The sequence below is a fragment of the Cryptomeria japonica genome, chromosome 1 (genome assembly GCF_030272615.1).
Source record: "Cryptomeria japonica chromosome 1, Sugi_1.0, whole genome shotgun sequence".
Lineage (NCBI taxonomy): Eukaryota > Viridiplantae > Streptophyta > Pinopsida > Cupressales > Cupressaceae > Cryptomeria > Cryptomeria japonica.
Window position 1 is genome coordinate 342454485 of NC_081405.1, and position 72089 is coordinate 342526573.

At 36.7% G+C, this 72089-nt stretch overlaps 1 protein-coding gene across 1 annotated transcript; it reads right to left on the reverse strand.

Moving 5' to 3' along the window:
* Nucleotides 1-27766: 27766 nt before the first annotated feature.
* On the reverse strand, nt 27767-51768 carry LOC131857422 (uncharacterized). The gene is made up of 2 exons (XM_059209978.1): nt 51367-51768; nt 27767-27778 (listed from the first exon to the last, which is right to left on the reverse strand). Exons 1-2 carry the CDS (start codon nt 51766-51768, stop codon nt 27767-27769), a joined length of 414 nt encoding a protein of 137 aa, XP_059065961.1.
* Between the last annotated feature and the right edge of the window lie 20321 nt (nt 51769-72089).

Here is a 72089-nt window from a genome sequence, read left to right on the forward strand (position 1 = left end):
AGAAGATGAAATATAATGCCCTATCTCAAATTCCTGCTGGAGTCATTGTCGAAGGTGATGTTTCAGGATATATTGATTGCAAACTAGAAGACCTAGGGTCCCTAGTAATTCACTCCCAGCTAAGTTTGTTCCGTGGAGATGATAAGAAGATTAAACTTGAATACAACATAATAGAGAAGAAGAAATTGCATAATGCAGTGTATTTTCTCGAAGAATTTATAGAAGAACACATCAAGATTATTCTTAGTAGGGTTCATGGTGATAAGATGTACCTTGAGCGAACCCATGATATTACACCGGAGGCAATTCATGCCGTGACCAGATTCTACAATGTTGGGGAAGTCCCCATTCTTTGAAAGATCACCAAAACCAAAGTGATAGAGCTCATCAGTTCTGTGAGTGACCAACGGGCAATGATTGTTAACACCATTAAAGATGATTTGATGAAATATGCATGTATGGTAATTGGGTATAGAATATTCTATGCTAGCAGAATGAATTATGTTCCCACTGCTGCGGTGTATGCCGCTTATAGGATGATTAAGGAGAATGTAGGATGTGATTTATGTACTTGTATGCATAAACAACTCATAGATAACTTGAAGTCGACCAAATTCGACAAAACCCTAAGGTTTAAGTTTGGTCAACTGCTTGCTGGTCTATTTTTCTACTTTCAAGTTTATTTTCCTAGAGTTGGTGATGTTCAATGGTCAACTAACCTACCGGTTTCCAGACAAATAAAGGAGAGTTTGCAAGTAGTGGGAACTGCATATCCGTAAACTCTAAACAGATATTTTGATGAGGTCAGACTGAAGATGAACCAAAGAATGAGAATATCTAGTGATCTAGTTAATAAATATGAAGAGGACATCTATTTTACAATCAAAACAAATCACTGCATAATGGAAGTGGTTGAACCTAGAAAAGATGTAGTTGAGCCTATGGGGTACGAAGTGGTAAATGATATATTGACAAGGTATGCCTCTACCCTACTTGCTTCATCACTAGATCCCAAGAAGAAGAGGACCAATACTTACTTAGAGAGGATCAAACCTATTGAGGTATCAAAGCAGAAGAAGAGTAAAGTAGTGCCATCGACATCGGCATTAGTTACATCTACTACAAGTCCTCAAGTGACCAAGAGGTCACCAACTAAAAAGAATCCAGAGGCTATTCCGGTAAAGGAATTCGAAAGGAAGAGGAAAACCAGGGATAACTCACCAGATTTAGAAGACACTGAACCAGAGGTAGAAATGAAGAAGACAAGGCAATCAAGCAAGAAGACGAAGTCAATTGGTAATGTACCAACAACCTCTGCACCAGTAAATTTAGATATTTCCTCTTACAAACCTATGACACATTGTCAAAGGACCATAAAGAATATTAGAAGAAAAGTTCTTGACGATTTAAAAGAATATTTTGATGATTTCAATGATAGTGAAAAGGTGGATGTTGAACAAGAACTTATTAAATATTTATGTATTAATGATCGGTCACCTTCCGAAATTAAATCAGTTACTTCTAAATCTTTGTATGATTCTTTGGACAACAAATGGCGCATTGCCATAAAAAAGGAACAAGACATTAGGGAGAGAGTTTTTGCTCAATATTTTCCAGATGCCTCTAACTCAGAATTGTTTGAAATTATTACTAAGTACAAAGACATTTTCTTCATGAGAAGAAGAAGACTTCAACTACTCGAAGGCAAAACTTCTAAAGTGGACAAAGATGCCCATTTGCAGGTTAAAGCTGTTGTCAAAATGCTAAAAAGTGTCTGAAGATAATTGACTGTCCGAGCAAGAGCTTGACCTATCCACAACCCAACCAGATGAAGTCTTTGACATTCTAGATGAAATAATGGTAGAACAAAATGAACCCATTGATGTTGATGCACTGGACATTGAGGATATCACTCCAGATGAGGAAAAAGATGAAAAAGAGAGAATGGAGAAAGAAAAGGATGAGAAAGTGGAGAAAGAAAAGCAAGAGAAAGAGAAAGAGGAGAAAGAGAGACAAGAAGAGAAGAAGAAGGAAGAAGAGAAGAAGAAGGAAGAAGAAAAGAAGAAGGAAGAAGAAAAGAAGGAATAAGAGAAGAAGAAGGAAGAAGAGAAAAAGAAAGAAGAGAAGAGGAAGGAAGAAGAAAAGAGGAAGGAGGAAGCAGAGAAGGAAAAGGAAGAGGACAAAAAGAAAGAAGAAGAGCAAAAGAAAGAAGAGGAGAAGAGGAGAGTGGAAGAGAGAGTGGAAGAGGAAAAAGTGAAGGTCACCAAGGTAGCCCAAGAAAAGGAAGAAGAGGAGAAGAAAAGACAAGTGGAGATCAAGGCAAAGGAAGGAGGATAGACTCTGAAGGTAACCAGAGATCAAGCCAATCAGGTTGATTCCACCGGTCACACTGATTTGACTCTTGCCTGTCTAACTCAATCGGTTGATGAGACTGAGCTACTGCGGAGCATTCAACTAGCGTAGGAGAGATTGGAAGAACTAAGGAAAAAGAAAGAGAAGGATGTCTTTCAGTTTGTTGTTGACACCCTTTCCAATCTAATCCCCGGTACTGATTCCTCACTGGCCAAGCTCAAAATTCTTTGCACAGTAGTGGATGACCAGGTACAATGTTTGGAAGATATTGCCTAGGCCATTGCAAAGAAAAACCATGAAAAGGCACTCACAGTTGCCGTAGTAAAGAAAATGGATGAAGACAGGGCACAACTGCTTAAGCAAAAAGGTGATATAAGTTTAGCTATGGGTGAAGGTAACCTACTCTTGAGTAAAATATGTCAACCTCACCTATTTTGTGAAGATTCTCTGAAATAGAAGATTCAACTACAATCGGAGTTACAAAAGTATATCAGCAACTTCAAAATGCCCCATGATCTGTTCACAGTATATGGACAAACTCTTTCATACTCACCAGCATTAGATTGCAAAGCTTGACTCAGAGATCTGCAATCGGACTTGAGATTTGCAGGAGCTCCAGTTGCTCCTATTACCGAAATTGCAGGTTCTTCAAAAGTGCTTCTTGAACTTGGAAGTTATTAATGTGACACAGGAGATGAGCACCATCGATGCAATGGAAGAATTAGCCTTTCAGATGAAGACCGAGAGTGAAATTGCTGCCTCACTTCTTGAGTCATGGTCTTTAGACATGAAGACTTTTATGCAAAACTTTAAATCTCTTTTTGAAAAGTATTACTCTTTATTGTCATGAACACATACTCTATTTTTATATTATGCAAAAAGGGGGAATATTTTGCATTACTTTGTAATTGTTGGCAAAGGGGGAATAGTGTATATTAAAATATTAAAATTTTGGCGAGTATTACAATTTCATGCACATACTTGTAATTTTTGCAAAGGGAGTAGTGTATATGGTTAGGGGGAGTAATTTTGATTATGGCATCTATTTTTGTTTTGTAAGCACTTAGATGTCAAAATTTTCCTAAGTGTTGCCATCGATGCCAAAGGGGGAGATTGCTAGTATTTTGATGATGTTTAGTTGTGATTGTCATTGATGGACACACACTTATTTGATGTATGAATTATTATCAACTGGTATTATATGTCATTAAATGCATAGTCTTTGTTTGTTGAAGACTATCGGTGTTTTACAAAAGATGCTTACTGGTCAAAGCATGACCGAAGACCCCAAGTGGTATGAAGATCTCAAGCAAAACGAAGACCCCGATCAACAGTTAAATCTTTTGATCGGAACACTGTTCTAGTTTTCCAGTCTTCACTTGTTAACTGATAATTGGTATACTTTGTTAACTGATATAATTGTAATGTGTGATGAGTTATCATCCATCGACACTTTAGCGGTGTTTCTGTGTCATGTTACCAAATGTGTCTGGATGCACTGTACCTAGAAAATTGTAGTCTAATCTTATTGGACCGACATGAAATCAAGTTCCTATATGAGGACATCATGTCTAGGGTTTTGTAGAGTAGTGGATATGCGCGAGTTTTTGAGAGAAGATTAATTTTGAGTGAGAAAAGGTATCTTATGATAGAAATTGAGAGTGCAAAAATATAGAAGATTGAAGTTATGCTTGAATGCATTAACAGGGAGCTGTCAAGGATCTAATCAAGCATTTTGTGCTATTGTCTAGATCATTCACTTGTTAATTACTAATATCTTCAACAAGTTTGAAACCCTTAACCGGGTAGGCCCAACCAAGCCTATTGTAAATCCTCTAACAAGATGGTTCACAGTTGTGGATCTGAAATCCTCTAATAGGGTAGTCTTTAACAGGACTTATCTCCTAATAGAGATCTGGGTTCCTAACAGGATCTGTTCTGGTGAAGAATATTGTAAGGCCTTAACCAGTCTGACCTTAACTGGTTAGTATTTTGTAGATAGTTGACTTGTGAGTTATACTCACCATGGTTTTTCCCATTTGGGTTTCCACGTCAAAACATCTTGTGTTATGGTGATTGAGCTTCTGTGGGTGAATGCTTTATTTGCTATTTGGCTTGTTTATGTTTGAATCGGTTTATTGTTTAATCTGCTACACCGATCTGCAGTTAAACTACTTAAGAGTTTGTTTAAGTTTTTGGGTATACTAATTCACCCCCCCCCCCCCCCCTCATAGTATTCATCATGAAGGCCAAAATTTCTCAGAATTTCTCAGAATTTGAGGAGAGATCTCAAAAGAGGCAGTTTGAATGAACAGGGGTTCGCTCAAACCCCCTAGGCAAAATAATGATGCATACTTTCACGTAACCACCAAGTTCAAACGAACCCTACCTATCATAACGGTCGACGTTTGTTCGAACCCAAGCCGACCCAAATTTCTATTTTTTTTAACAATTTAGTATGTCATATAAATATACATATTTTTTTTCATTTTTTTACACACAAAGGATCAAAACAATTCACATTTTTGGATGAAAGAAGACATTTGAAAGTTATTTTGAGGGCAATAATTTGAAGATATTTGAAGGTTATTTTAAAAGCGTGGGGAATAAGAAGAGAAGGCAAAATAAGACTTCAAGGAATTATTCACCCGAAACGGAACAAAGATATCGAGAACAAAGAAGACAAAGATATCATGATGAAAGTATGCATTTTTATTTTTATTTCTATTTAATTTTATATGCATTACGTACCGAAAATTGTGTTTATTTGTTAGTATTAGATAAATATTTTTTATCTAATACTTTTTTTTTTTTCAATAAAAGTGGATTATTCCACTAAACTTTTTTATTAATATTTTTTATCTAATATTTTTATGAATATTATTTTAAATAATATTAATTAAATTAAATTAATTTAATTTATATAATAATTCTATCTTAATTAATTCTAAATGATGTTATTTTTATTAAATCAAGTGGAAATAGTAGGATTAAAAATAATCTTGTTTTAATTTGAAATAATATGTGTATTTGCATTTCAAATTTCATTAACTTGCTTGTTGTGTAATTGACATTTTCTCTCCCCCCTTAAGTCCATTTATAATAGATCATGGTTTTAATTTAAAATATAGATCTTTAGGACCTCTCTCTTTCCCATTTATAATTTAATTTAGATAGTCCATAATTATCGAATTTAATTTAGATTTTGAAACCATGTGTCTTTATAGTTTAGCAAACACTTCAATTGGTGCTCTAAAATTAACAAACTTGTTTTTTGTGTCTTGAGCAATAGGCTCTTTTTGTTTTATCCTTAGAAAGGGGTCTGCCTCTCAAGTAGCCCTTAAGGCTCGGTGAGAGGGAACAACCCAAAGTGGTAACAAGCTAAAGCCAAGCTCTTCCAAACCACTCTAAATAAAAGTGATTGTAATGAAAGTTGCAAACAATGGGTGCTAGAATGGCATAGCGACATTAACTCACCAGATCTATGCCCACCTGAATGGATGCCCTTACTAGACACCTTTTGTATTAGAAGCCAAAAACCTTCCAGTTATTGGCGTAGGAGGTCGGACCTTTGAAGCGACTCACATTCTTACGGTTCTTAGTAGAGATAAAAAGTTTGCCACAGGGAGTTTTCGTGGGGACTGACTCTTGGTTGCCCCAGAGAAGTGAGTGTCATGGAGGGGAGCAAGTGGGGTCAAATGTAGTACCCCTACCCAAATCAAATTTTTAAAATCGGTTTGACCTTGGTTGACTTCTAAGGGGCTTTCTTGAATGGTTGATTTAACATGTTGTAATGTTATAGACAAGTATTATGCTTAATGTGTGTACCTGTAAATGTCAATTTCGCATTGATTCTTATGTAAGATTAGTCATTGTTCTTCTGATTCGTGTTATTAATCTTGAGCTAACACTTTCATTGAATATATATGTATGCATGTGTGGTTCATGGTTGCAGGAGATCATAGGTACGATACCACATAGGTGCGAGGTTCATCTCCACCTGGCTTCGCAGTTTTGAGGGTACCTTATTGGTCCTAAGGAATTGGATTAGGTAGTCATAAGACCCTCATTTTACCCCAGTCATGCTCAAGTGAGCATTGTCAGTCGTCCGTCAGTTTCCCCTTTTGTTGGGTATGCAAATCGTGTATTTGTTTGGATTTCTTGGGTTGTGTGCTTTGCATGTGGTAAAATTGAGTATTTAATCCTAAGTATTCAATTTGATTAAATGTGTTCTTTTACACATTAGTAAATTAAGGGACTAAATTAAATTGGACCCTTTTGTGTGATTAATCAATAATTAGAATTGCTCAATTCATGTTTGTAGCACGTTGATTAAATAGTTATTTTTAAATGATGAAGTTATTTAGTGTATGCATTTTGGAAGGGAAGGTTAAATAGTATTCAAAAAATAGAAATCTTTTACCCTCTTTGGCATTTTGAAATAGAAGTGTTAGTTTTAATTAATTTAAGAAAATCAATTTTAGAAGAAAAGCAAGTTTTTTTGCATATTTGAATTGTTTGGGAAAAATAATTTTTATTTTTATTTGCAGGAAAATATTTTAAATCCAAAAAAAGGTTTTTGGTTAAACAATTTCCCTTTTAACCTAGGTTTTGAAAATATTTTGGAGGAGTTATTTTTTTTGGAATGGAAATTTTGGGCATTTTTGGGAGAAGGATTTTCTTGAGCTTGCAAGTTGGGCTCTTCATCAAATCATTCCCAGTATTGCTGAATAAGGTTGGATTCTTGTTTATTTCTTTGGTTTTAATGTTTAAAAGAGATTATTTTGATTTAGAAGAAATCTAGTTGTGCTTGTTGAAAATCTCATATATTTTGTTGAAGAAGGAAGAGTGGTAGCTAAATCTCAAATTTAAACTCTCCTTGCTTTCATTCCCAACCTCCAGATCAAAGTTTGGTTGCTCAAATTGATTTCAAAATTAAAAAAAAAATTGGGGTTGGCTGTTCATAATAAAATTTTGTTAAAACTCCAAATGAATGTTTTAGATTCAAGTTTTAAATTGGAAAATCAGTTTGTGTTTGGCAAAATTGGTTGAGGATTGTGTGTAAATTGATTTCTTTTGCCAAATATGCTATTTGGTTGGAGAAATTTCCCTAGTTTTTGATTTCTGGGTCTGGCTGTTTAAAAAATTAATATATATGAAAACATTATTTTGATTCTGGGAAATGTCTCAGAGTTTTGTCCCAGAAAATTTCTGAGAATACCCAGAAATTTTGTGTTTTGGATTATGTTTAAAATATATAACAAAAAAAAATGTTAACTTAGCCCCACATGGCAGGGAAAAACCCCCACCACGTGGGATGGTAGATGTGCCACCAAGGGTAGCAAACTGCTACCTTATGGTAGCAGCGCTACCCAAGGTAATGACTTGCTACCACATGGTAGCAGTGCTACCAAAGGTAGTGGCTGCTACCATTTGGTAGCAGCGCTACCAATGGTAGCGTCTGCTGCCATAGCAGTCCCTTGGGGAGAGGGGGGGGGCACGTGGGTCTACCCCATAATATTTGCTATTTTATTTTTAAACAAAAAAAATAATAATAATATTTATATTTTAAAATAAAGTTTTTAAAGTATTATTTAATTCAAAGTTTATTAAAACATATTTGGTTATTAGTTTATTATTAATTAATGAATATTAATAAACATATATTAATTGATATTCAATTACTAATTTATTAATTAATGTATATATAAAGATATATATACTTATTGATATTTTAGTTTGTATATTTGTTTAAATATACACAAGGATATATTATTTTTAATTTGGAAAATGATTACCTATTTTTAGTTCCTTTCTAAATGTATATTTCCATTTTTGGAAAGTATATTTTTGTTTTGCAAAAGATGAGAGTGGTTTATTTATTTCGAGCAAGAATGGAAATGATGTTTTGTTTTTAAAAATAAATATCAAATTTTGGTTAATTAATATATATTTAAATATATCTTTATATGTTTTGCATATAATTATAATTATATTAATGTGATTTTGGTTTGAAAACTCATGATGAAGTATCTATATTATTTTATGATGCAAAATGAATTATAATGAGTTAGTAAACCATGGGCGACATGTACCTAGACAAGGTAGACAAATCACAATCAAATTAGATTTATTAGAAAACTGGATCGATTGTAATGTTTAAACAATATGGAAAAAGATTGTCATTTTCAAATTTATGCCTATGCATGTTTAATTTTTTGTATTCGTATTTGATTAAGAAATGGCAAGTCCTGATTGTGATTGGTTGATATTGTCATATGTTTATTTTGGTATCTTCTTAGGTCTTTGATCTTGAGTTTTGACTGTTTTCATCTGATGGTTTTGTATCTGGTCATGTCCTTTATGCGAGTGTTGGGTGTTGTTATGTGGTTGACTGTAGCTAGTCATGTCTCTAGTCAGAGAACCGTCAGCCAATGCACCTCGTATGAAGACTTTTTTGGCCAAGTGGGTATTCCTACCGTATTGAACTCCGTATGCTTGTCCTGATGCATTCCTTGGTTTAGGAGTTTGTTTGATTATGGTCTAGTGTCATATGGGAAAGTGGCGTTCTAGTGAGGGCCACACCCAAAGTAGTTGCATGGCAACCCATTGAAAGTGTGTCTAAATAAGTGATAACCTAATAGAATATTAAAGTGTTTAGTTAATGAAAATACTAAGTAAGATAATTGTGTGTCACGCATGGGATGAGAGCTAGTACAGACTCGACATGTAGTGAGAATGCTTGAAATGACAAACCAATAACCTTGTCTTCACGAAAGGATATGTTGGGTCCACATGAGACTTGGATGGGCCGCAGGTTCGGGAAAGGTTGCCAGGGTAACCCAGTAGATGGGGTCAGAACCTATGGAGGCCTACCAGGGTAACCATATCAAGTTATGTGATGACACTTGTCCCTTATGTTCACTAGTGTGTAGTTTGTGTTGTCTTTGATAGAAACATTGTTGTGAAGTCATACCTAGTTGTTTATGCCCTTGTGAGAATTTGATATTCATGTTAGACCATGGGTTTCTTATGATGGGTTGCGAGGACTTAGTTTTGCGGGTGCTCCAGTCGATCTTTTGTAATTGCTTCTTATCATGTGGTCATATGTATTATTGGTTTATGTATGCCTTGATGGCATGATGTAAATGATGTGAACCTTATGTATTATTCACCCTATTATTTATCAGAGGGGTCTTGTAGTTGAGCAAACCCGAAGATGTATCCCACTAGGGGTGAACTCCTATATCATTTTGGTGTTATGTGGTGTTTGTGTTCTTCTGTTTCCTCTTTATTTAGCATGTATGGATGGCATTATGGTTAAAATGTATAATGTGATTTTAGATGATATTAATCTTAAATGCATGTATGTAGTTATCTTATTAAATGTAGTAATATGGATCATGAAGAATGTAGGTTGGTATAATGGAAAGTATTCACTAGTTTTTAATACAATTAAAGTATGTAAGGAAATTAGATGCATGACATATGTTTTAATGTAAGATTGGATGTAATCTATGGCTAAATTTTAATGGATGAACTTAATCAAGTTATCTATATTTTTAACCTATCGAATAAATTTATCCTTTGTTTAAGTATTATCATGTCATTAAGTTAATCAACTTAATTGGATTAATTAGCATGAGTTGAGTTAAGCGTTGAATCAAGTAATCACGTTGGGAAACTCTTTAGGTGTTAGTTAAGTCTTCCGTTGTGTAATCTAAACTTAATGATAATTCAATGTATCATTATTTTGTTTTAACTTTAAAAAAAACAAAATTGCACTCTACACTTGTGTTTTAGCTTTTTCCCTTCGAAGTTTCCTGGTGGGGAATTACATTTGGTATCAGAGCCAATGTTGGAAACAGTGGGATCTTTGGTGTTGCTTGTGCCCTTAGTTGGTGTGAGGTGTATAGACCCTATGTTTTATGCTTGTCCTCTTATTGTATGCTTGTGATTGAGGCATAGGATCTTAAAAATCTTAAGGACTCATGCTCTGTTCTTTTTGCGTATTCTTTCGAGCAAACCCTAATTGTGTGTAACATGTGTGTTCACACCTTGCTTTCACCTTTCTAATGTTGGTGCTTTTGAGTGAATATATGTGATTTGTTTTCTTATTAGATATCTTAGTCTATGATTACTCTTATTCAGAGAGAGAGAGAGAGAGTAATATGTACCTCCCTTTTTGATTGTTGTACTCTTTAGACTAATCCATAGGGTTGGTTAGTGCTTGTTTTGAATCTGAAAGCACGAAATGTGCTTGTATTAAGATTATGATCTAGCTTAGCGTTTTTTAATTTGAAGGACTTGTATGGTAGATGTTGAGTGCTTATATGTAGTGAATTGAGTGTTTATCATCCTTCCTTCTCTTTCCCTCTAGAAATTAACATGTTTGTTATATGTGTATTTATCACTTATGTAAGTTTTCTAATTGCAAGAGAAAGGTTGTGACTTCTTGAACCCTTGTGTGAGCCTAATGATTCTTTTGTATATTTAGATAATAAGAGGGCTATGGGTTTAAAAGATCATAATGGTTATTGGGAGAAAATTGTATGTTTTCATAAAGAATTTTCCATGTGTGTTTAGGGGTAACATAATGGAATTTATATCTTAGGTAATGTGCAATAATGTGCGAATAGCGGAAATGTGAAACTGCCTTGTTTGTAATAAGATGTGTAAAAAGGGAACATGTTATAGTGGCTAATAGTGTGTTGATGTGTTCCGTGAAAGGTTTCTTTATGTGTTTCATAATACTGATTCAATTGAGGACCTATTTTAACAATGCTATATTGAACTTGCTTTTGGATATATATAGTTGACTTAGTATGAATAGAAAGTGCAAAAGAAAATCTTGTTTGATGTGCATGCATAAATATGTATTATTTAGTTGATAGCTCCTCGTTTACCTTCTTATCGTACTTTGACTTTCGATGAAAAGTTTCAGATTATGATATGATTCGTATTAATTAAGTGTAGTGAGTGTTCGCAAGAGGTCTTGCATGAAAGAAAAGATTGTCTGTCTTGATTTCTTTTTTTTGGAAAATTAGAACATTCAGTTGCAACCATAATATTTGGAAATGTCATGATCAGGCCAATTGGCATTCTTCTTAAATGGTAGTGAAATGAAAACTGTACAATTAAGATGATAGGCTTATAGTGAGAAATTTTAGAATGTTGTGTGATCTTGTTAATTTTGTGCTTAAGTATGAAATGGGTTGACTATCAAATGAGCTCTTTCCCCTCTCTTTACCTAGATTATAAGATTTTTAGAAATGCTACTAAAGAATGCATTGATATAAATAAAATGTATATAAAGCATATGAAATTGTAATTTGGTATTTTGGCTTCATATTGAAAGATGAAAGTCTTACACTTTGGAAAGAAAATTTGCATGGTTAGTAATAAGAATATGAATGTTGAGTGGTATTAGGGAAAGATATAGGAATGACGTTATTTCTTTATTTTATTTGACTCGGAAAGAATTTTAGTACTTGCGCCTAGAATAAATTCTATTCAGTTATTCATGTGGGAAGCATAATTAAAACCTTCCTTGAGTAAATGATAGTGTATTGGAAAGTACTCCTCATAAATGTGATTAAACCAGTACTGGTGTTTTTGTTGTGTATTGTGAGAAACTAGTGCTTACTATATGTGCCCATGGGATGGTGAAGTAATCAACCATGGAGGATATGTTTACTTATGAGCATGGGAAACCATACTGTTTATATGATGTTTCTTATTTGTTACCCTACTGAGTACCAAACCGTGGGTTGTTGGTACTTCAGTATGTAAAGGGGTAGTATTAGGAGTCACCATTCCTCAAATAGTATGGATCGGCGTACAAGTAATGTTGATGTGAAGTGACTAGCTTCTCTATTTCGAGGAAAAATATAGTTATATTATGAAGCTATATTAAAGGTGTACTCAATACTTTCCCTTTTTGATGAACCAATTTATAAGGTTTATGTGTGCCAACCTATTCTTCTCTTTTATTTGAGCATTTTGATGGCAGTTCTTGATCATAGTGATGGTGTATCTTGGAGGATCTGTTTTCCTTGTCTTCATGAAAGGTATGTTATTTCCACATGAGCTGCCAGTTAGCAGGCACTGGTAGACATGCAGGTGGAACTTAGCCATGTGTACTTCTAGCTTGCGAAGAGTATCCTGAGAGGTATGTCGCTATGTGGGATGTGACCCGTGTGTGCCTTTTTGTGCGAGGTACACTACCATGCGGGATACGTCCATTGTGTGTCTTCTCCGCTTGGAGTATTGCCATATCACATGACAACATGATGCGGGGTGATGTTGAGGTGAACACTGCCATGTCGTGTGGATGTGTGACTAGGCCACACCACATGATGAGCTACTACGATAGCTAAATGATTGTTCTCTTCTTCCTCGTTGGTGACTAGATTCTAGTCGCATGGTGAAGTTATGTGTAATTATGATATTCTTATTTATTTCCTTATGGACCAGCAATTTATTCTATTTTAACTTGGAAGGTTTAGCCATGATCTTGTGATCTTTTGCTTACTAGATGTGGTGTTGCGATTCCAGATTTTTCTTGCCTTATTGTTGGAATTGATGATTTATTATCTTTATTCATCTGTATTTTGGTGGCTAAACTGGTTTATCCTTATTATTTTCGTATGTTGGTCTTGTCTTGAAATATGAACTCCTCTCCAAGGACATATGTGACGGTCTTAGTTGAGTGTATACGAGGAAGTAGATGTAGGGAACCTTGAGGATGGGGGTATGTGAGGTTGTGATACAACTAGGATCCACTACCTACCTATGTGTGGTGACTATCTCTTGGAGGCTAACCACCTTACTCAACAAGGGATGTTCATGAGGGTCTTGTATGGAAGGTAGCACTGCTATAGTGTGCCCTAGCACCATCAAGCCCTTGAGTGAGATGTTGGATATTTATGATCATGATGGTTATTTTATTTTGAGATCAGGCATAGAGATGTTGATCATGCATATTATCTATGACCAAGCATTAGACATGCTCACATGTGGCCTTTTGAGTTGTACATTCCAGTTATGTGGATAGTTATTATGTGTAATCATGGAGTAAAATGTGTTATCTTGTCACTATGTTATGGGACATAGTCATTGGAAAGGTTTTTATATGCTTGGCAAGTGTAAACAATTATATTCTATATGTTGCTCTTACTTCATGAAAGTTAACTTGGTTGTAGAATTTGAAGTTTGAAGCTAGTTCTATGCAATAAAATTTTATGAAGAGGATGGATTGGTAAAATAAACTGATCATGATGGCATGTTTTCTTGTCATATTTGGTAGATGAGTATGGTAATTATTGTTTACCTCTATTAATGCATTAATTTGGTGTGATTAAAGGAAGAAAATTCTTGTTTCACTGCTATGATTATAGATAGTTCCTAGAATGTTATAAGAAATGTATGGATTTAGATGTATCTTACCAATGGATAATGGCATTCGTAAACAATTTAGCAATAATGTTTCATTATTTGTGGAAAGATTCATATGTGTAGTTTGATATTTTTTAAATAATTTTGAGGGCTAATGTGTGCTGCATGTTTTCCTTATAGCCTTACGACTTCCAAGAGTAAGTTAGAACCTAGGGGGAAGGATGTAGTACCCCTAGCCTAATTAGATTTTTAAAACCGGTTTGACCTTGGTTGACTTCAAAGGGGCTTTCTTGAATGGTTGATCTACCATGTTGTAATGTTATAGACAAGTATTATCTTAATGTGTGTACCTGTAAATGTTGATTTCGCATCGATTCTTATGTAAGATTAGTTGTTCTCCTGATTAGTGTTATTAATCTCGGGCTAACACTTTCATTATATATATATATATATATATATATATATATAGCATGAGATTGCAGGCACAATACCGCATAGGTACGAGGTTCATCTCCACCTGGCTTCGTAGGTTTGAGGGTACCTCATTGGTCCTAAAGAATTGGATTAGGTAGTCATAAGACCCACGTTTTACCCTAGTCGTGCTCAAGTGAGCATCGTTAGTCATCCGCCAGTTTCCCCTTTTGTTGGATATGCATGTTGTGTATTTGTTTGGCTTTCTTGGGTTGCATGTGGTAAAATTGAGTATTTAATCCTAAGTATTTCATTTGATTAAATGTGTTCTTTTATGCATTAGTAAATTAAGGGACTAAATTAAATAGGACCCTTTTGTGTGATTAATCAATAATTAGAATTGCTCAATTCATGTTTGTAGCAAGTTGATTAAATAGTTATTTTTAAATGATGAAGTTATTTAGTATATGCATTTTGTAGGAAAGGTTAAATAGTATTCGAAAATAGAAATATTTTACCCTCTTTGGCATTTTGAAATAGAAGTGTTAGTTTTAATTAATTTAAGAAAATCAATTTTAGAAGAAAAGCAAGTTTTTTTGCATATTTGAATTGTTTGAGAAAAATGATTTTTATTTTTATTTGGAGGAAAATATTTTAAATCCAAAAAAATGATTTTTGGTCAAACAATTTCCCTTTTAACCTAGGTTTTGAAAATATTTTGGAGGAGTTATTTTTTTTGGAATGGAAATTTTGGGCATTTGTGGGAGAAGGATTTTGTTGAGCTTGCAGGTTGGGCTCTTCATCAAATCATTCCCAAGATTGTTGAATAAGGTTGGATTCTTGTTTATTTCTTTGGTTTTAATGTTTAAAAGAGACTATTTTGATTTAGAAGAAATCTGGTTGTGCTTGATGAAAATCTCATATATTTTGTTGAATAAGGAAGAGTAGTAGCTAAAGCTCAAATTTAAACTCTCCTTGCTTTCATTCCCAACCTCCAGATCAAAGTTTGGTTGCTCAAATTGATTTCAAAATTTTTAAAAAAATTGGGGTTGGCTGTTCATAATAAAATTTTGTTAAAACTGCAAATGAATGTTTTCAGATTCAAGTTTTAAATTGGAAAATAATTTTGTGTTTGGCAAAATCAGTTGAGGATTGTGTGTAAATTGATTTCTTTTGCCAAATATGGTATTTGGTTGGAGAAATTTCCCCAGCTTTAGCTTTCTGCGTCTGAATGTTTAAAATATATATATATATATATATATATATATATATATATATATATATATATATATATATATATATATATATATATATATATATATATATATATATATATATATGAAAACATTATTTTGATTCTGGGAAATGTCTGAGAGTTTTGTCTCAGAAAATTTCTGAGAATACCCAGAAATTGGGTGTTTTGGATTATGTTTTAAAAAAGAATATAACAAAAAAAAATATTAACTTACCCCCACGTGGTAGGGAAAAACCCCCACCATGTGGGATGGTAGAAGTGCTACCAAGGGTAGCGAACTTCTACCATATGGTAGCACCGCTACCAAAGGTAGCGACTTCTACCATTTGGTAGCAGCGCTACCCAAGGTAGCGATCTGCTACCATTTGGTAGCAACGCTACCAATGGTAGCGTCTGCTACCATAGTAGTCCCTTGGGGAGAGGATGGGCCCACGTGAGTGTCCACGTGGGTCTACCCCATAATATTTGCTATTTTGTTTATAAACAAAAATAATAAGAATAATATTTATAGTTTAAAATAAAGTTTTTAAGTATTATTTAATTCAAAGTTTATTAAATAATATTTGATTATTAGTTTATTATTAATTAATGTATATTAATAAATATTGTAGACACCTAAAATGGTCAACGCTTGCGGAGTCATACTTTAACATTTGCGCATTGCCTCATTTTAGGTTTTTGTGTCGCATTAACATTTCTCCTATGTCACGCACTTGATCTTTATCATTTGCGAGCATCGAGTCATTCTTCTACATTCTTCAATCATCTCGTTCTCAAATTTGGTCTTGTCGACAACACTATCCAGTCATGGTTTTGATCGATTTTATCTTGTCGCATCAATGTGTGTGCTTATTTGTCATCATTTTGGACATCGTCAATCCTAATTAGGGTTTTGTCATCATGCGATCGATTTGTCATCGATCATTGTCATTGTTCGATCTTGTCATTTTTGCGATCGATTTGTCATCGATCGTGGTCATTTTCAATCTTGTCCTCTTGCAATCTATTTTGTCATCGATCCTTGTCCTCTTGTCAATTTTGTCATTTTGTGATCATTTCGCTATCGATCATTGTCTGTCTCAATTATGTCAATTTGGATCAATTTGTCATTGTTCCTCATCAATTGGTGCATTTATCAATCAAATAATTTATCACATTGGTCCTTTGTTAAATCAAAATCGTGATCGACATTAATTATCTTCAATCAGGACCTAATTGTCATCCTCGCATTGCTAATTCACCTTCTAGGGTTTCATGATTTAATCATATAACCTTGCTTATCATTTTCTTCCTTTAGGATTAATAAATTACTTATTTATCCTAAGTCTTCTCATTACAATTAAATGTTCATTTAATTGGCTAATTATTCCTCCTTTTGTGAATTAATTAATAAATGACAAATTATTAATTAATTTACCTAATTTCTTAATTACTAATTTTCATCAATTTCAATTTTCTAATTTCTTAATTCCTAATTTCAATTTCCTCCTATTTCTCTCCTAAATTCATGGAAATGACATGTCAATTTGTCATAAATTTGTCATAATTGACAATCAATCAATTTTGACATAGAATGTGTAATAATTTGTCATAGATTATCAATCAACAAATTTTGCATAGAAAGTGCATAATTTTTCATAATTTGTCATAATTGACATAATTGATTTGCAATTTCCATTTGAATTGCATCATGCTAATCTTGTCATTTCTCCAATTTGTCTATAAATTGGATGATCTTCATCAATCAAAGCTAATTGGTAATCAGACTATCGAATTTCTAGTACTCTTGATCAATAATCTTGTCTACTTGCTTTCAATTATGTGTGTGCACTTGTAGGTGAGATCCACAACCAAACTATTTGAAGAGGAAAGAAGAACAATGGAGCCGCATGGAAGGAGCATTCAAATCATCATCCGGTTTGCATAATAGTTAGTTTTGTATGCTTTGTTTTCATGTCTCTATTGGATGTTGTTTAGGATAGATCATTGCATGATGTGTGTTTTCGTGATTGAGCTAATGATGACTAATGTTTATATGTTTGTGATGATTTCCTATTTCCTAACGTACATTAATTGGTGAACCCGACATGAACACTAACCATCTAATCCCTTTACTGTGTTTTTGAGTGCTTTCAAGTTGATTTGCAGGCCAAAAAACCCAAAAACAGGGTCGTGCAGGGTTTTCTGGGGACTTCTGTGCCTGTGTGAAGCAACTTGCGCCTGTGTTGAGCATTCTGCTCTTGTGTAGAGGACATTCTGCACTTATGTCATGGGTTCTGCACCTGTGTCATAAGTTCTGTGCCTATGTAAAGTCCAGAACAGAGGTAAAAAAAATGCAGTGTTTACTTGAAATTTGTTGTGTTTTTGCATTCTGTTTTCTGTGCTTTGGATTTTGGTACTAATTATCTGTGCAGAATCTTGGCATACGCATGGAAAAGACAATAAATCAAACTACTAACACACTTTGTGCAGATTCGAAAGTCAAAGAATAAGCGTATCAAACTTCTAACTTGGGTTTTTGCAGGTTGCCTTGGAGAAACAACCAAACTTTATGTTTGCAATTAATTTTTAGGCACCTAGTGATTTCTAAATAGGTTGGAATGAACATTTGTTTTCTTTAATTGTTGAGTATGACATTGGAGTAGGAGAGTATGCTCTCATCCTTCTTAGGGTGATCAGAAATCCAGATCTTCGATACCATGCTTGTGTTGTTGATTGTGTGTCACATTTAGAGGGCCTGCCTTCCCGACCACTTTGCTTTTGCAAGCAAGTGATAATCGTGAGAAGGGAACGACCCAAAGTGAGTATGGCTAGAATTTCTTGGCATTCTAACTCACTATAAAAAAATACCCGATGAGCGAAAGCTTTGAAGGAAGTGTTACGTGGGAATTGCAGTTACTTGGGAAGTGATGACCCTTGAACTCTTTCTCATATCAACATCTAAGTAGGGCCTCTTGGTCTAAATCGTGCTTGCGCGACTACATTTGTTTGGTATATTGATGGGCTTAATGTCTCAATCACGGTTGCGTGACATCAAGGAGTAACGCTTAACAGAAATCCTTACTACATACCTTGTTTTTAGAGGCCAAAAACCCTTCTAGTTGCTTGAGAAGGACAAATTCGGATACTTGGAAGAGATACTAAGTTCGCCATGGGGATATTTCCATGGGGACTGATGCTTGGCTGCCCTGAGAAGTGAGTGCCGTGGAGGGGAGCCCATGGGGTCAAGCATCTATGTATTCTCCTTGAATCCCATAATGAGTCTACCTCTCAAGTACCTAATGTCTTTGCCTACCATAAGAAATGTGGAAATGAGCATGATTGTCTTGAGTCTAAGTTGCAATATCTTGTATTCTTTGCTTGTCAAAAGTTGAATTGTACCTCATTTCAAGAGCAAGGCAAATTGATTCAACATAAGACTAAACACAAGAGACATTCATCCAACAAAAATTCAACAAGATTCAAAGATCATCTTCCTAAAACCTGGTTATCCAACATTGTTCAAAAACTTGTCTCAACATTTATGTCACTTACATTTAGGTTCATCCTAGGTTGCATTTTGCAAAGTTCATTGTCAAGTACCAAGGTTAGATTTCACCTAAGTCATACTCCTTTCAATAGGGGTCATCCATTTGCATGTGTCCTCTTGCATTAAAGTCATGCTATTGTCATACATTCATATTTCCATACCCTAGGTCTCTTTATTAAGCTTAAGTCATTATCATATCATAGCAATTGTCCTTTTGCATATAGTGTCAAAGCTAGGTCTTGTCATACTTGAGTAATCCAAATCTTTGATAAACCCTAAGTCATTGTTAAGAAGTCTAGACCTTATCAAATCTTTTGTCCTTTTGTCATCAATATCATTTCGTCAAACCTAGCTTAGTATCCAAGCATATAGGGGAGACATTGTCATCTTGTCCTTTGTCACTTGGTCCTTTTGTCCTTTGAGGTCTAGACATCATTTCAATTTCCTAAAGGTCTCTTTTATATTTGCATTCATAAGTTTGTCAAAATCTTCAAAAACACCAAAAACATAGATTGCATTTTCATTTATTTAGTTTGCATTTAGTTGCATATCATATATTGTCTTTGAAAAATTCCAAAAACATTGCATTTGCATAAGTGACATGCCTGTTGAGACAAGATCAAAATCTAAGAAGATGAGTGAACCAATGTATCAACCCATGGACAACATAGCAAATTCACAGTTTCAAACTAGTCAAACAGTGCAAGTTGAAGGTTCATCAAACACATCTCTACCACCATATGGAACGGTTCAACTTGGACCACCACCATTATATGAACCAGTGTTTGTACCTATGAAACCAGGACATGGGAGTGTCCCACCAACTCCAAGAGGAAATGCACCTTTCAACTGGAATCAGCCCAACTTGCAACATGAAATACAAACATTGTATGAAGAACCAACTCTCTCACAAGGATTTGGTTTAGATCAAGGCATTCACTAAGAAAAAAATCCAAATATCCAACCAGACTCTTCATCTGATTCCGATGATTCGGATGATGTTGACATGTTCCTTCAAAATCCAAAGATAACAAAAAAGATGGATAAGTTCTTGAGTAAGGTCTTTAAGAGGTTTCCACAAAAATATCTTAACATGATGAGTAATGTGACCTCTTCAAGTGAACAAGTCAATGTGCAAAAACAACAAGTTGGTGAGTTGTTAAGTTTCTCTCCGCATCCAAATGAAGAAAATGTGCAACCTGAAACTCAACCTACCTTAATGAGTAAACGTGCTTCAAAGGCATTGACAGTGACTATTCCTCAAAAGTCACCATTTGAGACAATAAATAATCCACTATTCAATGTAACACCTGCAACACAAGATCAAACAAAGACCACGCAAATATTGACAAATATCCCTCAACAAGAAGTAGTTCCTAATATGCATAAAATTGGATCAAAATCTAAGATGCAGGAAAGCTTCACGACTAGAATGCCTGATATCACTAATGTCCAAAGCAATTCCATGATGCAAAAAAGTTCTTATGTCCCATTAAATTCAATATATTTGCCAAACACTATTGCGACAGATCCTTTGATAATGGCGACACAAAGAGCTATGGATAGTGGTTTGCACCAACAACAATTGTTGCAATGATTGAGTAATATACAAAAAGTGCAATCGAATGTACAAACAAGCAATGTACAACAACAACAAGTTCGCATTCGACAACAAATTGCAGCGCCTTCGGCACCATTACAAGTTAACGCAAACTTGCAACCATCACAATGGATTGGACAAGCAACACAACAAGTTAATGCAAGTGCTATACCCCATCCTAAGGAGAAGCAATGAAAACCATCTAAACAAAGTTTTTTACAAATAATGGGATATACACCACGACAACAATTGGCACAAAGTCAACAAATTTCGATCTGTCAGCTTCAACACCAGCATGTGCCACAATATGTGCCAAGGCAAACAAGCTATCCTACTTCACAACCGCAATTGGCGCCTATGCAATATCAACAGCCTACTCAATTGCAATATCAACCTAGGCTACAAGAAGTACAACAACAAGGTCGATATCAAGGCATAGCACAACCGCAACAACAAGAGATGTACCAAGAACTTTATATGTCAGAAACGCCAAAAATGACCATTGCAGAGTATCAACAACTGATCGGAAATGCAATATATCAACAAAGAATACCAACTGGGATTAATGATGGACCTCTAAAATCTGATACAATTGCGCAACAACTTGAGAAGTTGCAACGAAAAGTTGATGCATTAGAAACTAAAGGAACAAAGAAGTTGTACACAGATCAAGATTTATGTCCTAATCCATTTGACAAGAGTGTATACATGCCTCCATTCCCTAAGCATTTTGAGGCACCCAACTTTGAGAAATATAAAGGGAATGGCAATCCAAAAGATCACATTCGAGCATTTTTTGCGGCATGTACTGAAGTAAGCTATGAGGAGACATATTTAATGCGATTATTTGCACGAAGTCTCATGGGACAAGCCATGGATTGGTATTCACATCTGCCAAGAAATATAAAGACTTGGTCAGAATTGGCTCAAAAGTTTTTATCTCATTTCGCGTTCAACATCGACAGTGATGTAACCATGTCAGATTTATGCAACACCAAACAAAAGCAAGGTGAACCATTAGTGACTTTCTTGCAACGCTGGCGAAGCTTGTATAGTCGTTCTTCTCTCAATATACCTGAAGAACAACAAGTGAATATGTTTATCCAGAATTTGGTCCCAGAAATGATGTATGAGCTAAAATTGAAAAGTCCCAGTACTATAGAGAAACTCATTAAGAAAGGAATGAGCATTGAAACAACTCTTGTAGCTAAAGGAATTATCAAGCTCAATAAAGACAATGACAACACAAATTATTCAGGGGACAGAAACAGATTTTGGTATAAGAACAAGAATGTCACTAATGATGGAGTTGTTGATGCAAGAGCGGTGAATGCAAATCAACCCCCATTCACAATCAAGAAATTGAGTGTTCCTAACATGTCAACTATGGAACAAAATCAAGCACCAATGAGCAATGTTACTCAATAGCCGCAATATCAACAACATGCTCAACAACAGCATACTCAACAATATAATCAACAACAAGGCCAACAACAAAATCAACAACGCAAACCCTTCCGATCGTGGGATGGGCCCCCTCGACAGTTTACGCCATTGGGAGAGTCTATCGAATCAGTAATGAAGCAATTAATACAAGCGAAATTTATCAAGCTACCAGATATTAAGGCAGAACCAGCGATAAAGCCGCATTGGTGGAATGATAATGCGTATTGTGAGTATCATCGGTCCAAAGGACATAAAACTGCTTCATGTTTTCAATTAAAACATATGATTCAAGATTTATTAGAGCAAGGAGTAATTGAGGTAGATCCACCCCATCCGACCTCCAACACTAATCATACCATTTTCAAAACTCCTTTGCTTGATCATGACAAGGGTAAAGCGTCTTCTTCCAACTCTGCTCAAACGGCCAATTATGCAAATACCGGTTATCACAATGTTATTAATTGTTTTCATGCGTCAAATGAGTATGTTTCCACCTTGAGAATAAAAGGACAAGATCCTTCTTGCGCAGTCACCACTCGTCGATCCAAAATAGTTTTGAAAGGAGCTCTTGCAGCTCCTCCCAAACCAACTCCTGCAAGTCAGTATAATCTTTTGGATCATCTAGGAAAAACACTTGCACAAATATCCATTCTAGAGTTGTTGAAAATGTCTCCCATGCATCATGCAGTCCTAGATAAAGCTTTGATTGAGTCCACTATCTTGACAGATATTGATGTTGACCAGTTTCAAGCCCGAATTGGACATCTAGCGGTTTCCCAAAATGTCGCATTTTCTGATAATGATATCTCACCTGATAAGCTTCCCCATAATGACCCTTTGCACCTAGAAGTCTTTGTCCATAATTGCAAAATCCGACAAGTCTTGATAGATGGCGGAGCAGGTCTTAATATTTGTACCTTGAGAGTGGTCATTGGCCTTGGATATATAGAAAATGACATTGATGCTTCAAAAAGAATAACAATCAACGCATATGATGATGTTGAACGCCCATCCAAAGGGATAATTACATTTCCTATCAGAGTTGGTCCAGTGACAGAAAACACTTTCCTACAAGTCCTAGACCTTGATCTCCCTTATAATATGATTCTTGGCCGTCCATGGATCCATGCAATGAAGGCAGTTCCATCCACCTATCATCAATGTCTAAAATATCCTTACAATGGAACTGAGATAACAATTCCAGGAGATCCTAATCCATTTCAGTTCTGTGCTACCCTAAAGGATACTCCTCAGCAGCAAGTCCCAGTCAATAGAGAAGCCAAATCAGATAGTTATATGGATCCTAATGCATTGTTAGATGCTGTCAAAGGAAAATTGAAGATACAGGACCAAGGGTGTGGAGAATATTCAATGGATCAAACATTCCTCATCGGGAATTTGCCAATATCTCCAAAATCATATGGAAAACCGCATTTATTGCAAAAGGAACCCAAGGTCATTATTCAATATCAGCCTCCCACTACATTTGCAAGATGGGGAGAACTTGACAAAGAAACTGTAGATGATGATGTCATAGATTGGCTCTATAAGGATCCAACTGAAACCCCACCTGTCAAGTTGCCAGTGGAATTGTATGGCAAAGGATTTACTATGCTGCAGAAGAAAGGATATGATGGCTGCAGTGGCTTAGGCCTGAACAACAATGGAAGGCTAGAACCTGTTATACCCAAGAGGTGACCTCCAACTTTAGGGTTAGGTTTTATACCGTTACGAATTGGATCCACATCTACCAAAATGCCCACGTGTCGAAAAGGGTGTGATTCTGATGATGAAATAACACCTGAGGATACCTGACCCGAGACTTATTCTAATGAATGGGAGTGGAGTTATTTTTCTTCTAGCTCCTATGCCCTTGAAAATATCTTCATTGACCCTGATAATTTGCCTATGGAAGACAAACATGAAATAACCCCTCTTTCTAAAACATGTCCTCATGCTTGGATAGAGTCATTTTGGGATCCAAGCTCCGAATCTGGTACAAGCAGTTCGGATAGTGACACCACAGATGTTCAAATTTTTACCATATTAGCCCTCTCTATCCTTACAATTGATGATGACATGCCCCTCATTTATCCACAGCTTATCCAACATGACCAACAAGAACCGCTCACATTGGACTGTTTTCAAAATGACGAAGCAATTGTAGAATTCTTGGGACTACGGGAAGGCATACCACAAGGCGATCATAAGGCAGGATTTGCTATTGACCTGGATTCCATAGCATATTTTGGGGAGTCAACTCCCTCTTCCAGTCATCAAAATGAAAAAGAAAAAGAAAAAGAAAAAGATCAAAAGAATAGATCTTTGAGTGAAAACCGTAAGGTACTCTCTGATCCTACAAAAGTCAAAATAAAAGACATACCTGCGGGTGAAAACCTCTCTGAGGCACCCAAAGGTGGAAGAGTGGACATACCCCTATCAATTTAGGACAAATCAACATTGCTTGTGGAAATGATCAAGGAAATCAATTTGGGTACACCTGACAACCCTAAGGTCATTCATTTTGCTGCTTCTTTATCACAACAAGAGAAGAGAGATTTTATTAATTTCTTTCTAGAGAAGAAGATCAGCTTTGTGTGGTCTTATGCAGATATGCCTGGCCTTGATCTAGAGTTAGTCCTTCATCACTTGCCATTGAAAGCAGATGCCAAGCCTGTTAAACAAAAACTTAGAAAGATGCATCCTCAGGTGGCTCTTTTGGTCAAAGTGGAGCTGAAAAAATTACTAGATGTGGGCTTCATCAGACCCATTGAATATGCAGACTGGATTTCAAATTTAGTACCAGTTAGCAAAGTAACTGGGGGCATCAGAATCTGCACAGATTTTAGGGACCTCAATAAAGCATGCCCTAAAGATGATTTTCCATTGCCAAACATAAACATCATAGTGGACATGACGACAGGATATGAGATGCTTTCACTAATGGATGGTTTCTTCAGCTATAACCAAATTCGCATTGCTCCTGAAGATCAACATAAGACAACATTCACCTGTGCTTGGGGTACCTACTGTTGGAATGTGATGCCCTTCGGTCTCAAAAATGCAGGTGCAACATATCAAAGAGCAATGATGACAATTTTTCATGATTTCATGCATACCTTGATGGAGGACTATGTTGATGACTTGTTGTGCAAATCTGTCACTAGAGAGTCATCTAGCCATCCTGGGCCCAATCTTTGACCGAATGGAGACCTACAAACTCAGGCTCAATCCAAAGAAGTGTGTCTTTGGTGTCACAGCTGGCAAATTACTAGGATACATTGTTTCTCACTGAGGCATTGAGGTCGACCCTGCCAAAGTCAAAACAATAATGAATATGCCTCCACCTTCAAACCTCTGGCAATTAAGAAGTCTGCAAGGAAAGCTCCAGTCAATTTGCCGCTTCATAGCTCAGTTGGCCGACAAATGTCATCCATTCCAACATCTATTGCATAAAGGTGTCACTTTCAAATGGACTGAGCAATGTCAATTAGCCTTTCAAGCTCTCAAAGAATATTTGCTGTTGCCACCTATCCTAATGCCTCCTATCGACGGCAAGCCATTTTTATTGTATATCTCTGCAACTGAAATGACATTAGGCATTCTCTTGGCCCAACAAGATGAGAACGACAAAGAGCGAGCTATTTACTATATCAGCCGGACACTGGTAGGCTATGAGCTAAATTATTCAACTATTGAAAGGGCATGCTTAGCAGTGGTATTTACAATGTAGAAACTCTGACATTATATGCTAAGCCACCAAACATTGTTGGTTGCAAAAATTGATCCCTTAAAATATTTGCTTAGCCGAGCAGCTTTGATAGGTCGCCTAGCCAAATGGGTCATGATTCTCAATGAATTTGACATTGAGTATATGGAGCGAAAGGCGATAAAAGGACAAATCATAGCAGATCAACTTGCAGATGCTCCTATTTCTGATGATCATCCCATGTTGACCGATTTTCCAGATGAATCAGTCTTTGCTTTCACATCCTCTAATGAATGGAAGTTATACTTTGATGGGTCCCATACTAAGTTCGGGTCTGGAGCAGGCATCTTGTTTGTCACCCCTCAAGGTGATGCTATTCCAAAGTCCTACAGAATAACTTTCCACTGTACTAATAACATTGCAGAGTATGAAGCACTGGTCACAGGACTCCGAGTAGCAGTCCACTGGAACATCAAGCATTTGCAAGTCTATGGAGATTCTCAATTAGTCATCCGATAAGTGAATGATGACTACGAAACAAAAGATGAAAAGCTTATTCCCTATAAGCATATGGTAGATTTCTTCAAGACCAAATTCATGGCTATCCATTTCAGTCAAGTTCCAAGAATGCAAAACAAGTCGGCAGATGCAATGGCTACAATTGCTTCCATGTTAAATATGCCTCATAATATGGACAAATGTGAATTTTTAGTTGAAAAATTGCTGGTTCCCTCTTTTGACATTCCGACAGCAGATGTGATGTGCGTTCTTGTTGGTCCCAACTCCTCATGGTACAATGACGTATATCAATATTTGAAATCCCAAACCTTACCACCCAACCTCTCCGCTAACCAATGCCGAGCCTTTATCCGACAGACAGCCAAATATGTCATCATCGCCGACACCCTTTATCGTCGTTCCTTTGACCATACCCTCCTCAGGGGTTTGGATTCTGACAAAGCACAAACGGATTTACACGAGGTTCATGATGGTATATGTGGGGGCCATTTCAATGGTCTTAGCTTAGCCAAAAAGTTGATTCATGCTGGGTATTATTGGCCTACTCTGGAAAAAGATGTTCATGATTTTGTTAAGAAATGCTATAAATGCCAGATTCATGGAAATTATATTCATGCACCAGTTCAAGAGCTTCATTCTGTTATATCTCCGTGGCCCTTTTCTCAGTGGGGATTGGATCTTATTGGCAAGATTCACCCGACATCTGCAAATGGACACAAGTTCATCATTACAGCCACAGAGTATTTTACAAAATGGATCGAGGCTATCCCCATAACTTATATCATTGGTGTCCAAATTTCAAAATTCTTGCTAAATTATATCATATGCCGGTATGGGGTTCCTCTTTCCATAGTCACTGATAATGGTTGCCCCTTCAAGAATAAAGATGTTAAAGAGCTTTGTGAAAAATTTCATATTCAACACCGTTTCTCCAGCCCATACTATCCACAGGGTAACGGTCAAGCCGAAGCGTCAAATAAAACCATTATCAAGATCCTAAAGAAAGTTGTCAATGACGCTGGTCGAGATTGGCACGTACAGTTAAATCCAGCACTATGGGCCTATCGCACTTCTATCCGCACCCCTACTGGCGCAACACCTTATTCCTTGGTGTATGGTGCGGAAGCCATTTTACCTTTGGAAGTCAAGATTCCTTCCTTGCGGGTTTCCTTGCAACACTTGATTGATGATGAGACACACAAAGTCTCCCGGCTGCATCAGCTTGAGATGTTAGATGAAAAGCGTCAGACAACCCTGACACATTTGCAAGCATATCAAAACCGTCTCTGTCGCTCTTATAATAAGAAGGTCAAAGGGCGACACTTCGAAGTGGGAGACCTAGTTTTAAAGGCAAATCCCAAGAATGCACAGTCTACTAACATTATCAAGGGCAAGTTTGAACCTAATTGGGTTGGGCCTTTCATAGTAACTGCAGCCTATGGCTCGGGGGCATATCAGCTTGCTACTCCAGAAGGTGAACCTCTGTCTGATCCTATCAATAGCATGCATCTTCGCAAGTACTGGGCGTAGTTTTCTCTCAGCACTTCTTCAAATATGATCCTGAAAAAATACAAAAAAATGAAAAAAGCAAAAAAAATACAAAAAAATGAAAAAAAATCAAGAAAATACAAAGAAAAAAGTGAAAAGCAAAAGAAACAAGAGCAAAAAAGTAAAGAATAAATGATTCGCCCTCTAGTGAAAACCTGGCAAACAGGCGCTTTGGGCAAGTACCATGGTGAAAACCTGACAATCAGGCGCCATGAGTGATGAGATCATTGCTCCGTCATCTATCATGACTTCTAGCTATACTTTCTCTCGGCCGATTTATCATGCCTATCTTTGTCTCGACCCAATGTTATGTTCCAGGCCTGTTATTGGTCAACATCATTGTCTTGCATACTCCAGTTTCTTGTACATATGTTTTGGTCCCGATCTATGTGTCTTTCAGATGCGCATTGGGTGCGTTCCCCTTGTCATGATCAATCATTCAAATAATGTCCTGAAAAAAGTCTTAAAAATTTAAAATGTCCTGAAAAAAGTTTTAAAAATCAAATAATGTCCTGAAAAAAGTCTTAAAAATTGAAAAATGTCCTGAAAAAAGTCTTAAAAAATTTAAAATGTCCTGAAAAAAGTTGTAAAAATCAAATAATGTCCTGAAAAAAGTCTTAAAAATTTAAAATGTCCTGAAAAAAGTTGTAAAAATCATATAATGTCTTGAAAAAGTCATAAAAATTGAAAAAAATGTCTGGACAAAAATCCCTAAAAAAGTCAAATAAAGTCCTGAAAAAACGAAAAAAAAAAAATTGTAAAACATTAAAATTCCAAAAACAAGCATTTTGTAACAAATCATCCCTTTGTGCATAAGACAGATCACTGAGCATACATCCAATGACTGCGCAATCCAATGAAATCATGCATTAAGAGATGAACTTTTCAATCAAACCAAGCATTCAAATTGATCAAAATTGTCTTATCAATCGAACATCAACATCGATATCATTTGTCCTTGGCATACTATCATGGGGCTTATACAGGGTGTGGTATACTCGAAACCAGACTGTGTCCTGTCTTAGACGGGGTACCGCATTTCCTAAAACCAGACATCATGATCATCCTATCAGCACTTTCAACTTTTGACAATGAAGATCAAGATGTTTGTCTGATTTGCTTGAATTTGTGCATCTTATCTTTTTATTGATTTATCTTTGGCTTCGATCATGTTCCTATGTTGCTCGATGATGTCACTAAGTGATTTAGAGTGACCAGGATGGCTCATGGTCCCTTTCTTTTTTGATTATGATTGTCATTTGTCTATGATGTGTCTGCCTTTTGCAAAAAGGGTTGCATTTCAGCTCTAGCCTTCAATGCCATGATGCTATGCATCCATTTTGCTACATAAAAATAAAGGTTCTCACCTACAAAGTGCATTACTGAAAGCAAGTTTTTCGTCATCTCTAACTGTCCTCTGTCTCATTTCTTACTAACATTTCTTCCATCAGTTTGGATAGTCAGTCCGGTCTAGTGCTCCGATCTCCACATACATATGCTACATCCTGCATTCATTGGTTAGTACATTTGCATTTAAATCAAATATCATCTCATGCATTACATCAAGCATCACATCAAGAATTTTATCCATTTCATATCATAAATGCATCAAAAATACATAAAAATACATCCATACATGTTCATACACAGTGCATAAGTCATCCATACATGAAAAATAACATAAGTCATAACACATTGTATCCCATTATATCGATGCATATCATATCACCTATCATAATAATATCGGAGTACAAAATCGGACTGTCTATCCTAAGTATGGCCCGCAGGCTGACTACATAATATCAAGCTACATAATGTCCACTGTCTGTCATAAGGAGTATGTGCCTTTGTCACTGGGTGCTCCCTCTGTCCTCCTCATCCCTGCCCTATCTCGCAGATGATGTCCCTCCTGGTCCTGGCTGTGGTGGTCTCATAGGTCCACTTACCCCCATGCTGCTCAATGACCTTCGAGAGCGTGACCTACTCTCTGTCCTCGATCATGCCCAATATGAAGGTGCTCTCTGCTCCGGTGGAACTGCACTCTCATATAGTGTCCTCCAATACAGTCTCTCCTCTCCGGTCTCTACCAGCATCTGTACCATCTCCCATGCACTGGCATCCCTAATCGACCCAATGAACTCAGTGACTCTCTGTCCCTCTCGCTGTGCCTGAGCTATTGCTGTATCTCATTCTGTCCTCAAGATGGCATTCTGTCTCTCCAATGTCGCAATATAATCCTGCTGACTCACTATGGTAGCCCTGCACATATCCATCTCCTTTGTCCTAGCTGTTCCCAGCTCTATAGGAATATCCTGCAATCTCTCCTGATCAGCTGAGTCTGGCTCATCATCGTCCTCCCCTCCATCCTCATTGTCATCATCCTCCCCACCATCATCTCCGTCCTTGTCACCCTCCTCATCCTCATCATCCTCATCATCCTCGTCATCCTCATCATCTCCCTCCTCTCCAGTGAGTGGGAAGTCCTCTTGTCTCCGTGGTACTGGAATGTTTGGATCTGTCAATGGCACTGGCTGTCGTCGTGCAAACCATATCTCATACTCCTCTGTCATCCCAGCATCCACCACATCTGACCTCCACTCCCATTGTCTCTGTTGTAGCTCTGCAAAGTCGGTATATGCTATGTGTGGCTGAATCATACTCCCCCACTGACTCATCTCTTTGTGAGATCAAGCAAAGCATGCAGTCCTCCTGGGTACATCCTACCTCTCTCCAAACTATCGTCTGACTCTCTCTGGCAGGTACATCTCAATCACTCTCTGGTGATTCACTGGTCGCCCAATCAGGTACCTCTCCTATCTGCAATATGGTAGCTCCTCATGATCATCTGACCATCCAAGGCAATCAAGATATGGCCTCCATGTGAACTCTCTCAGTCTGTCTAGCTCATGTCGCCAGTACAATATATATCCAAATGGACCTTGTCTCAGTGCTCCCCCATAGTAATACACATATGGTCAATGTGGTACAACCTGTCTCTCTGTAATCGGTCGACATATGGCTGTGTGCTCAAATACCCATACCTGAAGCAATGTGACTCCATAGCTCAATGTCTGCACTCCCTGATATGCTATCTGATGCAGCTGAAAATATAGCATAGCAAGGACACATGGTCCCCATGCATACACTGTCCCCTCTGTCACCATCCGCTCTAGCACTCTTCCCCATCCAATAGGGAATCCATGTCCTCATTTATCACCTGCTAGAAGACATGCTATCACAACTGCTATCACCACACATCGCTGATCATACTCTCCTGCCATAGTCTCCCAGCGGATCTCCCTCTCAACAATGTCCAGATCATCTGCGTCGCACTCAAATAGCCTGCATAATGCATCTCTCCCAGTCACTGGGTCATACTCTATCATCTCCCCATGTATTGGAATGTGGAGGATGCGCCATACATCCTCTAATGTCACTGTCGCCTTGCCAGTTGCTAGATGGAATGAGGAGGTCTCTGAATGCCATCGCTCTGCCAATGCGGTAAGCAATCCTATGTTTGCCCTAATCTTGGGCATGAATGTGATGTAGTATATCCCTAGTCCTGCTAAGATATCTCTGTCCGTGCTCCTGAGTCTATGTCATAGCATGAAGCAGTCTGGTCGATTCTCCCGCGTGATCAACGGACACTGTCGACTCTGCATCACAATTGGGGCATATTTTTGTCAGTTTTAGGGTTTGCTCCTATGGGCTGCATTTCCTTGTTTCATGTCCAAATCAGGGTGTTTTTCATCTAATCTGACTTATCCTACCCTTATCCCCCCTTTTTGGATCATTTGCATGTCATTTTGACCAAAATTAGGGTTTTCAGTGCACAATTGCGCCTGTGTCAGAGAACCTGCGCCTGTGTCAGGTAACTTGTGCTTGTGTCTTCCTACACAAGCGTAGAAGACCCTACACAAGCACAGGTTTCGCCCTACACAAGCGCAAGAGTCCTTTTTGGCATCCCCTGTGGGCCCCGCAATGTCTTGCAAGCAATCAAAATTCATGAAATTGAAAACATGGGTTTTTGAGATCCATGCCGCTGCTCCTGCATTGTCTGGTCGTCTGAATGTGCGTACACATTCTCCAAGGTGATCCACCATTGGAATGTTCGCCATCTGTCTACACGTGTCTTTTTCCAGAGCAACAAATTCTCCTCTTTGGCTAGTGCAAATGAGCAATTTTCACTCTCTTGGTCCCATTTATAGATCTTTGTCAGTGCATAGATGGACGTGCATCCTCTCCATCTTATGTTGGTCACAGTCTTTTGCACCTTACATTGCTTGTCCTTCATGCATCCGATCTCCGATTGTTCATCCGTTCGATCCTATTATTTTTTTCAATCAATTGGCCTCTTTTCTGCATGTTTCCGGCCAATTCCTCGAGGGGGCATTCATATGTCATTATCAGTTGTCTGGGGCACTTTCATTATCATTCTTTGAAACAACGCTTAAAATCGCATTGTCTCAAAGAGGGGCAAAATGTAGACACCTAAAAATGGTCAATGCTTGCGAAGTCATACTTTAACTTTTGCGCATTGCCTCATTTTAGGTTTTTGCGTCGCATTAACATTTCTCCTATGTCACGCACTTGGTCTTTATCATTTGCGAGCATCGAGTCATTCTTCTACATTCTTCAATCATCTCGTTCTCAAATTTGGTCTTGTCAACAACACTACCTAGTCATGGTTTTGATCGATTTTATCCTATCGCATCAATGTGCGTGCTTATTTGTCATCATTTTGGACATCGTCAATCCTAATTAGGGTTTTTTCCTCTTATCAATCTTATCAATCTTATCATCAATCTTATCATTTTGGACATCATCAATCCTAATTAGGGTTTTGTCCTCTTTTCAATTTTGTCATCATGCGATCGATTTGTCATCGATCATTGTCATTGTTCGATCTTGTCATTTTTGTGATCGATTTGTCATCGATCATGGTCATTTTCAATCTTGTCATCTTGCAATCTATTTTGTCATCGATCCTTCTCCTCTTGTCAATTTTGTCATTTTGCGATCATTTCGCTATCGATCATTGTCTGTCTCAATTATGTCAATTTGGATCAATTTGTCATTGTTCCTCATCAATTGGCGCATTTATCAATCAAATCATTTATCACATTGGTCCTTTGTTAAATCAAAATTGTGATCGACATTAATTATCTTCAATCAGGACCTAATTGTCATCCTCGCATTGCTAATTCACCTTCTAGGGTTTCATGATTTAATCATTTAACCTTGCTTATCATTTTCTTCCTTTAGGATTAATAAATTACTTATTTATCCTAAGTCTTCTCATTACAATTAAATGTTCATTTAATTGGCTAATTATTCCTCCTTTTGTGAATTAATTAATAAATGACAAATTATTAATTAATTTACCTAATTTCTTAATTACTAATTTTCATCAATTTCAATTTTCTAATTTCTTAATTCCTAATTTCAATTTCCTCCTATTTCTCTCCTAAATTCATGGAAATGACATGTCAATTTGTCATAAATTTGTCATAATTGACAATCAATCAATTTTGACATAGAATGTGTCATAATTTGTCATAGATTATCAATCAACAAATTTTGCATAGAAAGTGCATAATTTGTCATAATTTGTCATAATTGACATAATTGATTTGCAATTTCCATTTGAATTGCATCATGCTAATCTTGTCATTTCTCCAATTTGTCTATAAATTGGATGATCTTCATCAATCAAAGCTAATTGGTAATCAGACTATCGAATTTCTAGTACTCTTGATCAATAATCTTGTCTACTTGCTTTCAATTATGTGTGTGCACTTGTAGGTGAGATCCACAACCAAACTATTTGAAGAGGAAAGAAGAACAATGGAGCCGCATGGAAGGAGCATTCAAATCATCATTCAGTTTGCATAATATTTAGTTTTGTATGCTTTGTTTTCATGTCTCTATTGGATGTTGTTTAGGATAGATCATTGCATGATGTGTGTTTTCGTGATTGAGATAATGATGACTAATGTTTATATGTTTGTGATGATTTCCTATTTCCTAACGTACATTAATTGGTGAACCCGACATGAACACTAACCATCTAATCCCTTTACTGTGTTTTTGAGTGCTTTCAAGTTGATTTGCAAGCCAAAAAACCCAAAAATAGGGTCGTGCAGGGTTTTCTGGGGACTTCTGCGCCTGTGTGAAGCAACTTACGCCTATGTTGAGCATTCTGTGCTTGTGTAGAGGACATTCTGTGCTTGTGTCATGGGTTCTGCACCTGTGTCATAAGTTCTGCGCCTGTGTAAAGTCCAGAACAGAGGTAAAAAAATGCAGTGTTTACTTGAAATTTGTTGTGTTTTTGCATTCTATTTTCTGTGCTTTGGATTTTGGTACTAATTATCTGTGCAGAATCTTGGCATACACATGGCAAAGACAATAAATCAAACTACTAACACGCTTTGTGCAGATTCGAAAGTCAAAGAATAAGCGTATCAAACTTCTAACTTGGGTTTTTGCAGGTTGCCTTGGAGAAACAACCAAACTTTATGTTTGCAATTAATTTTTAGGCACCTAGTGATTTCTAAATAGGTTGGAATGAACATTTGTTTTCTTTGATTGTTGAGTATGACATTGGAGTAGGAGAGTATGCTCTCATCCTTCTTAGGGTGATCAGAAATCCAGATCTTCGATACCATGCTTGTGTTGTTGATTGTGTGTCACATTTAGAGGGCCTGCCTTCCTGACCACTTTGCTTTTGCAAGCAAGTGATAATCGTGAAAAGGGATCGACCCAAAGTGAGTACGGCTAGAATTCCTTGGCATTCTAACTCACTATAAAAAAATACCCAATGAGCGAAAGCTTTGAAGGAAGTGTTACGTGGGAATTGCAGTTACTTGGGAAGTGATGACCCTTGAACTCTTTCTCATATCAACATCTAAGTAGGGCCTCTTGGTCTAAATCGTGCTTGCACGACTACATTAAGTAAGATAATTTTGCCTCACGCATGGGATGAGGGCTAGTATAGACTCGACATGCAGTGAGAAGGCTTGAAATGGAAAACCAATAACCTCATCTTCATGAAAGGATGTGTTGGGTCCACATGAGATTTGGATGGGCCAGAGGTTTGGGAAAGGTTGCTAGGGTAACCCTGTAGATGGAGCTAAAACCTACGGAGGCCTGCCAGGGTAACCATACCAAGTTATATGATGACACTTGTCCCTTATGTTCACTAGTGTGCAGTTTATGTTGTCTTTGCTAGAAACACTATTGTGGAGTCATACCTGGTTTTTTATGCCCTTGTGAGAACCTGATATTCATGTTAGACCATGGGTTTTTTATGATGAGTTGAGAGGACTTAGTTTCACGGGTGCTCCAGTTGATCTTTTGTAATTGCTTCTTATCATGTTTAGTTGGATCCTTTTCCTTTCTTTGGGATCATTCATGTATCTATTGGACCAATGTGGTTGTATGTATTAATGGTTTATGTATGCCTTGATGGAAGGATGTAAATGATGTAAACCTTATGTATTCTTCACCCTATTATTTATCAGAGGGGTCTTGCAATTGAGCAGACCCAGAGATGTAGCCCACTAGGGGTGAACTCCGATATCATTTCGGTGTTATGTGGTGTTTGTGTTCTTCTGTTTTCTCTTTATTTAGCATGTATGGATGGCATTATGGTTAAAATATATAATGTGATTTTAGATGATGTTAATCTTAAATGCATGTATGTAGTTATCTTATTAAATGTAGTAATATGGATCATGAAGAATGTAGGTTGGTATAATGGAAAGTATTCATTAGTTTTTAATGCAATTAAAGTATGTAAGGAAATTAGATGCATGACATATGTTTTAATATAAGATTGGATGTAATGTATGGTTAAATTGCAATGGATGAACTTAATCATGTTATCTATATTTTTAACCTACCAAACAAATTTATCATTTGTTTAAGTATTATCATGTCATTAAGTTAATCAACTTAATTCATGGATTAATTAGCATGAGTCGAGTTAAGCATTGAATCAAGTAATCATGTTGGGAAACTCTTTAGTTGTTAGTTAATTCTTTCGTTGTGTAATCTGAACTTAATGATAATTCAATGTATCATTATTCTGTTTTAACTTTTAAAAAAGAAAAATTGCACTCTATTCTTGTGGTTTAGCTTTTTCCCTTCGAGGTTTCCTGGCAGGGCATTACATCAAACACCTAAGTATCTACTCTGAATTGCATACCTTGGGGTAACTCCTCAAGTGAGATTCAACAACTATCGTCCCATCCAGCCCTAGGATTTGTGCTTGCATGATCGAAGCAATCAAACTCTTTCAAATAAACAAACAATGTGTCTACTTTGTTTTCAAGTGTATGCAAATATATTTCACATTATACTTGAGTCCCCTTAAAACCTATATTATGTGATATTAGGACCTATTATATGTGATAATACCTATCTTAAATATGACGTAATAAAACTATTATGATATAATAGGTCTTATTATGACTTAATATATGAAAACGTATGCAAAAATATTTCACATTATATACTTGAGTCTGGGCCTTAAGACCTATATTATGAGATATTAGGGCCTATTATATATGTTATATTAATGACCTAATATCACATAGTTTAGGTCCTAATATTTGCATAATATAGGTCTTAAGGGGAGTCAAGTATAATGTGAAATGTTTTTGCATACATGGTCATATTAAGTCATAATTAATAAGACCCATTATGTCATAATAGGTTCTAACTTATGTCATATTTAAGACCTATTTAATCACACGATAGGTCCTAATATCAAACAATACTTGTCCTAATATTACATAATATACCCATCTTAAGGGGAGTCAAGTATAATGTGAAATGTTTTTGCATATGTGGTCATATTAAGTAATAATAAGACCTATTATGTGATATTAGGACTTACTATGTGATTATAGGTCTTAAATATGACATAAATTTAGAACCTATTATGTCATAATAGGTTCTATTTATATGACTTCATATGACCATGTATGCAAAAATATTTTACATTATACTCAAGAGTCCCCTTAAGACCTATATTATGCAAATATTAGGGCCTATTACATGTAATATTATGAAATATTATACAATAATAGGTCTTAAATATGACATAATAGTCCACCTATTATGACATAATATTTAGGTCTTATTATTTAACTTGAAAATTTGGTTTCAAATTATACTTGGAATTTCATTGTATTAAAAAAATTCTCTGTCATCTTAAGTCATGTACAGAATGGGCTCAAGAAGAAGGGAGTTTTCAAGCAGGAGTTGAGGCAAACGAACCTATTGAAGAACACAATATAGTTGAAGATCATAGGGAGGAGCTTGCCCAAGTTGAACCAATGGAGGTTGAAGGAGAGGGATCGAGCTCCTTACCTCCTACCACCGGTATGTATGAGCATATTATAGATCTAGCTAAACAGGTGAAGAGAAATATTTCTTGTAAAAATTTAGATCATTTACTTGAAATGGATGTGCATGAGTTGAAACATCCCAGTGAAGAACCTAGACATACTAAAAGGAGGCCGATGAATAAAAGTGCAAAAGAAATAATGTCTCATTTCAATAATTTTGATACTACACTAGAGAAACATCAATCGTTATCAATTGTACTTACTCATAAAGACTTAATAGATCCACTGAAATTATTGGGTATAGATACAACAAGTCAAAAAAGGAAAACTTCTCAGCTACAAAAATCTATTGCCGATAATTTTAAGAAAGGTTTGGTGAACATTGGTAAAAAATATCGAACAATAGATAAGACCATTTTAAGAAGAGTGATGTTGACATCTTTAGTAAATGAAAGATTGCCCCAAAAAAGAAAAATCTCTTCATTTTCATTTGAGTTTGGTTTTAGTAGAAGGACAATATCAAAATATGTGAAAAGGAGATATAGTTTGGATGATACTACCTCAGTAGGGATTTGGGTAATTATGTGTAGAGATCCTCATTCTGATAGAATTGAAGAAGTTGTTAGGAACTTGGTGATAAGTTTTTGGAATGATAATACTCTCCTTCATCAAATAATAGAGATTTTATCAAGCAAAGGATTGACCTTGATCGTTATGATCTCCATGTAGAACATTGGTTAGACACAACAAAACATGAATTGTATGTGTTGTTTACTAAAATAGACCCTCATATAAAGATTGAACAAACCATGTTTGAATGGTTAAGGTCATATTATGTGAAGGTAAACAAAGTCTTCAAAACTTGTTGTTGTCATTATCACATTGAATTTGATCTTACTATCAGGTGTTTCGAAAGATTGGAGAAGATAGTAATGGTTATGAAAAAGCTCCTCCTAAATGAACAAGTCAATTCATAGTATCCATCTTACGTGATAAATTAGATGATAATGCAACCGGTCAAATAAATTGCATAAAAGGAATTTGTGGAACATGTGGGGAGTTGGCTAAATTGCCTTTGAGAGATGAAGATACTAACATGACGAATATGGTAAATTGCAAGAGTTACAAGTACAAAAAATTTGAAACAAAATTTGGGATGGAATCTACAAGGTTAGATTATGTAGAAGAGGAGATACCTATTGGAACATTTATGGAAAATTTTTGTAAGTTGATAAAACCATACATATGTCATGGTTTTTTTTCCAAGTGGCAAGAACAAAAATTTCAAACATTAAGAGACACTTTCCCACTTGGAACTATTCTATCCGTAGTGGACTTCGTAGAAAATTACTCTTTTGCACATGAAAAAGAGATTCAGTCAGAGTATTACTTTTCAAAGCAAATCACTATTATGGTGCATGCGTGTTATCGACATGCACAAATAGATTTGGATGGTATTGATAGTACATTTAAAAATTGTGTCATTAAGAAATAGTACCACTTCTATATCAGTGATGATAAGGAGCATGACACAGTTTTTGTACATTACTTTAAGAAGTTTTTTGAATATTTGAAAGAGAGAGGCATAACAATAGTTAAACATTTTGTTTGGTCTGATGAATGTATGACACAATTCAAACCTTCGAGGCCATTTTATGCACTATGTAGATATCATCGAAATGATAAAATACCACATGTTTGGAGTTTTTTTTAGAGTGGTCATGTAAAGGGTGAACACAATGGTGCAAGAGCTTGTATCAAACATGCTCTAAGAAAGCATCAAATAAATTATACAGAAGATTGTATAGATGATGCACATGATATTGTTGAATGGTGTAAGAAACACTTTGTGCAACCTAATTATCCTTATGAATCATCATTGAGAACATCAAGGCCCATTTCATATAGAGTGTTTTGGGAGATAATTGGTACGTTTTCTTTTTTAGTGTTTTAAAATGTTTTTTATTTTTTAAAAATGTTTCTAGTTAAAATGTTTTAAAACAAATTGATATGCGTATTCTTGTACACATGTACATTTTGCAGATGTGGATAGAAGATCAATGCACAGATGTAAGAGCGTGGAGATGACAAGATCTTTGCATTGTGTCATGAGAACAAATAATTGCCCATGGACATTGTACACTAGGGATTATTCATGTTTTTGTTCTGATTGCATTTTGGAAAACTATGTTGATTGCAAGAACCAAAAGCTTGGATATGTTAGTGAATGGAAATTGATGCCACTAGATGTTTCTGACACATACGAGGAAAATGAGGATGAAATCTTTGGATTGACTAAAAAAGGTATGTGTATAATATTTAAACTATATATATATTTATTTCCTTTAACAAATGTTGCGTATGTAAATAAATTATGTAAAAACTTTTAATCGAGTAAATATATTTATAACTTATTTCAAATTGCAGGAGATATTTTTGCAGTCATAGTAGAAGATGGAAATATAGAAGGTGTTAGTTATTATTTATTGTGTTTCATAGAAGAGAGAAAGAAGTTAATAAAATCTAAAATGAGCGATGGAATGTCCTTTCCCACAGGTTTGAACAGATTTGAATGTTTAAATTAATTTATAAATTTATTTTAAACATGCACATGTGCACATGCTTTAATTTTTATATGTACACTGAGCTTACACAAATTTTTAATTTCTTGTTTCTTATATACATGTACATGTAGGCTCAATTGTAGTGCAAGGGACATATTTCAAACAAGTTAAAATTGTTCAAAATGGTATTCATTTCACTAAATACCAAATTGACAACAAGGTATATCAGTATAGCCACTTGGTCATTGTTGTTGGCCTAATTCTTCATATAATTCCACATCGCAGGCGGTCTCAAAAGTTGAGACTAGATAGTGAAGATCATGAGAAAATATTAGGTGTTATTGAAGAGCGGTCTGAACCACTTGATGTGGTGTGAACTATTTAGTACACCAAAGTACATGTGTTTAAACCTATGAATTTTTAATTTAATACTTTAGAATGTTCACTTCTACTTAACTTGTTCAAGATGAAACTTCTAGAATTTAAATTAAATTGAATATGTACATTAACTTGAGTTTGTTCATTTGATATATGAACAAGTGTGATTTTTAAATTATGATGTGTTTTTTATATGCCTTGTGATGTTAACTAATAATATGCATGTACATGTACAAAGTAATTGTGATGTGGATTCAAGTTGAAAAATATCTTAAAGGGGACGCATGCTGCAATTAGGATGTATGAAATTACCCGACATGTGTGTTTTACATAAATTCATAAATAATAATTAAAAATGCAAAATTTGATTGAAATTTGATTTAAATTAGGACACGTGTGTGTTTAAATTACCTGATACGTGTATGTGTGTAAATTTACAAAGTTATGAAATTCAATATATATTAAATTATTTTATGAGCAAGATGTATATAGTACATGTACATATATAAATTCAAAAATTCATTTAAATTCAATGCATATCTACATACAAATTACATGTAGTAAAATTTAAAATTTACAAACATATCAATCTTTTTTGAATCTATCTACATGTACACAAATTCAATCACACACACACACACACACACACACATATGAAATTTTTAAAGTTCTTAAACATTTTTTAAATTTCATTTACACCAATTCAATCTAGATCTATATAATATTTAAAAGAATAATCAAACATGCATACATACACATGTGATCTAATAAGTTGCATATAATCAAACACATCAATTGAAAACTTATAAATTTAAAGTATACAATCAAATGAGCAAATGATCAAACACAAACCTGTACATATACATACATATATACATATATATGTGTGTGTGTGTGTACATATACGTATCTATGTATATGTATATGTATATGTATATTAATACAATATACATATATATGTATGTATATATATAGATATATGTATATATATAGATATATATATATATATAGATATATATATATATATAGATATATATATATATATAGATATATATACATATATACATGTATATATATCTATATATATGTATATATATATATATATACATATATACATATATGTATATAGATATATGTATGTATATATATATATATATACATACATATATGTATATAGATATATGTATGTATGTATGTATATATATATATATATATATGTATGTATGTATGTATGTATATATATATATATGTATGTATATACATACATATATACATATATATATACATACATATGTATATATATCTATGTATATGTATATATATACATAGATATATACATATGTATATATGTATGTATATATATCTATGTATATGTATATATATACATAGATATATACATATGTATATATGTATGTATATATATCTATGTATATGTATATATATATACATATGTATGTATGTATATATATATACATACATATTGTAGACACCTAAAATTAATATTTAATTAATTTAAGCCTATCAACATAATTAATTGACTTAATTGTGTTATCTTTATTCTTCTCAGTATTAATTAAATCTAATTTAATTAATCATATCACTATTGTCCAATAATTAATTTATCATTAATTATTCCCCTATTCTTCTAAAGTCCCCTCCAATAATTATTTCCTCTAAACCCACTTAGTTAATTAATTGTAATTAATTAACCTAGCCATGTGATTCCTACAAATCACTTTTCCTAATCCCACTCAACCTAATTAATCCTTCTAGAATCTCTCATAATCATGCTTATCATTATCCCTCAATTTTTAATTCTCACTCATGTCACATCAACATTGAGCCTCTCAAAGAAATTCAAATTTCTTTGAATCCCTCAATGCATCTTTATTTTGGAATTTTTAATTCCTCATATTCGAAATTCAAATTTCTCCCCCCTTTTCCCAATGAATTTTATATTCCTGTTTATTTTCCCAAGGCACCCTTTATCCATGCCTTCTATCTAAAATCAATCTCAACCCTTCATGATCAAATCAATCTTGGCCCTCCATTGGCCTTCTCCAATCTATAAATTGGAGCCTATTCTCCTCACAAATAATCCACTACTCATGCATTGTCATGCTACTCTTTTCTCCTTGATCCAAATCATCTTCTTCATAGCCATCATAATGTCTTCATGATCTTCTATCCAATCCTCTTCTAATACAAATCCTCATCTATCTATCACAATCCAATCCAAATATCAATCCATTAATCTTGTTGAGCAAAGGAGACCAATCCACATCTAAATCAAGCAAGCAACACATCAAGTGGAGCATCAAGGGCGCATCCTCATCATCCACTTCATCAAGCTCAATCTGAGGGAGAGGTAAAAATAACAAGGTATAAATGGTTGTTCTTTGTTTTTTATGTGTTTGAATGCTTCATTTGAATACTAACCATCTGATCTTCCCTTGCTACGTTTTCCCTTCTTCATTCTGGCACGCCCGGTGGGACCCATGTCTCGGGTTTAACAAAAAAAATTGAGTTTTTTGTGAAGGTTTCTCATAGGTTCACAATTCAGCACAAGCACATGCGCATTAGCATGACTGATTGCTACATCAACATGACTGCCTGCTAATCAACGCGACCGTCGCGGCTTTGGCATGACCACATCAAATTTGAAATTTTTTCTGGTGCCTCACTATGTTTCAACACGACCGCCTTGGCTTTAGCATGACCACCATGAAATCTCATCTATCTCCTCTCCTCTTCTTCATTCTTTCTATTCTTCTCACTTCTATCTCTAGTTGTAAAATCTAATTGAAAAAATAAAAAAAATAGACTAGATTGGTTGTGTTTTTTGTTTTTAGTTGTCGCTTCAGCGCGACTACTTTGCGACTAGCGCAAGCATTTTGTTAAAAAAATGAATTTGAATTTTTTGCGCAGTAACTCTAGTTGTTTTGATGTGAGCACTTGCGTAATAGCGTGAGCACCTACTAATTAGCTCGCCTGATTTTTTTTTGCTATCTGTTTTATAGTAACTCTTATACTAATATTTTTTTTCGCCATATCTTCTTTATCTTCAATCTGTTTTCCTCCAACCTTCACTAGATCCCCCGCAATTTCATTTTGTACCTTTCCTTCCTTGAGGACCTTATCCCAAATTCCACTTTTTGAAGCTCAAAATCCCACATTTCTGTATTTTTAGGGTTTGCCATAACTTCTTCCAATTTTATCCAATTGCCTCCAAATTTTTCTATAGTTTTTATCTCCAAGTTTTTCTCCTTTGTCCCTCTTGAAATTTTTTTTTCCATTCCTTCACCTTTCTTCTAAAATCCTCATTTTATGCTTTCCTATCCCTTAGAAAGTGTCAAAAACTTAGTCAAACCCCAGTTACCCATCAAATTTTCCCCCAAATCCACATTTTTCTTTAGTAGAAAAGTTTTTGTTCTTGTTTTTCTGCTCATTCCCAAAAATTAAAATTAACAAAAAAAATAATAATATATTTTTGTCATTGTTTTGTCTTTTGCAGGATGCTTGTTGAAGACTTCATTTTCAAACTACTAATCAAGTGGTTTTGTAGGTTGCCTAGGAGGTTCAAGCAAACATTGTGTTTCTTTTATTAGGCATCTAGATTTAATTATGGGGTAAAATAATTTTGTGTTTTCTTTGTCTTAAAGAGTCAAAGGGTAGGAGAGTATGCTCTTGCCTATCTAGATAATCAAAAATCTAGATCCCTTTGGTCTTTTCTAGGAATATTGCTTGTGTTACCCTTAGTGGGCCTGCCCTCTCAAGTTTCTCTTAGAGCTGGTGAGAGGGGAACAACCCAAGTGAGTACACCCAGATGTGGGGTTCCCAACTCACTATAATAAATAGGCCATTAAGATCAAAATAATCAATGGTTGGGGCTATTTGAGAGTTCACTCTCACATTGGGTGCTTCGTAGGATCCTAAAGATCTCAATCATGCTTGCGTGACTACTAAGTTCTTGGTGCTTCATTGGGATATAGGCCTCAATCGCACTTGTACAACTATGAAGGGTAGCTCCTAACAGGAAGCCATATTAAACATCTTGTGCATAGTGGCCAAAAACCTTCTAGTCATTGATGCAGGAGATCGGAACTCTGAAGCTGCCCATATTTTTATAGCCCTTAGTAGCGACACAAAGTTTTCCATGAGGATTTTTCATGGGAATTGATTCTTGGCTACCCTAGAGAAGTGTGTGTCATGGAGGGGAGCCAGTGGGGTCAAGCATCTAAGTGTCCGCTTTGGGTAAGTGTAGCTAGGAAACCAATTGGGATCCATTGACTATTATCTTTTCTCGCCATAGGATATGTTTTGAAGGAGCATGAGTGTCATTTGAGTCTAACTTCTTTTGACCATTGTGTTTTCTTTACTTGACATCTCTTGCCAAGTCCATCCCCCACAACCAATCAATCATCCCTCTTTCCAAATTCCATCTTGTCATCATCAAATCTTTAATTAATTTCTATCTATCCAAGAAATTCTTTGAACCCCAATCCAATCCAAATCCAATCAAACCAAGTCCTAATCCAAGGACTAATCTAATCCAATCCAATTCAATCTAGTCCAATCCAATAAACCAACCAATCTAATCCAATCAAGTCCTAATCCAAGGACCAATCCAAATCCAATCAAACCAAGTCCTAATCCAAGGACTAATCCAATCCAATCAAGTCAAATCAAATCAAATCTAATTTAATCCAATCCAATCAAGTCCTAATCCAAGGACCATTCCAATACAATCAAGTCGTAATTGTTGACATTATGTGAACCGGTATAAGGACATAATGATATTGTATGTTGTCATTGATGTCAATATGTGATATGAAGTGAACTGGCATATGTGATATGTGAGAAAAGAGAACAAGCATATGTGTGAACTGGTATATATGCCAAAGTGAAGCGGTGTATTTTCTCAAGGTGAACCGGCATGTAGTTATGGGAACTGGTACATGGAAGCATTGTATGGCTACCGGTTGGTAGGTAGTTTCCACTTTAGGATTTCCGGTTGGAGTACCTCAAGCCTGTGTGACTCGATCGGTGATTTTTGTGTGATGAGCTAGTAGTATAACAAAGAATAGATCGTGTTGCCACATAAGCCCTGTGCATGTAAAGGATCTTGCATGAAGAAGACTATTCCTATCTACCTCAGGAATGTGCGAAGTTTGTCAAACAATGATAACACGTGATGGGTTATTAGCCACCATGAAATCGGTGGATAATGGATGATGGAGAATGTCTTGTGATCGATTCAAGATTGTTGCATTTAATGCCATATGATTCAACGGTTAGGATTGAACCGCTTTAATTGCTTAACCTAACAGGTTTAGGGTTTAGGGTTTTTGCTATCGACCTATCTATTTTCTATAAGGTCGATGTTGTGTTTCTTTCCAAGGTTGTTGGCAAAAGTTATGTGTGTGTATCCAAGGGAAGTGATATGTGATTCTTGCTAGACAAAAGGAGAGAAGAGATACCTACAAAGTGAATGTACAGAAGGTGAAGAAGAGCCAGAATGGATCTGCATTAGCATTGAGTGTTGTTACTAGATCATTGTAATTCCTGTTGATCTCTAACCACTTCAATAGTTGTGAAATCCCTTAACAGGTTAGCCTTAACCGACTTGATTCAAATCCCTTAACAGGGTAGCTTTAACCAGCTTGATACAAATCCCTTAACAGGGTAACTCGAAGTTATTGAGTTTTGGGAAGCTATAGAGCTCTGGAGATCCTTTAGCTATTGAATTCTTGAAATCCTCTAACAAGGTAACCCTAATTGGGTTTAACCCTTAACCAGGTATTGTAGCCATCCCTTAACCGGGTGATCCCTAACAGGATCGGTTCCTAGCAGAACCTATTGTAATGTCTTTAACCAGACAAGGCTCCTAATAGAGCGAACTTCTAAAGAGTTCAAAAAGCAGCTTGTGGGTATTCATCCCCACCGTGGTTTTTCCTAGTTGGGTTTCCACGTGAAAAAATGTGTGTCATGTGTGATGCTTTTATCTTGTGATGCTTTGTTATTACCTGTTGAGCATATGATGGTTCTGTGTTTTATGCTTGTCTATAAAACATATTGAACTAACTGTTGTGAAGATCAGATGATAGTTTACCTATTCATGCATGAGGGTGTAATGGTACTATAGTATTGAGCTAAGAGGAAAGCTTAGTGAGTGACCGGTTTATGATTGTTTTAGTTATTCTGGGTGTTACCGGTTGCACTCTATTTCAACCAGTATCACTGCTTGCCAGTCACTTGGAGTATTTGTTGTCAAACCGATTTTGGATTGTATTTTTGTTTGTACTGATTCACCCCCTCCCTCTCAGTACTGGTTTGGTACTAGTCATTCATCTTTGAGTTATCAGTAATCCAAGGACTCATCCAATTCCAATCCAAATCAAATTAGATCCAATCCAAATCTAATGAAATCTAATCCATCATCATTCCAAGCCAAGTTCTAATCCTCATCTTTATTGAACATCATCTTCATAATCTTTCCCTTCCAAAACATATTCATCCAATTCCAATCTAATCCTTCATTCTCAACATGACAACCCATAATTTCAAAGCTTGGTATGAGAAGATGCTCATGAAAGTTCATGAATCTTCCTACCAAGTTAATCCCATAATCTCCCACCCTCCTATCATACCTTCATCCATCTCACCTCAACACATTGCACCTAATCCCAATCTATACCATATCTCCTATCCTTCCTCTACCTTCGACAAGGGAAATCCATCTTATTCCCCATCCCGATCTCCATATTATCCCTCATCCATATACTCCTCTAATCCAATATGTATACCTCCATCTCCCCCCCAACTACATCCCAATCCCCCTCCTTCTACAACACATTCATTACCTCTACTCCCCATCCAAATCCTTTACTCCATATTCCTCCTATCATTAATCCTAATTCCATAGTCAATTATCCTAATCTTCCATCCAATCCCAATCCCAATCCCCCATCTAGTCCCAATTCTCTATCTAATCCTAATCCTCCAAAATCCATATTGTCCATGTCCTCCAAATCGATCATCCATAATCTTATCCAAGACATGCTAGTAAAGTTGACAAAATCCTCCCCTCGAAGTAAAGTGGCCAAGTATCCTCAAGTCCTTCATCCACCCCAATCACCTCCACCTCAAAACAAATCCCAATCCTTTGCACTTCATGATACCCCCATTTCCCCATCTACTCACATCAAAGCTTCCATACCTTCCTCCATCAAACAATCCCCACAACTCCAAACATGCCAAAAGCTTGTTCCAAAGCATGCTAGCATAGAATACTCTCCATCTCATGATGCATCTCTCTCTACTCCATCTAATGATGGCATTCCCTCTACTTCCTCTCATGACCATATGATTCCTCTATCCAACCCTCTCCCTCCATCACATGATCCTCTTTCATATCATGATCCAATCACCCCTCCCACTCCATCTCATGATACCCTTCCTAGTCAAGATCAAAGTATCCCTTCATCTTCATGCCACAATCCCAATCCATCTAAAGATCCTAATCTTCCTTACAAATCTCACCCCCCTCAAAATGAAATCGCATCTCATTTTTGAAACAATAAGGGTCCTCAAGCTAATTCTCAAGATGTTGGTACATCCTCTATTCCTCTTAAATCCAAATTTCCTTCGTACAAATCAAAATCTCATTATCCCCCGTCATCCACATCCATTTTGGGATCTTATAATCCAAAGCTAAATCCTCCATTCCTTCCATCCATTTTGGGTCCTTACATCCCTCCATCTGCCACCCTATCACCTCAAATAATCTTAAAGCAAGATCAACAAAGGCACACATCATTGAATGCCTCCCAACACACTCCTTCCATCATCCCACCATCCATAAAATCCTTAAGTCATTCATCCTCATACACCCATCCCATTGCTATTGGAAGCAATTTGGATGCCCAATATAAAAAGCATAAAGCTCAAAGTCCACAAAAATCAAAGGATTAACATGTCCCCTCAAAATGACATGCTCAAAACAAAAATGTGAGTCGAAAGAAAGAAAAATCAAAAAGGCCCCAAAGGCCCCAAAAGAAAAAATCATAACTATGTGGATTCCCAAAGAGGCAATGCATCCCAAAGAAAAATCAAATTTGGCTTCCAAACTTGTTAATGCAAAAGCTCCATCCATTCATAAGTCCTCCAATCCTGCATCTAAAACTCCTCAATCCTCAAAATCCATTTTGGGTCCTTATGTCCCAAAATCCACCATCCCAACTCCATCATCCCCTTCTTCTATTTTGGGTCATCATTTCCCAAAATCCACACTCTATCCCCCATCTAATTCAAAATACTCTCCCCCACTACTCCACCACCCCTCAAGGTGTGTGCCAATCTTGATCTTCCACAAATTCTTCAAAACCCCATCCATTATCCACCATCCATTTTTCACAATCCCATTCCGTTTGTCCAATCCTTTTTTATCTTCCATCCCCTATCCATTTCATCACCCGAATTATTGTTACCAACATCTATGAGCATACCTCCACTTCAAAGAAATACTATGAGATACCATCTATGGAACTAGATGCTTGAGTCCTCCCTTCCTCTTTCATGCATCCACTATCTTTCATATCCACTCATCCTCATCTTTATCCATCCAAACTATTCTAAAAATTCAAAAATAAAAAAAATAAAAAAATCAAGAAAAATAAAAAAATAAAAAATCAGAAAAAAGTAAAGAAAAACCATTTCATTCAATGGTGAAAACCAGTCCTTGTGGCACCTTGGGTAAGTACCATGATGAAAACTTGGCAAACAAGTATCATGTGTAATCCCCTCATCCCCTTGCGCACTACACTTGGGGGTAAGCTTCATCCTCCCATCCATCTGCATCATATCTAAGTTCATTTTCCTTTCCTATCTTTGATCTTGACTATCCTATCCATATCCTCCATCTCATATCCCTCTTCCTATCAAAATGAACCCTCCATTCTTATCTTTCATCCTGATCATATAAAGGTAAAATAATGTATATGCATGCATGCTTTGGATCATTCAAGCCTTAATACTCTACCATCCATATCCATTACACATTATCCTTGTTAGATTCAATGACAGTCCCAAAGACACTGAGAGTGGGTGGGGGGGGGCATGAATTAGTGTCTAACCAGTTAATTGGATATTTAAACTTATTAATAACTTTTCATCCCAAAACAGTGTATCGGTAAATAAGAATTATTGCAATAAACATAAATAATAGAGATAGCATAGAAACACACCATAACATAGGATATTTAATCACGAAACCTAGTGTGGGAAAAACCTCGGTGGGATTTGTGACCCACAATATTTACTCACTGGCTAATGAATAAGTACTACTTACAATGAGGGGCCTGCACATGCAGAGAGGCCAATAGCCTAGAGCTCACTGCTCAATAATGAGTCACACTGACTACAAAATGGATTATCAAATCCAATACAATGTACTGCTCAAAACAACATCTCTCATTCTAGGTTCAGTACCGGTTTAAGCTCAGTCAATAACCAAAACCTTCACTGTCAACTATATCACCTTATACAAAATTGTCTCATCACACATCTCTCAAAATGTCTTATAAGATCTCATACATATATGAGTCTTTTACAATATACCATGTTAGCTTACAAAAGATAATTATATTGCAAAATAATTCATATAAAAAAACTTTATCCCATGTCGGCTTGAGTGTCGGTATGCTTGTTGCCGATGTAATTTGAATACTGATGAAGTGCTCGCCGGTGCCAGTGTCTACTGGTGTATGAAGTTTGTGATGTTAGGCATGTAGAAACCAATTGCCAGTGAGTTGCCAGTTAGTTTCCATTAATGACAACATCAAATATTCTCATAAGAGCGTAGAATGCCAACAATCCCCCCTTTGGCATTGATGGCAACACTCATGAGAAAAATCCAAAACTGTTATCCAAAAACTGAAATCCAAAAAGATGTGCCCCCCTAAGCAAGTGATCTCCTCTGTACATGCATTTTTCTCTCTACTACTCCCCCTTTGACATCAATGACAAAGGATGTCATAAATAATCAAAAGAGTACAAAAATGCTACCTCAAGGTTTGTAACCAGTTGGTTACAATCTAAAAGATGTTCACCAAAATCATATTTAGACTCTACATAAATTTGTTGCTACCATCTAAAGTGGCCTCAGTCTACTGGATCATACCGGTGAGATAGTGCATTTGCTGCTCCGGTGATCATTCTCCTTGTATTGTTGCCTTAGATAATTCATCTCTTCGAGTAATTAGATTATCCAGCCTCGGACCAAGTTTATCTTTTAGTTCCCAGGAATTAGACTTTATTCTTGCCTTCTCTTTCTCAAGTTTTTCTAACTTTTCCTCAAAAACTGCCATTTCTTACTAAAAAACTGATATAAGTCCGGATGAACCTATAATATTATTTGCAATGTCATCAATTTCCTTTTGTGTCTTCTTGATCTTCTCATCAATATCCTTAGTCAAACAGTGAGGTTTACATGGTTCCCTATATAGCTCCTTATACTCCAAAATTGTAGAATTGAGTACCCGTAAAAGTGTATCCACATGATCGGTACATTTCTTTATGGTGTTTTCAAAGAATGTGTTTTTCTCTTTTTCAACTCTCTCCTTTATGATATCCTCATTCACCTTGTCTATAGTTTTTGATTAAGGAAAAAATAGGTTTTGAAGGGGCCTCGAAACCCTTTACAAACAGAGCTTAACAAAAAAAGTAACAAGAGACAAAAAGGAATAGGCCAACGAAAAGCCAACGGAAAACCATAGAAAATCGACTAAAGCCCCACAAAGCCAACAAAACTAGCTAGACCCAAGAAGAGAAATTAATTGATTTTTTTTAGGGCATTAGCTAGGGTGTTGCTAATCCCATGCAGATCTTTGATGTTATCCCTGAGATTTGGGAGATCCTTAGCAGAAACAACCACAACTTTCTTGACACTCGCCCTGGTCCTCTTAGCAACACCACCAATTGGATTAGCTTCACCACTGCCAATTTGGATAGTCTCATCATCCATGTCAAGTTCCACCACCGATTTAGGAGAGCTGGTATGATCAAAGACCTTAGCAAAATCCTCTAAGTTTTTAGTGACAGTTGACAGGATATTCGGGATAATGCCCAACAAATTTTTCATAGCCTCTCTCCCTTCTTCTAGTGATTTAACCTTCTCCTCCATATCCTGCTTCCATTTTATCTACTCCCTGTCATCATCCTCCCTCTTCTCATCCGTATTTTTCCCCTTTTTTTCCAGGTTCTTCAAGAGTTCATAGGTCCATCTATCATAATCTAGTCTTGCCTCAGTGATTTTTTTAAGGTTATTCAGGAATAACCCTTTATCCACACTTTCCTTATCCTCACTTAAAATGTCCTTAGTCATATCCTTCTTAGGTTCCTTGTTCCTTTCCCTCTTGGAATTCACATCTATTTCCTCATTATTCTTGTATTCCACATCCTCCATAGGATAGCTATTGTCCTTGTCAGGGAAGTCACTGTGGAAAGGGATTTCATTATCAGACTCATTATCACCACTTTCTTCCTCATTACCCACCTCCTCGTCTTTTGAGCCATCTTCACCATCGGAATCATCCATCTCCATTTCATTGCCTTCTTTATCCATTTCCTCTATTTCCATCCCAGGGGCACTCTTTCTTTTTTTGCTAGAAGATGCCTTCTCCTTGTTGGAATCGCCTCCCTCCATTTTTCTCTTCCCTGGAGAGGTGGATAACCTCTTTTTTTCCAGTAGGGTGAGGGTTTTACAATGCTCATAAATAAGTAGCAAAATCCCGCAATGGAGAACCGAACTTGAGGGATTCTTACTGTGCTTATTGAGGGACCTAGAAAGGGACTTGAAAAGGTAGTAGGGCAGGGGTACCTTTTTGTCATGTCTGAAATGGTTTAAAAGAACAAAGTGGTAGATGTGGGCCCTGGAGAAATGGCCCTCAACTATGATATATTCCATTATAGTGTTCAAAACTCAGCCCCAGATTTTCTTGATATTAGCAACTTCATAGTAACCTCCTGTGGCTTTGCTAATTCTATCCCTCTCTTTTTCCTTCCGTGGGAACATATTAACTGCGTTGTTGGAGACTTTAAGGTCTCTAAAAAAATTAAGCCTAGTATGGGGCATGCCAGTCATAGTAGCTATGAGTCCCGCGTCCAACTTGAACTTAACCCCATAGATTTTAAAGGATCTATTACACCAATTTTCAGAAATTTTGGAAATGGCGAGATTTACCCTACCTTTGTCATAATCCACTAGCTTCTCCATAAAGCTTGTGAGGGATCCTTTTTCCAGCTTCGCCCACACTTTTGGCATCGCTTTCCATGTTGACGTATTGTGTTGTTCCTCCCTGCTTAAATCACCTCCCATCTTCGAATTCGGATTATTAGCTCTGTTCCTCTACAAACTCAACACTTCTTTCCTATAGTTACTCAAGATTTTGAACTGGGTAACCCACAAAGTGTGCAGCGTATTATAAGAAATGGTTGGGGATTTGCCACTTTGCCAGGTAATAATTACCTTTCCATCAAGGCATAAATTATTCATATTCCCTATCATGATTATGCGGTCCTTCCCTTCCCGTATATCTGTACTTTCTAAGGAGCTCTTTAATGTTAATGTTGACATCTTCCTCGTGCCAAATCATTTGGGAATCATAATTAACACCTAGATTCTCCAGACAGTTTGCCACCATATTTTTCTCTCTAAAGGCATGTTGAATTATAATATCTTTAAAACTAGCAATAATTTCCCTAGCTTTCATGATAATATTTTCAATTGACCATGATGGCTCCGACTCCCCCTTCAAAAACTTAATAATATTAAGTGAGTCTCCCTCAAGCCATAATTTATCATAATTAAGATTTTTGGCTATAATTAAGGTGTTCAGGGCAACCGAGACTTCGACAAAATGACTTGTTTGACTCCCCAAAGGACCAGCCACTACCACTAAGCAACTTCCAGCAAAATTCCTGACAATGCCCCATATCCAGCTTTACCCAGATTCCCCTTAGAGGCCCTATCAAAGTTAGCCTTAATCCACCCCTAAGGAGGAAAACACCAAATGAGACCTTCTCTTCCCTTCTCCTTTCTACTAGTAGTAGTAGAGATGTTCTACCTATATTTGAAGTCTTCTTTAGCAGCTGGTCCAAAATCAGTACCATAGATACATTCAAATATACTCCTGTAAATTTTATCTACCACCACTTCAGGAATAGCATTTTTATCCCTAAAAGTGCTATTGTTGCATTCTTTCCAAATATTCTAGATAACATTCGAAAGAGTAAGTCTCCAAGTCTCCACAATCTTAGGATTAGAATTGGGGCAGTGCCATTGCTGCCAGGATTCCCCTAGGGAGTTCGGAAAAACCCAGCTCAAGTTCCACCTATTGAAGATGATTTTCCAGATTTCCTAACTAAAAGTACACTAATTAAGAATATGGCAGGTAGTGTCTTCTTCCCTACAACAAAGAGAACACCTGTTAGGAAAAACAAAACCTCTCTTTTGAAGGTTGCCCAGGGTTAAAACCTTGTTTTGGATGAAAATCCAAAAAAAGATATTAACCTTAGGAACTAACTTCTTGTTCCAGACTTTAGCCCAAATAGGAATTTCTTCCACAGATTCATTATGGATAGCCACAACTAAGGAAATAGAGTATTTCCCATCTGAGGTTTCCCTCCCTATCAATCTTTCATCTTTTTTGTCTCTAGGAACTTTAGCAAAGGGAGCAATTTGAAGGAACTTAAGCCCCGGACACTGCTGGCAAAAATCAATCCAATTCCCATTTCTCCAGTAGTCTCTGACCAGCTCCCCAAACCTGCTTTTGAACCAGTCTTTCCATTCATTAAGGATTGGAACTTCCTCCAGAGGTTTGTCCAAAATCCACCTATCTTCCCAAAATCTTATTCTCCTACCATCCCCAAGGTTCCAAATTCGTCTAGTAGTAGACCAACTTTTAGCTGATTGAACATCATTCCATATAGTCGAACCTTCAACAATAAAAGAATCATCTAAGAATTCTTTCTCAAAAGGTTGCATATAAAGATATTTATTTTTCTAGATAGAGTTCCATTCTCTTTCCTCCCCTTTCATTCTCCAAATTTGTTTGGCTAATAAAGCCTTATTCATGGAACTAATATTCCTTAAACCCAACCCACTTGAGGCCTTAGGAGAACAGATTTTATTCTAGGCAATAAGGGGAATTCTGTTTTTGACTTCCACCCCAACCAAAGAAACTTTTTTTGGATTCTTTCAATAGCTTTCGTCGACTTTCTGGGGATTTTGAACAAACTGAGAGCATAAATAGGTAGGTTTTGGAGAGTGGCTTTTAACAGAGTAACTTTGCCCACTTGACTAAGGATAGCCCCTTTCCAACCAGCAAATTTTGAGTTAAATCTATCCACCAGCTTATTCTAGAAAGAATCCTCAGGTTTAATACACAGAGGAAGCCCCAAATAAGAAGAGGGAAGCTCATAAATTTTACATCCAAGAATTCTTTCAATCCTTAGTTGCCTTTGAATAGGGGTGTTGATGAAGAACAAAGAACTTTTATCCCAATTAATTTTTTGACTAGAGGTAGATTGATAACAATTCAACACCTTCTTCATAGTTTTAGCTTCCAAGATAGAAGCTTCCCCCATAGTAATAGAATCATCAATAAACTGTTCATGAGAACAAGTAACATTGGATGAAGATGGTTTCAGACCCCTAAGATTGCCATCTTCCACATTTTTAAGAATAAATCTATCCAGGCATTCAGCTAAAATAGTAAACAAGACAGGGGATATGGGGTCCCCCTATCTAAGGCCTCTAGGGATTTTGAAGAAACTAGACGGGGAGCCATTGACAATAATAGTAGAAGAGGAAGTTTCCATAAGTTGAGAGCAAAGCTGAATAACTTTTTCACCAAAACCAAATGCTTTCATGATCCTTAGAAGAAACTGCCAGTTCACTCTATCAAAAGCTTTAGCCATGTCTAACTTTAGGAAGAAACCCTAATTATTAGCCACTTTCAAGGAGTGGATATTTTCATGAACAAATATGATAGAATCCAGAATCTATCTACCGGGGACAAAGCCATTCTGCTGGACGGAGATAATTCTTGGAAGAATTTCCAGCAACCTGGAAGTCAGAACCTTGGATAAAATCTTGTACATAGAGTTGCACAGACTAATGGGTCTAAACTTATTGAGAGAATTAGCACCTGGGATCTTCAAAATAAGGACAATGAAGGTAGCTCAGTTCCTTTAGGAGCCTTCTAGAGCCAAAGAATTCTTTAACACCATTGCAGAAGTCAACCTCCATGATGTGCCAAAAATATTGGAAGAAAAACATTGGAAAACTGTCTGGTCCAAGGGATTTATCTCCCTAAAAGGAAAACACCACCTTTTTGATTTCCTGATTAGAGGGAATAAGGGATAAAAAGTTATTATCATCAACAGTCAGGGTAGAAGGAATAGCTTGCAAGAGGATGTTTTGATTACTGATATCCAGGTTATCCACTTCTCCCAATAGGGTGCCGAAATACTCCATAGCTTCCTTTCTAATATCATTATCCTTCGTTAAGATCCCTTTATTACAGGATAATTTGGATATCCTGTTAGCCATCCTATGCTTAAGAGCAGTTAAGTGAAAACACCGAGTATTTTTATCACCTTCCTTCAAGAACAAGGCTCTTGATCTTTGTCTCCAAAACGTCTCTTCATTGGAAATAATGGTGTAGTATTTAGACAAAAGAACATTTTCCGCCACCCTAAGTTCTTCAGACAACCCAAACTCTTGGATTCTATCCTGAACATCTTTAATTTTAGTTTTAATTTGAATTTTACTCTTGAAAATATCCCCAAAAATCTCTTTGTTCTAGATTTTGATTTTAGCCTTTAAAATATTGAGCTTTTTAGCTATTCTAAAGAGAGTCGTACCCTCAACCTCAGAATTCCACCAATCAGCAACAGAAGCTTCCAAAGAGGGGTGGGATAACCACACTTTTTCAAATCTAAAAGGGAAGTTTCTCTTAGCCGAAAAAGAGTTTGCAGTGAAAGAGATAGGATAATGGTCTAACCCAACTTTGATAATAGAAGCAAGGGAGTAGCTATACTTGGTTAACCACTCAGGAGAAATTAAAGTTCTATCTAACTTTACTTGGATCAGGTCAGCTCCGGTTCTTCTATTAGTCAAGGTGTAGTTAATGCCTTGAAGATCGACATCCATAAGAGTTTGATTATTGATGAACTCCATAAGGTCTTGTTTCCCATCAAGATGCAAGGGGAGACCTCCCATCTTCTCTTCCTCTTTTAGCAGAGTATTGAAATCTCCCATTATAATCCAGCTTTGATCAGCAAACTTAAGTTTATCATTGGCAAGGCTTCTCCAATATTTAACTCTCTCGGTTTTGGTGTTAGGCACGTAGACATTAGTTAACATCCAAACAAAGTTATCCTTAATATGCTCAAACTGCACTAAGTTCCTATTAAAAGCAGAGATAATTTCCTTACCTTTGATGGTTTTTTGGTTCCAAAAAATTGCAATTCCTCCAGAAGCTCCCTCCAAGCTAGATCCTATGACACCATTATTCTTAAAAATTCTAATCTTTTCCACTTTTTCCTTAGACATCTTGGTTTTCTGAATGAGGACCATATCCAGTTTATGATCTCTTATGATGTTTCGTAACACATCCTGCTTATGAGGGGCATTCAACCCTCTGATATTCCAGGATATTATCTTCACACTTTAACTAGAGATAGGGCTAACTCGATGGAACACTGTGTTCCATTAGCACGGTTCTTCTAGCTTTCCTATTCCCTTTGATGTTTTAGAGATGGCCTTCCCTTCTTTTTGTTTTGGCTTCCAACATTTGCCTTTTTCTTATTCCTGCTTCTAGTTGAGATCCCTCCATTGAGTTCCTCCTTATTCATTTTTCCTTCTTTCGAACTGAGAATCTAAAGATTCCCTTCCAGGATATCCATAACCATACTATGTGATGGGGTTTTACATAGAGGAGGCTTTGGGCTTCCATTAGTTAAAAGCAATAGGGGTTCAATATTAGAAGAGTTAAACTCTTGAGCTTCATAAAAATTTTCCTCGATTGATTTTGAGAAAGAAGAAATAGGTACAACTTCATTGGGACTTGCCTCTTCCTTCTCCTGACTGACGGATCCAACCTCCTGGTCCTTTGGGTTATTTTTGTTGTTCAACTTTGTACCTTGCTCCCCTTCTTTAGAACTCTCTGTTTGGATATTAGAGCAGACACAATCTTGTTTTTCATTATTACTGTTCTCAGCCTTCTTGACTTCATTTACTAGTTCCGTTACATCCTTATTTTGATCACACTCAGCTGCTGAGTCTCCTTTTTTATCAGTAATTTGCCAAACCTACTTATACTTGACATTTCTATCAGTCTTGCTTTCCTTACTCTTCTTAAGCGGACATGATTTTACCCAATGCTCTTATTTCTTGCAATGGAAATAGGCAAATGGAAGAGATTCATATTCAATAGCTTGGGTCCATTTTCCTAGTTTAGAAATGATATCTGTAGATTGGGGCATATCAGTCATTTGATTAACATTTATACAGATGCGAGAAAATACCAACCTTGATTTAGCCGCCATCATCGGATCAATTGAAAGTAGTTCTCCAAAAGAGTTCGTAATACCCTTAAAGACTTCCTCATTGGAAAATTCCAGCGGGAGACCCAGGAGGTGTGTCCAGACTGGTGCAGAAGCAAAGAAGGAATCATCAAGGGTGAGGTTCGGGACCCATTTCTGGAGAGCCAATGTTGACTTGCCAAACATCCATGGGCCTTCACATAGAGCCTTACTCATGTCTTCTTCAGAGTTAAAAGCAAAGGAAAAAAACCCCCTAGGCAGCACTGCCACATCCACTTGACCTTTTAAAATCCATTTCCTCCTTATGAAATTCCTAACAACATCAATGTTAGGCCTAAAGCCAGAAAATCATCCCACTAAAGTCATGGTTAAACTTGCTATAGTAAGATCTGCCAGTTTATCTGGTATAGAAATAGCAATCAGCCCTGAAACTGGATCTGAGATATTTGTAACTTTCGGGAGCCCTGATTTAGCCAGCGGCTTCACTCCAAAGAGCAAAGACCATTTTTTACCTTTACCTCTGTCATGTGGGTCCCCAATTTTAGAATCTTTATCCTCCCCCGGTTTGACTATTTCCTTGTCCTCTTCTGACCCTTGAGATGCCTGTCCTCTTGCCTGATTGCCAGATCTGACCCTAGAAAAACTGCCTTCCCCAGAAAATCCACCTTCCCCAAGAAGTCCGCCATTCCCAGTTTTGAAATTTGGCTTTCCCGCTCCTTTTCACTCCGCATCCATTCCTGCTCTACCTTGTCTATAGTTATAACATTATCAAAAATGAATTTGGACAATGTGTCCAATTTACCTAAATAATCCTTATTGTGATCTATCTGACATGTAGGTGCAATCATTTTTAGAATAGGTAAAGTGTTGTCAATTGCCTTAAAAGCCAATGCATTGCAATCAATTATCCTCTTAATAGAATCCAAAAGTACCTTTTTGATATTGGTAGGTTTGAATTCACCTATAGATGTGCTTGGTTCTATTGTAGGTTTCTTCTCAATAGATGTCTGACCAATCACCTTAACTATATCCTCTTTACTTCCATCAGATGTATCCATTTTGCTTTTATTTTCCTCCGGTGGATCTATCTGTGTTTGCACCTCAACCTTTAATGGTTTCTTAGATTATTTCAGTGTCTCTGTAACTGTCGGTTTCTCAGTCTCAACATGAACCTCTGCCTCTATTTGTTTCTCTGAAAGTTCTACTGCTAGTTTCTCAATCTTCGGTGGCCCTGTGCTAGTACCTTTGTCTTCTATAGGTTTTTCGGTTTCTATCAATTACTCTGTTTGGGTTGGTATCTCAGTTTCCTAAGAGTCAACTGTTTGTGCCAGTTTCTCTGAAATATTGCTTGCTATTATCCATATTATCTGCCTTAACCTTTGAAGTATCTTTATCCACAACAATGTTTACCTCTTTAATATCCACATTCATTGTAAAGAGTATCTCCAACTCAAGGTTAGTATCATCATGTGTTATAAGTTCAATATCAATAACCGATGGATCTTCTGTGTGTACCGGTGGTATATCCAAAGGAGGTAGTGGAATATTATCTGTAACCTTTATATTTGGAATACCACTAACTTTGCCTTTACCCTTGTCCTTGTCTTTCTAATATATTTTGAATGTCTTTTTAGGTCTGCTCTTTTCCTCTTGCTTTTCCTTCTCTACAAAGAATATATCCCAGTTGTCTGCAACCTCTTTTACCCTTCCAGCCATCAGGCTCACTTGCTAGTGTCCACTAACAAAAACTAATCAATTAGCTTCAGAAATAAGTTCATCTATTTCTTCTTTGGAGTTTACCGAGTGAACAACCAGGAGTGCTTCAACTTTCAATTTCTTATCCAATTCCATTATAGATATTATTTTTTCTTCTAGTCTCATGTATAGATCATTTGAAATCTCATCAATCACTTCTATCAACACTTTCTTGTAAATGTCTAAGTGCAAAATAATACTTTCTTCAATTGTGTTTTTGTTAGAATCATTAAAAGAAATATACCATTTATTCACATTAGATAGATTACCTTCCTCTCTTATCTCATTTAGTAAATCATTCAATGTGGGGGTAACCGGTGTTTATTTCTTCTTAGGTGTAAGTTTCTTCTTTGGTTCCCTAATAGCCTGTTGTTTCTTTCTTAGCATCCTAGTTTTCTTAGGTGAAGGAGAGGGTATCGGTGAGGGTTTTCTCTTCCTTTCTACTCTTTCAAACTCAGCAGCCTTACCAATGTCAGTATCGGAGGATGTTACAACCGGTGAAACATGTGCTTCAGGTTGTAGTCCTTCAAGCTCACTAGCTGATATATCACTGATGTTCATGACATTTTCTTTGATTTCCTTTACCTTCTTGGAGGCATCTCTAATGAATTTTTCTCTTCTATTAGTCCTTTTTTGTATAGATATATTTCTCTCTATGGTTTCTGCATTTAGAAAGAATTTCTCAAAGGGCTCTCTTGGTGCATCAAGTAGAGCTTTAGCATAAGTTTCCAAAATAGATAGGTCTACCTCATATCCCATCTTTGTAACCCAAATAGTTCCAGGACTTGCTTCTTCCATCCAAGTTTCATCTCTCTTAATCACAAAATAGATTTCCTTGTCATATTTATCAACTATGATCTGCAGTAGTCTCTCCCTTGCTCTCATCTTAGATTGGAATATCTTGAAATAGTTTGTAATGTTCTTAATATTGTTAGTGCCCATACCGGTGAAAGCATCTTGTATCTATCTTCCTACTAGAATTTCATAACCAAAATCCTTGTGACCTATGTCAGGTATTTCCTTGGTAAAGTACAACATTAGGCATACTAGAAGATTTCCAAAATGGAAAGTACCTTTCTTGTCTCCCTTAATCTTTTTCAAATTGTCAATTAATTCATCCTTAAGCCATTCACACACATCAATCTTAACATTATTGTTTACCATCTCATATGCACTGTGAATACATAGGCTAGAAATAAAACTTAATCTACTTGCACGAGTAGCTTTGTAACCTAGTGCCATACTCACATATCTCACATTGATATCCTTAACATCATTTACTCTAAGTGACCTGTTATCAAATGTTGCTTTGGTTAAATCCATAACTCTCCTGTTAGGTATCTTCTTGGTTTTATCAGGCCTACTACTAGTTGAAGGTAAACCAATAACTGCCTTAATTGCATCTCTGGTTATCTTGCAAACTGACTCTAACCACATGAACTCTCCATGGACTCTTCTTAATACAAGTCTGACAACTTCCTTTGGAAATTCATGAATGTTAAGAATCTCTACAAAACCTAAATTTTCCACAACCTTATGTTCAGGTTTGATCAAACCATGTTCATTAGTAGTGACCTCATTAAACATTTTCTTCAACTCCTTAGTCCCTAGGTTTTCTACATTGCAATATATGTAAATTCTAGGGTCTTCTGCAAATGCTACACCCTTTGGTATTTACCAAAAAGCTCCTATAGAGTCATCTTGTTTCACAATCTTGGGGATAATCTTGAATACAGGTCTAGGGTGTTTAACATTTTCCATTATGGTAGGGTTCAAAATAAACTTTGGAACAGAAGATGAGGAAGCCATTTCAAAGAAAAATACCTCTAAACCAAAATTTTGAACGCTTGAAAATCACTTCGCAGCTTTTCCTTAGAATGCCTTTGCTTGATTTTGTGCTCTCTGATCATTACAATGCTCGATGAGTTTGAAATGAGGGTTTCTCAGTGCTTTATAGCAAAAAAAGGTTCTTTAAACTGCATTAAATGCTCACCGGTTAAGTGAAAACTTAAAACATCTACCGGTAAAGAAGAAATGTATCTTCTTACCATCAACTGAGGGTAGAATGTATGATTTTTAACTTGCTGCAATACCCCCTAAGGATTATTCCTTAGTTAGATGAAGAATCTCCTGTCGGTGGAGGATTACTTTGTTCTACCGGTGCAAAGATAGTTTTATTAGTTCTCTGATCACGCTTCTTAATCCATTGTTTTGAAAATTCTTGCTTAACTTCATCTACATTTTATTTGCCCTTCAAACTAGATCCTTTGTTGTTTGTTGATGCATGCTTGCTTCTACATAATTTAGAAATATGTCCAATCTTGTTTTGATTAATTAAAAAAATAGGTTTTCAGGACCTGAAACCTTTAACATAGGAGATTAAGATAAGACACCAAAGTCCAGTGCTTAAGAACCACTTACAAAATGACTGGCAAAAAAAACTAGCAAACCAAAAGGACAGCTAAAAAAACAACAGCAAAGAAATAAAGAAGGCGCTACACAACTATAAGCTTCAACAGGTCTTCCACCTTTTTCATCAGCTCGTCATATGTGGCCCCAACAGCTTTGAGGTCTTCAAGGTTCTTTTTAGGTTTCTTTGCCTTCTTTTTACCTCTAGTATGGGTTTTGGAACCTTGAGCTTCCCCTGTTCCTTCAGTATCCGAGTCAATATCCAGGATTTCCTTTTCTTCATCTAGTTTTCTAATGAGAGTGTTGGTGTTGTTAGTTGAAATCTTTAGGATGCTTAAACTTTGTTCAACAATGCTCTTCAGACACTCCTCAATTTTTTTGACTTTTCTAAAAGTATCCGAATGTGTCCAATCTTGTTACATGCATAACAAGCTACATTATTCCTTTGAATAGTCTTTCCATATCCTTGATCGGTTTGTGATCTACATTGATTATATAAATGCCCAAATCTTCCACAAACATAGCATTTCACGTTCATTCTGCAATTTTCTAAATTATGACCAACTTTATTGCATTTGGAACATTGACTGGTGAGTGAGTTCATATCCTGATTATTTCTAAATCTACATTGATTTGCTCTATGACCATATTTGTTGCAATTAAAACATTTGCCATTAAATTTATAAGCATTAGGTTGTCTTATCGGTTTGTTATGATCTTGATTGTTTGTAGTACTGGAACTTTCTCCATGTTCAAATCCAAGTCTATTAGTATCTCCATCAGGTTTCTGTCTTTTAAGCATGTCATCAAGTTTTTCTAAAATTTTCTTGAATTTGTCTTTGTGTTTATTTGCAGTATCTAACTCATTTTTTCAGAATTCCAACTTGGCTCACAAGCTCAGCTTTATCATGTGGCATGTGAATCAGATCTATCTTTAGCATATCATTTTCATGACCAAGTCTCAGATTTTCATTTCCAGCATCATTAAGTCTCCTAGTCAAGTCTTCTTCATTCTTCTTTCTGTCTTCAATATCTTTACATAACCTCATAGTCAAATCTTGCATTTCATTCTTCATGTTACTGTTCTCTTGTCTCAACTTATTTGCAATGTCTCTAAGAGTCTCTTTTTCATCATCATCATTCTGCATCTTCTCATGAAGTTCTTTTATTTTATTTTGTGCTATAACAAAGTTTTTTCGGAAGTCCTTTAATGAATTCTTGTGCAATCCTCAGATCATCTTCAAGTTTGATATTCTTCAATTATTCTGGATCAAAATCTTCAAGAGCTCCTTCTAACTATTTTCTTAAGTTCTCCATCTGTACCGGTGTTAGAATCTTCCTCAAGCTATTAGGCTTTTGAAAATAGAGGACTAGGCTCTGATACCAATTGTTAGATTCAATGATAGTCCCAAAGACATTGAGAGGGGGGGGGGTGAATCAGTGTCTAATTGGTTAACAAAATATTTAAACTTATTAATAACTTTGCATCCCAAAACAATGTACCAGTAAATAAGAATTATTGCAATAAACAAAAATAATAGAGACAACATAGAAACACACCATAACATAAGATATTTAACGAGGAAACCTGGTGTGGGAAAAACCTCGGTGGGATTTGTGACCCACAATATTTACTCATTGGCCAATGAATAAATACTACTTATAATGAGGGGCCTACACATGCAGGGAGGCCAACAACTTAGAGCTCACTGCTCAATAATGAGTCACATTGACTACAAAATGGATTATCAAATCCAATACAATGTATTGCTCAAAACATCATCTCTCATGCCAGGTTCAGTACCTGTTTAAGCTTAGTCAATAACCAAAACCTTCACTGTCAACTATATCACCTTATACAAAATTGTCTCATCACACATCTCTCAAAATGTCTTATAAGATCTCATACATATATGAGTCTTTTACAATATACCATGTCGGCTTACAAAATATAATTATATTACAAAAAAATTCACATAAAAAAACTTTATCCCATGTCGGCTTGAGTGCCAATATGCTTGTTGCCGATGTAATCTGAATGTCGGTGAAGTGCCTGTCAGTGCCGGTGTTTGCTGGTGTATGAAGTTTATAATGTCGGTGTGAGGTAGGAAATCGGAAATCATCAAAGCATATATAAAAACTAACCTAGCTCAATCATGAAAGCACAAATGCAATGATCTATCCTAAACACACTCAATAGAGACATGAAATAAAAACATTCAAAACTAGAAATTAAGCAAACCAAAGGTATGATTTGAATGCTCCTTCATGCGGCTCCATTGTCCTTCTTTCTTCTCCAAATAGTTTTGTTGTGGATCTCACCTACTAGTGCATGATCATGATATGAAAGCAAGTAAATGAGATATTGACGCAAGAGTACTCGAAGTGTGATTTAACAAAGTGATTAGAAATTCGATAATCTGATTAGCCATTAGATTGAAGAAATTCATCCAATTTATAGACAAATTGGAGAAATGGATCAAATTAGCATGATTCAATTTGAATGGAAATTGCAAATCAAACATGTCAATTATGACAAATTATGCACTTTCTATGCAAAAATTGATTGATTAATGATTTATGACAATTTATGACAAATTTCTATGTCAAGAATTGATTGATTGTCAACTATGACAAATTATGACAAATTTCTATGTCATTCCCATGAAATTAGGAGAAAAATAGGAGAGAATTGAAATTAGAAATTAGGAAATTAGAAAAATTGAAATTGATGAAAATTAGGAATTAGAATTTGATGGAAAATAGGAAATTAGGTAAATTAATTAATAATTTGTCATTTATTAATTAATTCACAAAAGAGGAATAATTAGCCAATTAAATGAATATTTAATTGTAATGAGAAGACTTAGGATAAATAAATGATTATTAATCCTAGAGGAAGAAATAACAAACAAGGTTAAATGATTAAATCATGAAACCCTAGGAGATGAATTAGCAATGCGAGAATGACAATTAGGTCTTGACAGGAGATAATTAATGTCGATTTCATTTAATCATGATTTTGAATTGATAAATGACCAATGTGATAAATGATTTGATTGATAAATGTGCCAATTGACGAGGAACAATGACTAATTGATCCAAATTGACATGATTGAGAAGACGACGATGATCGATGATAAATTGATCGCAAAATTGAAGAGATTGACAAGGACAACGATCAATGACAAATCGATCGCAAAATGACAAGATTGAAAATGACCACGATCGATGACAAATCGATTGCAAGATGATAAGACTGAAAATGACAACAATCAATGACAAAATGGATAAGAGGACAACAATCGATGACAAATCGATCACATGATGATAAGATTGAAAAGAGGAAAAAACCCTAATTAGGATTGACGATGTCCAAATAAGCACGCACATTGATGCAACTGGATAAAATCGATCAAAATCATGACTGGATAATGTTGTCGACAAGACCAAATTTGAGAGCGAGACGAATGAAGAATGTAGAAGAATGACTCGATGCTCGCAAATAATAAAGATCAAGTGCGAATCATAGGAGAAATGTTAATGCGACGCAAAAACCTAAAATGAGGCAAGGCGCAAATGTTAAAGTATGACTCCGCAAGCGTTGACCATTTTTAGGTGTCTACATTTTGCCCCTCTTTGAGACAATGCGATTTTAAGCATTGTTTCAAAGAACAATAATGAAAATGCCCCAGACAATAACAATGACATATGCATGCCCCCTCGAGGAATTGGCCAGAAACATGCAGAAAAGAGGCCAATTGATCGATAAAAATGATAGGATCGAACAGATTGACAATCGGAGATCGGATGCATGAAGGACAAACAATGTATGGTGCAAAATACCATGACCAACATAAGATGGAGAGGGTGCACGTCCATCTATGCACTGACAAAGATCTATAAATGGGACCAAGAGAGTGAAAATTGCTCATTTGCACTAGCCGAAGAGGAGAATTTGTTGCTCTAGACAAGGACACTTGCAGAGAGATGGTGAACATTCCAATGGTGGATCACCTCAGAGAATGTGTACGTACTTACAGACAATCAGATGATGCAGGAGCAGCGGTATGTATCGCGAAAACCCATATTTTCAATTTCATGAATTTTGATCGCTTGCGGGACATTGCGGGGCCCACAGAAACTGCAAAAATTGACTTATGCGCCTGTGTAGGGTGAATCTTGCGCTTGTGTCATGTCTTCTGCACTTTTGTAAAGGTACACAGGTGCAAGTTATCTGACACAGGTGCAGGAGTTAAGACACAAGCGCAATTGTGCATGTAAGACTCAATTTTGGTTCGAAACTGCATGCGAATGATCCGAAAAGGGAGGATAAGGGTATGATAGGGTATAATAGATAAAGAAAATCTTGATTTGGTCATGAAACAAGTAAATGCAGCCCGTAGGAACAAACCCTAATACTGACAAATTTGTGCCCCAATTGTGATGTAGAGTCGACAGTATCCGTTGATCACGCGAGAGAACCAACCAGACTGTTTCATGCTACAACATAGACTCAGGAGCACGGACAGAGATACCTTAGCAGGACTTGGCATATATTACATCACATTCATGCCTGAGATTAGGGCAAACATAGGATTGCTTACCGCATTGGCAGAGCGATGGCATTCAGAGACCTCCTCATTCCATTTGGCGATTGGAGAGGCGATAGTGACATTAGAGGATGTATGGTGCATCCTCCGCATTCTGATACATGGAGAGATGATAGAGTATGACACAGTGACTAGGAGAGATGCGTTATGTAGGCTATTTGAGTGTGACGTAGATGATCTGGACATCGTCGAGAGGGAGATCGACTGGGAGAGCATGGCTTCAGAGTATGACCAACGATATGTGGTGATAGCAGTTGTGATAGCATGTCTTCTAGCAGGGGACAAACGAGGACATGGATTCCCTATTGGATGGGGAAGAGTGCTAGAGCGGATGATGACAGAGGGTATGGTGTATGCATGGGGACCATGTGTACTAGCTATGCTATATTTTTAGCTGCATCAGATAGCATATCAGGGAGTGCAGACTTTGAGCTATGGAGTCACATTGCTTCAGGTATGGGCATTTGAGCACATAGCCATATGTCGACCGATTACAGAGAGACAGGTTGTACCACACTGACCATATGTGTATTTCTATGGGGGAGCACTGAGACAGGGTCCATTTGGATATATATTGTACTGGCGACATGAGCTAGACAGACTTAGAGAGTTCACATGGAGGCCATATCTTGATTGCCCTAGATGGTCAGATGATCATGAGGAGCTACCATATTGCAGACAAGAGAGGTACCTGATTGGGTGACCAGTGAATCACCAGAGAGTGATTGAGATGTACCTACCAGAGAGAGTCAGACGATAGTTTGGAGAGAGGCAAGATGTACCCAGGAGGATGGCATAGTTTGCCCGATCGCACAGAGAGACGAGTCAGTGGGGGAGTATGATTCAGCCACACATAGCATATGCCGACTTTGCACAGCTATAGCAGAGACAGTGGGATTGGAGGTCAGATGTGGTAGATGCCGGGATGACAGAGGAGTATGAGATATGGTTTGCACGACGACGACCAGTGCCTTTGACTGATCCTGATTTTCCAGTACCGAGGAGACAAGAGGACTTCCCACTTGTAGGAGAGGAGGGAGATGATGAGGATGAGGAGGATGAGGGTGGTGATGAGGATGAGGATGATGAGGATGGGGATGATGAGGATGGAGATGAGGATGGGGACGATGAGTAGGAGGCATTGCAGGACATACCCATAGAGCCAAAGACAGCCAGGACAGAGGAGATGGAGATGTGCAGGGCTACCATAGCGAGTCAGCAAGATCACATTGTGACTTTAGAGAGACAGCAGGATCAGTTCAGAGTAGAGATAGCCAGACTCACAGCGGCTCGAGATACAGCAATAGCTCAAGCACAGCAAGAGGAACAAAGAGTCACTGAGTTCATTGGGTCGATTCGGGATGCCAGTGCACGAGAGATGGCACAGATGCTGGTAGAGATTAGAGAGGAGATACGCCATTGGAGGACACTATATGAGGGTGCCATTCCACCAGAGTAGAGGGCAGCTTCATATCGAGCACGATCGAGGACAGAGAGCAGGGCACGCTCTCGAAGGTCATTGAGCAGCATGGGGGTGAGTGGACCTATGAGACCACCACAACCAAGACCAGGGGTAGGAGGGGCATCATCCATGAGACATGGCAGGGATGAGGAGGACAGAGGGAGCACCCAGTGAAAGAGGTATGTACTCCTTTATGACAGACAAATGACATATGTAGTTTGATATTATGTAGTCAGCCTGCGGGCCATACTTAGGACAAACAGTCCGATTTTGTACTCCGATATTATTGTGATATGTGATATGATATGCATCGATATGATGGGATGCAATGTGTTATGACTTATGGTTATTTGTCTATGTATGGATGACTTATGCAGTGTTTATGAACATGTATGGATACATTTTTATGTATTTTGGATGCATTTATAATATGAAATGGATAAAATGCTTAATATGATACTCGATGTAATGCAAATGTACTAACCAATGAATGCAGGGTGCAGCATATGTGTGTGGAGATCAGAGCACTAGACCAGACTGACTATCCAAACTGATGGAAGAAATGTTAGTAAGCAGAAATGAGACAGAGGACAATTAGAGACGAAGAAAAACTTGCTTTCAGTAATGCACTTTGTAGGTGAGAACCTTTATTTTTATGTAGCAAAATGGATGCGTAGCATCATGGCATTGAAGGCCAGAGCTGAAATGCAACCCTTTTTGCAAAAGACAAACACATCGCAGACAAACGACAATCACAATCAAAAAAGAAAGGGACCATGAGCCATCCCGGTCACTCTAAATCACTCAGTGACATCATCGAGCAACATAGGAACATGATCGAAGCCAAAGATAAATCAATAAAAAATAAGATGCACAAATTCAAGCAATCAAACAAACATCTTGATCTTCATTGTCAAAAGTTGAAAGTGCTGATAGGACGATCATGCTGTCTGGTTTCAGGACATGTGGTACCCCGTCTAAGATAGGACACAGTCTGGTTTCGAGTATACCACACCCTGTATTAAGACCCATGATAGTTGGAACAAGGACAAATGATTTTGATGCCGATATTCGATTGATATGATAGTTTAGATCAGTTTGAATGTCTAGTTTGATCGAAAAAGCTCATCTGTTAACGCATGATTTCATTAAAGCCCAGTGTTGAATTGATTGTCATTGGATGCATGCTCAACAATCTGTCTACGCACAAAGGGGATATTTTTGTTTTGCTTTTCGAGTTTTTACAATTTTTTTGTGTTCATTTTTTCAGGACTTTATTTGATTTTTAGGGATTTTTTCAGGACATTTTGCAATTTTTTTGGATTTTATTTAGGACATTTTTCAATTTTTTTTTGAATTATTTTAGGACATTTTTCAATTTTTATGATTTTTTTCAGGACATTATTTGATTTTTAAGTTCCAGTGATTGATCATGACAAGGGGAACGCACCCAATGCGCATCTAAAAGACACATAGACCAGGACTAAAACATATGTACAAGAAACCAGAGTATGCAAGACAATGATGTTGACCAATAACAGGCCTGGAACAGAACATTGGGTCAAGACAAAGATAGACATGATAAACCGGCCAAGAGAAAGCATAGCTAGAGGTCATGACAGATGACGGAGCAATGATCTCATTACTCATGGTGCCTGATTGCTAGGTTTTCACAATGGTACTTGCCCAAAGCGCCTGTTTGCCAGGTTTTCACTAAAGGGTGAATCATTTTTCTTTACTTTTTTACTCTTTTTTTCTTTTGCTTTTTTTCGTTTTTCACTTTTTTTGTATTTTTTTTTGCTTTTTTTAATTTTTTTTTGTATTTTTTTAGGATCATTCTTGAAGAAGTGCTGATAGAAAATTATGCCTAGTACTTGCGAAGATGCATGTTGTTTATAGGATCAGACAGAGGTTCACCATCTGGGATAGCAAGCTGATATGCCCCCGAGCCATATGCTGCAGTTACTATGAAAGGCCCAACCCAATTAGGTTCAAACTTGCCTTTGATGATGTCAGTAGACTGTGCATTCTTAGGGTTTGCCTTTAAAACCAGATCTCCCACTTCGAAGTGTCACCCTTTGACCTTCTTACTATAAGAGCGACGGAGACGGTTTTGATATGCTTGCAAATGTGTCAGAGCTGTCTGACATTTCTCATCTAACATCTCAAGCTGATGCAACCGGGATACTCTGTGTGTCTCATCATCAATCAAGTGTTGCAAGGAAACACGCAAGGAAGGAATCTCCACTTCCAAAGGTAAAATGACTTCCGCACCATACACCAAGGAATAAGGTGTTGTGCCAGTAGGTGTGCGGATAGAAGTGCGATAGGCCCATAGTGTTGGATTCAATTGTACATGCCAATCTCGACTAGCATCATTGACAACCTTTTTCAGGATCTTGATAATGGTTTTATTTGATGCTTCGGCTTGACCATTCCCCTGTGGATAGTATGGACTGGAGAAACGGTGTTGGATATGAAACTTTTCACAGAGTTCCTTGACATCTTTATTCTTGAAGGGACGACCATTATCTGTGACTATGGCAAGAGGAACCCCGTACCGACATATGATATAATTCAACAAGAATTTTGAAATTTGGACACCAGTGATATAGGTCATGGGGATAGCCTCGATCCATTTTGTAAAATACTCTGTGGCTATAATGATGAACTTGTGTCCATTTGCAGATGTCGGGTGAATTTTGCCAATAAGATCCAATCCCCATTGAGAAAAGGGCCATGGAGATATGACAAAATGAAGCTCTTGGGCTGGTGCATGAATGTAATTTCCATGGATCTAGCACTTGTAGCACTTCTTAACAAAATCACGAACATCTTTTTCCAGAGTAGGCCTATAATACCCAGCACGAATCAACTTTTTAGCTAAGCTCAGACCATTGAAATGGCCCTCGCATATACCATCGTGAACCTCATGTATAGTCCTTTGTGCTTCATCAGAATCCAAACACTTGAGGAGGGTATGGTCAAAAGAACGACGGTAAAGGGTGTCGGTGATGATGACATATTTGGCTTCTTGTCAGATAAAGGCTCGGCATTGGTTAGCGGAAAGGTTGGGTGGTAAGGTTTGAGATTTCAAATATTGATATACATCATTGTACCACGGGGAGTTGGGACCAACAAGAACGCACATCACATTCGCCGTCAGAATGTCAAAAGAAGGAACTAGCAATTGTTCGACTAAAAATTCACATTTGTCCATATTGTGGGGCATATTCAACATGGAAGCAATCATAGCCATCGCATCTGCCGACTTGTTTTGTATTCTTGGCACTTGACTAAAATGGATAGCTGTGAATTTTATCTTGAAGAAATCTACCATGTGCTTATAGGGAATAAGCTTTTCATCTTTTGTTTCGTAGTCATCATTGACTTGTCGGATGACTAACTAAGAATCTCCATAGACTTGTAAATGTGTGATGTTCTAGTGGATCGCTACGCGGAGGCCTGTGACCAGTGCTTCATACTCTGCAATGTTGTTGGTACAATGGAAAGTTATTCTATAAGACTTGGGAATAGCGTCACCTTGAGAGGTGACAAACAAAAGGCTTGCTCCGGACCCGAACTTGGTATGGGACCCGTCAAAATATAACTTCCATTCACTAGAAGATGTAAGAGCAAAGACAGATTCATCTGGAAACTCGGTCAACATGGGATGATCATCATAAATAGGAGCCTCTGCAAGTTGATCAGCTATGACTTGTCCTTTTATTGCCTTTTGCTCCATATACTCAATATCAAATTCACTGAGGATCATCACCCACTTTGCCAGGCGACCCGTTAAAGCTGCTTTGCTGAGCAAATATTTTAAGGGATCAATTTTTGCAACCAGCAATGTTTGGTGATTTAGCATATAGTGTCAGAGTTTTTGTGTTGCAAATACCACTGCTAAGCATGCCCGTTCAACAGTTGAATAATTTAGCTCATAGCCTACAAGTGTCCCGCTAATATAATAAATAGCTCATTCTTTGCCATTCTCATCTTGTTGAGCCAATAGAACTCCTAGTACTGTTTCAGTTGCAGAAATATACAATATAAATGGCTTTCCTTCTATAGGAGGCATTAGGATAGGCGGTGACAGCAAATAGTCCTTGAGAGCTTGAAAGGCTGATTGACATTGCTCGGTCCATTTAAAAGCAACTCCTTTATGTAATAGAT

What these genes read in the sequence shown, in the direction of transcription:
- LOC131857422 (XM_059209978.1), bottom strand. Translation starts at nt 51,768, where the DNA reads ATGGAGGGAGGCGATTCCAACAAGGAGAAGGCATCTTCTAGCAAAAAA.